This window comes from Euphorbia lathyris, chromosome 2 (genome assembly GCF_963576675.1).
Source record: "Euphorbia lathyris chromosome 2, ddEupLath1.1, whole genome shotgun sequence".
Lineage (NCBI taxonomy): Eukaryota > Viridiplantae > Streptophyta > Magnoliopsida > Malpighiales > Euphorbiaceae > Euphorbia > Euphorbia lathyris.
The window spans coordinates 34,578,446-34,650,534 of NC_088911.1; the positions used below are offsets into that span (position 1 = coordinate 34,578,446).

Sequence of the window (72,089 nt, forward strand, 5' to 3'; positions counted from 1 at the left end):
AGATTTTGAAGTGCAAAGAATGAAGGAATCAGAAACTATCAAAGATTACTTTGACAGACTTCTAGAAATTGCTAATAAAGTAAGACTTCTTGGAACTGATTTTCCAGATTCTAGAATTGTTCAAAAAATTCTAGTTACAATCCACGAAATATTCGAACCTACAATCGCATCCCTGGAAAACTCTAAAGATTTGTCAATAATTACCTTGGCAGATTTACTACATGCATTGCAGGCACAAGAACAAAAGAGACTTATGAGGAAAGAAGAAGCTGCATAAGGTGCATTCCAAGCCAAAGATCATATCAGAAATAAAAAAAAGCAGCAGTATAATAATAATATCCATGGAAGAAAGAACACTCAAGTTTTTGCGGCTTGCCCTCACTGCAAAAAAAAAAAACAACCATCCACAAGAGAAGTGTTAGTGGAATCCAGATGCAAAGTGTCAAAGGTGTGGTAACCTATGCCATATTGAAAGGATATGCAAGTCTCGGAAGCAACAAGATGAGGCTAGAGCTGCTAAAAATCAAATACAATTATTTGTAGTATCATATTTGGCTACCAAAAACTCCACAGAAAGTTGGCTCATAGATAGTGGTTGTACAAATCACATGACTTATGATCGAGAGCTCTTCCAGGAGCTTGACAAAACTGCAACATCTAAAGTTAATGGAGCATATATTGATGTAAAAGGCAAAGGAATTGTGTCCATCGAAGGTTGTACAGGTTTGAAATTAATTTCTGATGTTTTATATGTTCCATAAATTAATCAAAACCTCCTAAGCATTCCTCAGTTGGTAGAGAAAGGCTACAAGGTGCTATTTGATAACAAAAATTGCATAAGTCAAGATCTACAAGGCAGAGAAATGTTCAGAGTTCAAATGAAAGACAAAAGCTTTGTACTAGATTTAATGAAAGAAGAACAAGCTGTTGTACAAAAAAAAAAAGTCAACAATGCAATGCTTTGGCACAAAATATTGGGGCACTTTCATCATTCAGCTGTGCTATTCATGAAGAAGAAAAATCTGGTGGTTGGGCTGCCTAATTTAGAGGAAGAGCTTCCGGCATGTGCTGCCTGTCAATACATTAAACAAACAAGACTTTCTTTCCCATAAAATTTAGCATGGAAAGCCACAAGGAAGCTGCAATTGATACATACAGAGGTAGGAGGACCCATGAGTACACCAAGTTTAAATGGTAGTAAGTATTATGTAACATTCATTGACGATTACACAAAAATGTGTTGGATTTATTTCTTGAAGTTTAAATCTGAAGTTCCTAACATCTTTTGGAAGTTTAAAGCTTGGGTAGAAACTCAAAGCAATTGCAAAATACAGGTGGTTAGATCCGATAATGGAACTGAATACACCTCTGAAAAATCTAACAATTTTTGTGAAGAAGCAGGCATCGAACATCAGCTTACTACGCCTTATACTCCTCATCAGAATGGTGTGGTAGAGAGGAAGAGCAGGACGATCATGGAAATGAGTAGATGCTTACTTCATGAAAAGGGGTTGCTGAAAAAATTATGGGTTGGAGCTGCTAACACATCAGTGTTCTTATTAAATAGACTACCCACAAAAGTCTTGTAGAAAAAGAAAACACCATTTGAAGAATGGTATGGTTTCAAACCAAAATTGATTAGTTTGAAGACATTTGCTTGCTTGTGTTTCTCTCATGTCCTCAGGTTAAACGAGATAAGTTAGACAAGAAAGTAGAACCTGGTATTTTTTGTAGGCTACTCCTCAATTTCAAAGGCCTGTAGAATTTACTCGCCACTAAGCAACAAAATAATTGTCAGCAGAGATGTCCAGTTTTTTTAGTCTGATAGCTTGAGCTGGGAGAATAATAAGAATCTTAAATTTCAGGAGGAGAATTTTGATGTTGATGATGAGCCTGTTCGTGGAACCAGATCACTTTCAGATGTACTTTAGAGGTGTAATGTTGCAAAAATGGAGCCAACCCGATACGAAGAGGCTACAACTGACAAAAAATGGTTGGATGCAATGGAAGAAGAGCTGAAAATGATTGAAAAAATTAGACATGGGAGTTGGTGGGTAGACTTGAGCCCAAGGAACCTATTGGAGTCAAATGGGTTTACGGAACAAAGCTTAACTCTGATGGCACTGTGAATAAGTATAAGGCGAGGCTCATGGTCAATGGATATGCTTAGATGTTTGGGGTAGATTACTCTGAAACCTTTGCCCCAGTTGCTAGAATGGACACCATACGTATGCTGATAGCTCTTGCTGCACAAAAGGGTTGGATTGTGCACCAACTTGATTGTGCACCTAGATGAAGAAATTTTTGTGGAGCAACCTAAAGGTTTTTCTGTTCAAGGACAGGAGCATAAGGTTTATCGATTAAAAAAGGCGTTGTACGGTTTAAAGCAAGCACCCAGATCTTGGTACAGTAGGATTGATACGCATCTTATAAACTTAGGCTTTAAAAAGAGCCCAAGTGAATTTACTTTATACGCAAAGAAGGTTGCTGATGATATTCTTATAATCTCTTTATATGTTGATGACTTACTTGTTACAAGAAGTAATCAGAAGTTAATCAACAAGTTTAAAGTAGAAATGAAAGATGTTTTTGAGATGACAGACCTTGGGGAAATATCATATTTTCTCAGGATGCAGATACAACAAAAGAACAATGAAATTTTTGTTTTTCAGCGAAAATATGCAAAAGAAGTTCTTAAGAAGTTCAACATGGAAGAGTGTAAGCCAACTGCAACTCCAATGAATCAAAAAGAGAAGTTTTTCAAAGAACATGGTGCTGAAAAGGTTGATGAAGGGCTATATAGAAGCTTGATAGGTTGTCTGATGTACTTGACAGCAACTAGACCAGACATTATGCATGTTGTAAGTCTGCTATCAAGGTATATGCACTGTGCTAGTGAAATTCATTTTCAAACTGCAAAAAGAATTCTTAGATATGTTAAAGGCACAATTGATTTTCGAATAAGGTTCAAACAAATTAAAAATATGAGTCTCCATGGTTATTCCGATAGCAATTGGGCCAGATCTTTTGATGATATGAAAAGTACTTCAGGCTATTATTTCAATTTTGGTTCTAGAATCTTCTTATGGTGCTCAAAGAAGTAAGAAATCACAACTCAATCCATGGCGGAAGATGAATATGTAGCTGTTGTAGCTGCTGTTAATCAGGTTCTCTAGTTAAGAAAACTCATGAAAGATTTGCACATGCAATAAGAAGGAAGTACACAACTATTTGTAGACAACCAACCAGCAATCTCAATTTCTAACAATCCAGTTTTCCATGGCAAAACAAATCATTTCAAGATAAAGTATTACTTTATAAGAGAAGTTCAAAAGGAAGGGGAAGTGCATCTGGTCTATTGTAGGACAGAGGATCAAAGTGCTGACAGCTTAACAAAAGCATTGCCTAAATCCAAATTTGAGATTTTGAGAGAGAGGCTTGGAGTTTGTAGCTCTGGAGTCAAGGAGGAGTGTTGAAAAGGTGACTCAAAGTCTGCCAACTGATTGCAGAAGAAATCCCTTATTTTTAGGAGATAAAGTAGTAGTTACGATTTATATTTGAATTTTTCTGTTTTTGATATATCGCAGCAGATTCAGTGATATCTACTCCTGATTTTTTTGCTATTTTTTATGAACTATTGTTGTATAAATAAGGTCTCTGTTATTCAATAAAAATCAACTTCTGCAAATTCATAAAATATCTTATTATCTCTTTCGTTTAAAAACCTTCAGTGGAACATTTGGAAGAGAAGTTGAAGCGAAGATGGGTTTTCGGGATACTCACTAAGTCTGCTGGAATTTGTTTCATTCGGAGACACGTTTTCTCCCTAATTGTCATGTGTACTTCAGAAAAGTAATTAATGTTTATTTTTTGCACCAGCTTAGATGATGAAGATTGTTATATAGAAGTAGAAGATTTGGTGTTCCTAAGAGGAATTGAAAGGAAAAGAATATGGATTAGTGTTGTATTAGACAAATAATTAAAGATTAATTCTAATCCTTTGTAGCAAAAGGATTTTCTAATGAATATGAGATTTCAAATTAACTTTCCATAATGTTTGAGAAAACACTTCCGATAACAAGGGCTTTCAAGTCAAAACAGTCCAACAATAATGATTTTGGAGAGAGAAATTAACAAAGAGGAGAAAGAGAAGAGAGAGAAAGAAAAAGAAAAATAAGAAATCAAAGAGAGATGGAGAACATGGTGTATTTGATTTTTATTTTTTATTTTGGGGTTTGTTTTTTATAATTAGATAATAAGGGGGTTAATTTATAAAATAAATAAATATAAGGACTAAATTAACTCTTTTTCCTTTGATTTTTAACACCGTTAGTCAATTTGGTATGTGTTTGCTAACGGAATGAACTTCAATATACCATTTTGTAAATTTTTAAACCACAAGGGTGCCGATCGAAAACAAATGTAACTATAAGGTTTATTTTTATACTTTTTCCTTTTTTTATTCATTAAACCCTTCATCTTTTATTTGAATACATTAAGCCTTGATCTTTTGTAATTGGTCTCATTAAACCACGATGACCAAAAAAAGTAATTTTAAATATAAAATTCGATTAACAGGTTGTTATTCATTGCACATGCATTCAAAATTTATATTTTTTCACTGTTTGAAAACAGTTTTGGATGTGTGATGTGACTATAAAAAATTGTAAAAACCTTAATTTAAACTGTAAAAGATATTTTTTTTATAATTTCAAATACATATAAGGTTAATAACGTCTTTTTAATAGAATTACATATTCACAACTTACTAATTTGGTCATCCATAGCTTAATGAGACAAAAAATAGGGTAAATTCCAAAAAAAAACCCTGTGGTTCCATGTAATTCCAAAAAAACCCTTCTAGTTTGTTTTTACAAAAAAAAAACTCTTGTGGTTTACGCCGTTACCCGAAAAACGGAAAATGACTTAACGGTGTTAAAAGTGCTGACGTGGCAAGGGGTAAAGTTGGAAAATCGAATTTTTTTTTTTTATTATTTTTTTTCCTCTCTCTCTCCTCCTCCTTCTTCTTCCTCCTTCTCCTTCTCCTTCTCCTTATCTTCTTCTTCTTGTTCTTCTTCTTCTTCTTCTTCTTCCTTTTTCCTTTTTCTTTTTCCTTTTTCTTTTTTTTTTCTTCAATTCTTTTTTTTTAATTTTGGATACTCCGGAAATCTGGAAATTTCCAGATTTGCGGAAATTTTTCAGAAATCTGGAAATCTCCAAATTTCTGGAAATTTTCCAGAAATCTGAAAATTTCCAGATTTCCGAAAATTTTCCAGATTTCCGAAAATCTGGAAAATTTCCGGAAATCTGGGAAATTTCTAGATTTCTGGAAATTTCCAGAAATCTGGAAATTTTCCAGATTTCCGAAACTTAAAAAAAAAAGAAGGAAGAATAAGAAGGAGGAAGAAGGAATAAAGAAGAAGGGAGAAGAAGAAGAAGAAGAAGAAGAAGAAGAAGAAGAAGAAGAAGAAGAAAAGGAAGAAGAAGAAGGTGGAGAGAGAGAATGAGCAAGAAGAAGGAGGAAGAAGAAGGAGGAGAGAGAGGGGAAAAAAATAAAAAAAAATCGCTTTTCCAACTTTACCCCTTACCACGTCAGCACTTTTAACACCGTTAAGCCATTTTCCGTTTTTCGGGGAACGGCGTAAACCATAGGGGGTTTTTTTGTAAAAACAAACCACAAGAGTTTTTTTGGAATTACATGAAACCACAGGGTTTTTTTTTTAGAATTTACCCAAAAAAATAAAAGATATGTGGCTTAATATATCCAAATAAAATAGCAATCACTTAATAAACTAAAAAATGAAAAGAGATCTAATGATGTTTTTTTTCTTTTGAAAAACACAATAATTAAATATATTATTTATCAAAAAAAATTATATTATGGACTTTTTTTTTTGTCTTTAATCCTTCAATATACTTACTAAAAAATAAAAATTTTAATTGAATATTTGTTTTTCTATTATGTAAATTATAAGGAATTATGGGTTGTGAATTTGTGATATGAACCTATTTGAATTAAAGATGGGTTGTGAATTTGTGATATGAACCTATTAAATACAAATAATTTATTCCAAATTGAAGTTTAGGTAAATTTGAAAATTGATACTATTTAATAAATTATTCAAATACAATCCATTTTATTATTTAAAATTTTATCAAATTTTAACTAATTTACTATAAAATATTATAAGTTTAGGTAATACATCATTTGCTTCTGAACTTGATAAAAACAATTGAGTGGCATCCTGAATTTTTAAAGTGTTTTAATAGTCAATCAATTTATATAAAATATCAATTAGTCCCATAAATTTACGTAAAATATAATAAATTAATCATTCAGTTATAAAAAAAAGTAAGTTAAAATCGGAAAGATGTATTGCATGCGTATTAAAAAATGTAAAAAGACTAAGATCGGTGTATGCAGTTCTAATATTAGAGGAGGCAGGTGTAGTGATAGGGACATTTTATCCCTATCAGTGTATGCGGTTCTAAGTGGGTATCCCACACGGCGAGTGGAAAGTCTGAAATGGCCGAAAACACGTCAAAAAGGCTCTGAAATGGACCAGAAGCAAGCCCACTCACCGAGTGACTTTCCCACTCGTCGAGTGGGCCCAAAATTCAGCATTTTTGTGTGTGAACAGCCAAAAATAAATGTAATTACAACTATACCTTTGAGCTTGATTTATGTATAAATAGGAGTGCTTAGCACTCAATTAGATATTCAGATTTTACATAGCAAAACTCTATCACCTTGAGAGCTTGTTCGTGTATTTCGTTACTCCGTGAAAGTTCCGTTCCATCCTCGTTCACCAAGCTCGAGAGTTCTACCTCCAAGACCTAAGAGACGGCCTTGAGTCCGGTCAGCTAGTTCCGAGGGATGATTCTTCCCTTTTCACTTGCTAATTAGCTTGTACTCTTCCTATGTACTAGGCTTGGTTGTATTACGTATTTACGCTTTCCATATTTATAATATATGATTTACAATTTCTGTTTCTATATACGTGTTGATGTTTGTTGCTTGTTTTGATATTTGTAATTAATTATTGTGTAGGGGAACGCGATTTCCGACGCCATTCGGGCTATCTTTAGGGATTCATATAGGTGTTGCCTTACCGGAAGTGACGCACTGGAAACCGTAGGAATTGACAAGCCACGGAACTTACGGGCCCTAATTTCTAATCCCAAGCATTAGACACACCTTGACTAGGAACCACGTAGTCTAAGTACTTCACGGGTCGGTCAAACTACACGTAGTCGTCATTGCATGAGTAAATCATTAACCGTATATATTCGGAGTCATTGTTCATCATACTTATAACTTACCACCATCCATATCACTTCGTAGAGTTTTCGTTATATAAATCTGTCTCACCCGTAGTTAGGAGTAGTTTGTAGTTGTTTCCCAAATCAACCCAAAGTATTCACCGCTTAGATAACGTATAAAACCGAGTCATTTAATACTTGTGTTTATAAATCCCGTGGATTCGATACCCGGTCTTAACCGGATTATTACTTGATACGACGGGGTACACTTGCCCCTAAGTAGTAGCGTCTAGTAGAGATAGAGCATTTAGGAAGATCACATCCATAGTCGTAACGTACTTATCATAATATATATTTAGAGCTCTACCGGACACTCATCATGTAGACACCGAGTCGGGGGACCTGTGATGAAAACCCACAATAAACGGCTAAAGCGATTGATTCCATTAATTTAAAAATAAAATCACGCCCCGGAGGTCGGGTGTCGGTTAGCGGGCAACTAGCGTCACCCCCCGGTAGGCGAACGTCCCGCGAACGCCAGACACGACGCTCGACACGTCAAACGCTCGTCCGAAGGGCGTTTGACGCACGCCCGACGTTCGTTGGGCAGTCACCCAACTCCCCTTGGGCGAACACCCAACGAGCGTTGGGCGGACGCTCAATTCGTTGGGCGGTGCCCAACGAACATTGGGCGTTAGCCAACTGACGTTGGGCGTACGCCCAACGATTGTCGGGCGCACGCCCGATAGCATTGGGCGTCCGCCCAACGGCAGTTGGGCGTGAGCCCAACAATTGTTGGGCATCCGCCCAACAGCAGTTGGGCGTACGCCCAACCTCGGGATCCGTGCCTATAAAGGCACGGATCCCCATGCATTTGAGGTGGGGATTTTGGAGCTTCTCTTTCTAAAAAAAATTATTTTTAGAGAGAGAAAGTAAATTTTTGGGAAAAAACGTTTTTTTTCCTAAAAATTGAAAATTTCCAAAAGTTAAAAATTTTACAAAAAACACCAAAACGATAACTCGTGGAATCAACTGACTTCGACTGTCAATACTGATCTTGAGGTATTATCTGAGGACTAGACCCGTTTATTTATTTATTTCGTTTATTTATTTTATTCATAGTTTTGTTCATTTATTTATTTTATTTCCAATTCTAGTTATTTATTTTATTTTTCACTTTTATTTATTCTTCTGTATTTATTTAATTTCCGCCTCGTATCAAATAAACGTTTGGTTTTGTTTTGAAATAAAAAACCTCGTTTTAAGTCCCAATACGAACCGTGACCCGGTTTAAGGGTAGTTCGGGACTAAAATGTTGTAAATATAGAATTTGAAAATGATAGGATAGAGTCAATCTAAAGTTTTTTTTTTATAAATCTGGAAACTGTTGGGACTGTTTCTATAATTCACCATTTTCTGTCACTAAAAGCTGTTTAGCGACGGAGTTTCCGTCGCTAAAGCTGCTGGAATCTAAAAAGTGTCTTTTAAGCCTTTTCCTTATCCTTTTTGACATTTATTCTCATATATATGTATATATGATTATGTAATATGTTTATCAAAATTATTTTTGGGTATATAACTAATAATTACTTATCATAAGTCTATTTATTTCCCATTTTAACATTGTTTGTATTAATTTAGCTTTGTAAAATTATATGTATATATGTATATAATTTTTTGGTCTATTCAAGTTATATTGGTTATTACTTTGGGAGATAATTAATTGATAGATACTTTTGGGTCATTAAATGGCATTTTCTATTACTTGTATTTAATATATATTTGGGAGGGTTATTTTCTATGTATTTATCATAATAGTCGTTTTGGGATTGATAGTATTTTCTTATTCTTTATGAACCTTGTTCATTGTTTTTACTTGTTTTTAATTAAAGTATTGTTTTCATTATTATTTCTACTTATTAACTATCATAGTATATGTATCTTTTATTTACCTCATTTTTAATCTATAGGTATAAATACCATTCTTTTTCCAAAATGTATATATATTTCAAATGTATTTGGTTGGGTGAGTTTGAACTTAATTTGTTAATTGTTGTAATTATGTTCAAGTGAGGATTAATCGAGTAAAAAATGGGAAAATAAACCACAAAAAGAGATTTCAATATGGTTATTTAAACTAAAGGTTTTTAGAGGTTCCTAATGTAAATAAAAGATTTTAGTTCTTTATCATTTTCAAACGACTTCCTAAAATATCACGTTTGGAACCTTAATCCGTTCCAACGACGGGTTAAGCGAGCCTTGTAATTAAAATCGTTTTTCTTGTAAATAATAGAGTTTTGAATCGCTTTCCTATCTAAACGGTTTTGTACAAAAATAAATGGACTTGTATGCTTAATCACTTTTTTTTATTAAAACTTTTTATTTCACGTTTTCAAACACTCGAGTCGTTCCAACGGCAATTCGAGTGAAAAACATGTAAATTAACGGGGTTTTGAAACTTATCTAAATCGTTCCAACGGCGATTAAGGTACGAACCATATAAATAAACCTTCTTTCGGAGAGCGAGATTAGTTTAGATTTAATGTATAGCTTAAAGCATAATTCACATTGTAAATAAACCAATTCTTCCTTCTATCTCCCTCTTTCTTCTACATATTCTAAATTATGTAAATGGGTGATTCTTTACTAAAATGGCTTTCAATAATATGCTCAAAACGGTTTTCAAAACGAGAAAGAAAAGGTTTCAAATGAATTTTAAACTTAAAGAAATTTGCGATTAGTCAGTTAGCGCCTAACATGCTAAGTAGGAGGCCGGTGGTTCAGAACCGGACGATGTCGGGGTGCCTAGTAGCCTTTCTCCGGAAAGGAGCTAGCCTTCTCGGCTCGTACCCAAATTTTCCGAACCCTCACCGGTCTCCCGCAAGGGATCGGTGTTCATTTCCCATTCGTGGGTGGCGACTCTTCCATACTCCGAGCTCCGGCCCTGCCGAGCAGCTTAATTCCGCGATTGGTTGCTTTCGGCGCCAATCACAGCATCTGTCGTCAACGGTGTCCACCCCCGAGTCTTCCGGGCGAGGCCGCGGCACCTACAGCAGGTTTTACAGTTGAGGAAGTAAGAACTTTCTTTTTAGTCTATTTTGTGAATTATTATGTAATAATATTTTAAGACTCATGTAATATATCTTTTGCATGTATAATTTTTTTTTTTTTTTTTTACAATCGAATGATTAATTGCTTACATTTTATGTAAGTTCATGACTAACTGAACATTTTATGCCAAACACTATATATGCAAACACTATATAGCTTTGGGCTACATGTATTAAGCCATAAATTTACGGACTAAATTAGTAGATGTGCTATATATTGACTCTGCTAGTTTTTTAGGTGTCATTTGACACTGGGATTTAATCAAGGATGAAGAGCTCAAAGTTGGGCCTAACTTGGGATTAAAAAGTTTGGATCTACTAGAACCTGCTAATATAGCAGTTCGGCTCGGCTCAGCGAAGCCCTTTCATAAGTCCACTTACATCTTTCTTTTCTTTCTTTTTTTTAAATTTTTTTTAAACATTTTTTAATGAAAATAAATAAGTTTTGAAACTTGGTAAATAATTATTTAGTCCCTGACTTACTGTATATTATAGCAATTCATCCCTTTATTTTCAAAAATATACTATAAGATTTTGTATTTTTTTATCTTGAAAAGAAAAGACCATGTACTAAATAAAATCAGAATATAAGTCTTGAACAATGAAATCTGAAGGATTAGTATGTCACTCCATCAGTCCTGACATAGAAATGATGCCCTTGCAAGTTCATGGGCAACACTATTCACAGAACGACTAGTAAAAATGATACTAACATCATTAAACGAATGAATCAACCTATTATAATCATCAAGAACAAGGCTGTAATAAGACCTGAAATCAAAGATGAATAAAACTCCATATAAATTCAGTCTAAAGTCGGTGCAAAAATTCTATAAATGGAAGAAAATAAATTACAAAAGACAAAAAAACTCATAAAAGACAAATCTAAAATAAATAAAAATGAAACAAAAATTGAATAAATTACAAATATTTCTCACAAATCCAGAGCGGTAGAAAGATAACTGTAATCCAAAATTCTTGAGATTCTTTTAAGTGTAAAGATATATATTGATCCTACTGAAATCACTTTGATTTAATAATCTGGGTTACAACGACCATGAATTGTCTAGATAAACCACTTTCACTCGTGCTGGAAAAAAAAGGAACTAATAAATTTGGAAATTCTAATTACAATTAGTTAGCACTAACCACTTGTAATTCCCTTATGTACACATGTACTAAAACTCAATGTAGTCGTTATATTATTCAGTGAGTTTTACAGGTACCAATATTAATAAAACGACGTGTTTTGTTAAGTGTGAACTTATTAACACACCCCCCTTCCCCCACCCCACTCTTCAAGTTGGAGTTTATATCTTTATAACTCCTTACTTGTGTAAAATAGGAAAGAACAACTTAGGTGGAAACGCCTTTGTGAATATGTGTGCGAGTTGATTTGCTGAAGAAATTGAGAGTGGCTGTAATGAGTCTTGCAACCATTTTTTCCCTTACAAAATGGAAACCAAGCTCAATATGCTTTATTCTTTACGTAAAGTTGAATTACTAGTGAGATAAATGTAAACATATGATCACAAAAAAAGGAACTGACGACCCGTGTTCAATCTGTAAAGCCTTCAATAAATAAGCAATGTACTAGATTTCAAATGTAATAAAGGACATGAATCTATATTCAACCTATGTGGATGACATAGCATCTTGTTTCTTACTTGTCTAGGAAATTAATGATTTTGCTAGAAAAAAAAAATATATCTTGAAATCGATTTCCTTGTGTCTATACTTGTTGCCCAGTTTGCATCTGAAAAGGTGTTAATGCTCAAGTGTTTAGTTGAAGAATAAAACAAGTCATTGCTTGGATCCCCTTTAATATAATGGAGGACTATGTGTGCTTTCATAAGATGGTATAATGTAGACTTTGCAATAAATTGACTATAAAAGTTACATCAGGCCTAGTATTAGTAAGATATATTAATCTACCAATTAAACGACCGTAGATAATAGGATCCTATAACGAAAATCACTGGTCTTTAGACAATTTAATTATTAGATCCCTAGGTGTAGAAAGGAGTTTTGATGCAAGAAGTCTGACATCAGCTAGGAGTTCCGTAACATACTTATTGTGTGAAATATTAATACCATCAACTGTTCTGGCAATTTTAAAACCTAAAATGTATTTCAAAGTGCCAAGATCTTTAATTTTGTTTTTTTTATAGTAAAATATCTTGTATTAATCAACATAAAAGTTCAGGAGTAATACAAGAATGAAAAGAAGGAGGAAGATCCTCTAACATAATCTGAGGTATAGAGAGTTTCAAGCCCCAATGAGCAAGGTCATGTGCTGTGGAGTTGAGCCTGCGATTTTCATGGATGAAAGTTACATTGTGAAGAGCTTTAGTCTCATCCAGGATAGCCTTGGCAATGGACTATGTGTAACTTAAATCAGAACCCCTTAAGATATCATCTATTGCCATTTTACAGTCTGAGGAAACAAGCAGCCGTTGTAGTCCGCAGGCCTTGGCGAAGACAATTCCGTTGAGTATCGCGAGCAGTTCCGCCTGTAGAGCTGACCAACACAACACGATAGGACACGCACCACTCATCAAAATTTCTCCAGCATCATCGCGTGCCACAAAGCCAGCCGCACTCAAACCATTACGCAGGGAAAAAGAAGCATCACAGTTCAGCTTAAGGATATTTGGGGGGGGGAGGCTGCCAGTTCCCGTTGGGGCTGCCTGTATCAGAAACATGTTTTTGGACCTGTTGAACCTTTGAGGCAGCAGCCACAGCATTAGTAGCCCCCAAAATAATCATTTCGTCCTCCAACCCTTTGTCACCATGTGATGTCTTATTATGATTGAACCATAACATCCAATTGATAGCACAGAAAAGACTGAATTCTGACCTTGGGATGATCAGGTGCATATTCCAGCTCCACTCAAAGAAGGAGTCCCCATTTACCTTATATGCTTTGATTGGTAATCCAGCGCATTTCCAAATTCTTTTTGCGCTTGGGCATAATTTGAGCAAGTGGATGAGGGAGCTTCTGTAAGATCCACAGAAAATACAACTGTTATTCACCAGCATTCCCCTCTTTGCAAGATTGTCAAGGCATGGGAGAAGGTTTCGACACGCAGCCCACATGAAATGTAATACTTTTGGAGGGACTGCCAGGTGCCAAAGCCAGCTCCAGAAAGAATTTGTACCCTGTGAGGAGCTGCAGTTTCCGTTGGTGACTTCATTGATGGAGACTGCAGATTTATATCCCAGTTTAACAGTATATTTTCCGTCACGTGACTGAGGGAAGTAAATGTTATCTTTGGGGCGATTTCTGCGCAAATGGATTTCCAGAATTTTCTCAGCATCTTCATTGAAGAAACAGTGCCGGATTAACGTGGTGTTCCATGCTGCACTTTGATCCAACATCAGTGAGGCAACAAATTCAGACGGCGGCTCATTCTGGAGAGTAAGGGGGCGGGCACATGGAAGGTTGGGGACCCATCGGGACGACATGATCCGAATTTGCTCCCCATTACCCACCCGCCACAGGCCACTGTCTAGGACAATTTTCCGGACACTGAGCAAACCCCGCCACACGAAACTATCCTTTGCCCGGGGTTGAACCTCAAGAAGTGGTGCATTCCGGAGATATTTGCCTTGGAAAATGACCGAGCATAGGGAGCGAGGTCGATCAATGAGTCTCCAAACTTGTTTTGCAAGCAAGGCTTGGTATGAGGAGAAGATGTGTCTGAATCCCAAACCCCCCTCAGCCTTCGGGATACAAAGGTTGTTCCAGCTTAGCCAGTGGATGCCCCTACCTTGTTTTCCTTTATCCCACCAAAAACGAGCAATCAGTGCTTGTAATTCTTCACAAAAAGTTTTTAGGATTAAGAAGCAGCTCATGATATACTGGGGTATCGCTTGTGCCACGGCTTTGATCAGTACTTCTTTGCCTGCTTTTGTTAAGCACCGCTCATTCCAACCATTGACTTTTTTGAGAATTCGGTCTCTTAAGAAGCTGAAGATAATTTTTTTTTTACCTTCCAATCATCGTAGGCATGCCCAGATATTTGGGGAAATTGGACGCTTCCTTCACATTCATGGCCTCTTGGATGCTGATTCTCACCTCTGTAGTAACATTGGAGCTGAAATTGACTTCAGATTTGTCAAAATTGATACACTGACCCGATGCCTTTTCATATTGGGAGAGGATGTTTTTTATTGCCACACACTCCTCGAGATTTGCCCTAAAGAAGATTAAGGAATCATCTGCGAAGAACAAATGGGTAACCATAGGGCTGTTCCGGCTGACCTTTATCCCGTGTAAGCATCTGTCTGACTCAGCCTTCCTAATCAAAGCTGATAAACCTTCCGCACATATTAGAAACAAATAGGGTGAGATAGGGTCTCCCTGACGGAGCCCCCTGCTAGGTTTAACAAAACCTTTGGGAACCCCATTTATAGGGAAAGAAAAGGAAGTTGAGTGTAGACAGTTCATAATAAGATCAACAAAACTTGCAGGAAAGCCCATGGTGGTCATCACAAATTCAATAAAAGACCACTCAACCCTATCATAGGTTTTACTCATATCTAATTTTAGAGCGCAAAACCCTTTTCGCCCGTGACAATTGTATTTCATGGAGTGGAACATTTCAAAAGCTATCAAGGCATTATCCGTTATTTGACGATTTGGGACAAAAGCACACTGGGTTTGACAGATGATGGTTTCAAGGATGGGTTTTAGACGATTGCTGATCACCTTAGACACCAATTTGTATATGACATTACAAAGGCTAATCGGACGTAGGTCTTTCATTGAGTTCGGTGTTCGGGTTTTAGGTATAAGGGTAATAAAAGTATGGTTAAAATTTTTTGGGATGTTATTACCCCTTAACACATATAACACCAAATCAGTGACCTCATTCCCAATTAAATCCCAATAAGTACTATAGAAAAGTGCAGGCATACCGTCAGGGCCCGGAGCTTTCAACGGCACTACAAGAAAAAACGCTATCACCGACGGAATTTTCTGTCGGTGATAACCCAAAATGTGTCTGTGATCGTCATCACCGACAGAAGACCGACATAATCCGATGTGTCGGCGTTGAGCTCCTAGGTAACCGGTTACGACATATTTTTTATTGGATCGGTGATATCACCGATAAAAAGGTGTCGGTGATATGTGTAGGTGTTACCGACCCATTTTTAGTTGGTGTTTTTTTGTCGGTCTTACCGACACAATTACCGAGTCATTCTGTGTCGGTACAATATTTTCAGAAAATAAAATGACTCCACTTACCGACGGAAATATAAAAAAATATGTCGGTATTTATATTCAAAATCATTTTTATATTTTTTTAGTCACTTTATTTGGATTGAAGGAAGCTCATGTATATATATTACAAAGAATACAAAAACTAAGAAATGCATACAAATCAAAAGATATTTTAAGGAAGACAAATATTTTATATCTACAACTCAAACACTAGACAATCAATCATGAGTTCCTAATACCAAAATTCCTTAGCACACATTACAATCATTTTGACCAATTGGTTACCTCAACCCTCAACCGATTGGAATGGTTATCAATCCACATTCTACCGTCATGTCCATGTGTGTGGGTATCTCCTCCCTAGCAAAACAAAACCTGAAGAAAATATTCCAGAAAATAAGTTAATTGGAGCCCACAAGAACAACAAAAAGAAATAAATGACATATCAGATACAGAGATTTTCTACCTCATATAATTCTAAAACAAAAATGGAATTCAAGCAGAACATCAAGGAAACAAGGATCAGTTTTCATTTACTGAATACCAAAATCATAATTAAACAAATTAAAATCAGAAAAAATAGCAAAACAGATAAGAGAACATAATTACACAATGCAAGATATTTATCTCAATGTAAGAACACTAGTAAAGGACATTATTTGTCACTGTCTGGACAAAAAGTAGTCAACAACCAATAAGATTCAGTAATGATTTCAGGTTGCTGTACAAAAACTTTAATACACTTAAATTAATATATTTAACAATATCCAACATATATATAGTGCAACTTTTGTCAAATTTCTAAAATAATGGCAAATGGAGTTAAAATAGGAGCATTACATTCAAAACTGCCAGTTAGAACCTCAATGTATATATAACTAATCTTTGGTTGATCCGTTGATCCATTGAAAAAGCATTGAAAAAGCATAAAATGTCACTCCAGTAACAATTATCATAAGATGCATGACATATTTAACGTATTTTGAGATGATCATTATTCTCAATGGTGCAACCGTTCATATCTAGAAAAGTTTTTGTTTCTTCATGCTTAGTTTCAAATCAACATAGGGGTGTCGAAACAAGTTATTGTATCGTTTTATATGATCTATATTTTAAATTTGATACAGTGAAAGATGAAAGAGATGCTTACAATATGTCCTGTGGTCAACAAAAACAGCAAAAAATAAATTCCCACAAGAAACCAAAGCATGAAATAGACCAGCAAAAAAGGTAGAAGTGAAGGCCAATTTGAGGTAAAAATTTTGATATTGTGTATAACTTCCCAGTAAGAGAAGTAACATGTTTAAGAATAAATCATTGACTTGCTTAAGTATAAATCATTGTCTCTCTAAATACTAATGTTTAAGAAAATTTATCAATTTATGAATATACCTTAAAAGTTGACCTGTGAAGGAAATACCGAATCCAGGTTGAGATCCAAAAGTTTTATAAGTAACCTGCACTTACACATCGAACAAGTTGTAAGAACTTTATGATTGCTTCATTCCTTAATAATGAAAAACATCATGTAATCTAGATTACCTTCTCCAAAATTTCCACTCCTTTAGTGTGACTTATCCTTTCATATGAACAAATATCCCATTGCTTCAAAAAGACTGATTCTGCTTTTGTCAATACGTTTTGTAACAAATTTCATGTATCGTTCACAATTGTTTAAAACATATTTGCAGATTCGGCACAAGTCATGGCATCCTGAAAAACCCACAACAGCATATGAAGTATTATAATTTTGCATTTTCACTAATCAATAAGTCAATTTATGTTATTATTTCACTTAAAGAAGTACCTTTAATTGAGAAAAAGCCATTGGAGCCTCAACCATCCAAAACTCTACAAAATGTTTTGCTGAAACATTTTCAATTTATTTGCTCAAAACTTGGGTCCAAAAGTGTAAACTTTAATAAGAGCACAACAACATTTCAGATATAAAAAAAATATATATAGAGGCAAAAATATACAATAACACATGAAGCAAAAGCAGCTATAGTAGAGTCAGATATGAGAGCTAGAATGGAGCCTTTGAAGGACCAACTAACTAATAAAATCAATCACCTCCCTCCAATTAGTATTTAGTAATCTTGTCTTTCTTGCAATATGGCAATATGGCCTAACTTTAGAAACACAATAATTTCATTTACTATATTATATATAATTGAAACCCATATAAAAATAACACAATAACCACTGGCTTAGAATATACATCTCTTTGTTCAACCCCAGCAGTTTTTCATGTGTTCAATAGGCCACATTTACTCCAAAAGTTATCACAAGCATGAAAATACCTTGGATTCTACATACACTTCTCATGGTCATACCATTATACTAGTAATATATAAGCTCATAAATAACCTATAATATTACTGTCCAACAATAATAATATCAAAAAACAGAAAAATGATGCAGCTCAAGTGCAGAGGTTCATCGAGAACTGAATTTGCAAAACAGATAAATAAAGTAACATGGAATCTGCAAATACATAGGCAAGCTAGAAACTTCAAAAATACACGCTGCTTATGCTAAGTACAGAAAATGACAGGTAAAAGTCTGAATCAAAACTTACATAGTTTTAGATGTTAATTTTATGAACATTTGGGAGGCGTCCAATTGCAAGGGAGATAAGAGGCTCCTGGTCAAACACTGGCCAATAAAGAACTCTTATGAAACAAAATCGCAGTGAATTAAAGACCAAATTTCCTATTATCAACAACACAAATTTGAAACAGTTATGATGGAGATTGAATTTCTAAAGTAATAACATCGTAATAACTTGGCTAAATCGAGAAAGTGACACATATGGAAACTATAAATAACTAACCTAACCTCTTGATGTTTATAGTATATGGATCTGGGTAGTTTGGAACTGGTTGTGTCGTTGTTGGCCTCCTTCGAGCCGTTCGTCCACTTTTGTATCACGACGGATCGCACCGCTTGCCAGATGTAGAAGAAGAAATGAAAAATAAAATTAAGGAGAGAGAGATTAGATCTGGAGAAAGACAAAGGATATGGAGCAGGGATGATACTGATGGTAGGAGATGCCGGTGATTTTGAGGGAGAGAGACAGAGAGCCAGCATGAGAGAGAAATGGAACGAGGGAGAAAGCGAGGGTTTTTGGTAGGGGTGCACGTGGTCGGTTAACCAGTCCATTAAGGTTAATTCGGTCGGTTAATCATTTTATCGGTTTTTTGAAAACACTAACCATACATTAGTTCACTAAATTCGGTTAACTACTAATCGGTTAACCAATTATTTCGGTCGGTTAACCTTTTATTTCGGTTTCTAACCATTAGTAAATAAAATAATAATAATCATAAAACTTTTAATTTTTATTGTGAGTGGAACGACGGGTTAATAGCGAGTTGAAGAGATTAACAACATAGAGAGATATGCGTGCATTATGTACGTGTGGACTATGGATAGGACACTAGATTTTTCCCTTACAACAACTCTTTAAGGCATTAAATTACTATGTTTTTTGGACTAGAATTCTTATCATCCGTGCTTTACCAACTAAGCCCTATCCATTTATATTAATTTCACTAATTATCTACTTTATGATAAATTTGATAGTACACAACATTTGGGATGAAATATTCCATCATTGAGTCTTAATTACCGAAAATAATTAGTGTTTCTTATTAAATTTGCTATTGATCCCTATATTTATTTTAAGTGGGATAAAGTATAATTATATGTATAAATATAAATATAAATAAATATATTTTTATATATTTAATTGAATTCGGTCGGTTTCGGTTAACCGCGGTTTTTAGAATATGAAAACCGTAACCGTAACCATTAACCACCATTTTTAAAATTAGAAACCGTACACTAGTCCATCGGTTTCAGTTAACATTATTTTCGGTTTGGTTTCGGTTTGGTTTTTCGGTTTTTCGGTTTTACGGATTTTTGTGTGCACCCCTAGTTTTTGGTTTTCATTTTTGGATGTTTTAGTTTTAGGTTTGTAAAGAAAAGGGGGCAAATTTTCATTTCATTCCCGCTGGTTTAGTATTTTTAAATTTTTAAATTTAATTATTTTATTTTTAATCTCCGACGGAAATATCAGTCGGTCAAGATATATCTTCTTCGGTGAGACCTCCGACGGACACGTGTCACCGACCACTTGTGTCGGTAACAACAAAGTGGTAGTACACGCGCGATAGCACCGACAAAGCTTTGATTTGTCGGTGATCCGTCGGTGATTTCCGACGCAAAAGCATGTGTCGGTCTTTTCTGTCGGTGATAGCATATTTTCTTGTAGTGCGGGTGCATCTGATCAAGGGCAAATTTGACTTCCTCTTTGGTTGCAGGGGCCTGGAGGGCCAAAGCTTGATCCTAAGTGACACGAGAGTCAATAGCATTAATCACGTTGGAGTCCCAGACCGGATTTGAGGAAGTGAATAAATCATCATAGAAAGATAAGACGATGCGGTCTAAATCCTCCTCATTGCTGCACCAATTACCGTCTTTATCCTGCAATTTCGAGATGCTATTTGTCTTCCTTCTGCCATTTGCTCGTCCATGAAAGAACTTGGTATTTCGGTCTCCATCCGATAACCACAACGCTCGGGATCTCTGCTTCCACATTAATTCTTCTTTATCCTGTAGTTCCATAATGTTTTTTGATAATTCAGCCATTTCTGCATTGACGCTATCGTTTTGCTCACCAGCTTGAAGAGTGGCTAGCTTCTCCGTTTGGCTTCCAATCAATTTGCCGATGTGACCAAAAGAATCCCTGTTCCACGCTTTTAATTTTCTGGTGCAGTAGGATATTTTGGTCAAGACATCAGTGGGCGCTATTGCTTTAGTCTCCCCCCAAGTCTGATCAATGAGTGCCCGACAGCTTTCTTCCCTTGTCCACATAGCTTCGAAACGAAAAGGCCTAGGTCCTTTTGTTTTGATACCATTCGAGTCCAGGATTATGGGGGCATGATCAGAGCTGATCCTTGCAAGGTCGTGGACCAAGGAATTTGGAAATAAGATATCCCAACTTGGCGTGCGTACAAACCGGTCAAGTCTTTCCCAAATTGCTTCGTTCCCTTGTCTGCCATTATGCCATGTATAAATAGCACCTTTGTAGCCCAAATCGAACAGCTCATTGTCCCTAAGGCACTCTTGGAAAGCCTCCATCAATCCATGGTAGAGTCTCCCGTTTGCAAAGTTCACGTAACAGGCACCATGATCTCCATTTATTTGCTGTTTCAGGCCACCCATAAAAACATGTTCCCCTCCATATAAGGGACTTGTTAGCATCCTTGATACCAAAGTGTATACAATGATAAGAGAATCCCAGAATGTTCATATCCAGATCTTTTTCCCACATTAAGAGTAGACCTCCAGACCTCCCAACTGATGGTACAATGAAAAAGTTGTAGTTGGCGAATTTCCTATATAAACCTTCAGCTTCTTTTTTATTCAGTCTAGTTTCCATCAAGAAAACTAGGTTCGGGCAATTTTTTCTCACTAACCGAGCAAGCATTTGGACTGTCCTCGTGTTGCCCATCCCTTGGACATTCCAACTTAGGATTTTCATGGCTCGCGGCGGGGCTGACCCTCAGCCTCCGCCAGATCATTGTAGCTACTTGCACTTATGCCACAGACTTTCTTGGTTTCATGAGCATAGTCACTTGCAACTTCCACATTCACAAGTCCACTGTCAAATTTTCTCTTATTTGTACTCACATCAGACCTCTCATCTACACACATGGCATCCAAACATTGTTCTTTGAGTCGTAGGGCCCTGGCTTTTGTTTTAATTTTCTCTCTGGGCTTGGGTATTGTATTGGGTTGCTGTGTAGTTTTTCCAGAATTTGGGATGGGTGTTTGGAGGGGACCTACGTTAGCTGGGTTATGGGTTGCATGGGTTTTCTTACTTTCATTGGTCTGTGGAAGTGGGTCATGGTTTCTACTAAGAGTGTAGGCTACAGTTGAGACATTAGCATACTTCCCAATTATGGAGAGGTCTTCTTTGGAAGGTGGTCCCACTTCTTTAATGTTTGGATATGTAGCATTTTTCCTTCCCATCAGTGCCTCATCATATTCTTGTATTGTTGTGAACTCGGTCAGCACACCTTTCTTAATTGTTGTACCCTTATCACTGGCACTATTTTCAATTGTAGCTTCTGCCATCTCCAGGTCTTGTCCCCGGCTTTCTTCAGTATCTGCTTCCGCCGGTCCTTTATCGGTGTTTAATTTCCGGCATGCTTTACTCTTGGTGGGTTGGAGTTCAGTCACCACTTTAGGGGAGAAAACATCTACCTTGATCGATCTTAGTTTCACAAGAGTGGCCCTGAGGTTCTGTTCGTATGGCCATTCTTCTCCAGAGAAATCCTCTGGTATTGCTCCACAATCTTCATTTGTATGGCCCATCATTCCGCACCAGTAGCAAAAGTTAGGAAGACGTTCGTATATGATCGGCACCCAGTTTATTTTCCCGGCCTCATTTCGGATTTTGACCCCTCTTAGTAGAGGTTTGAGGACATTAACAGCAACCCGGGCTCGGACATAGCTGTTGCAGGAACCCACCCCTTCGTTGTCAATTTCACGCACTTCTCCTATCCGACCAGCTACGGTGGTTATGGATGTTGAGTCTCGACGGTTCAACGGCATGTTTCCTATCCTTATCCAGAAGTCGCAATGATCCATTCTAATGTCTGAGATGAGCTCCTCACCTTCTATGTTTTGGAGGATCACAAGTTGGCGTTCAAAGTGCCATGGTCCTTCCTTCAGGATTTTCTCCTTATCTCGTGCAGATTCGAACTCGCACAGGAAGAGTCCGTTTCCGATTTCTTTAAGCTGGAACCCGTTTAGCTTCCACACTATCAGGAAGGCTTGAGCCATACCTCTTAAGTTTAGGGGTTTATGTGACATCACTTTACCGATCAGACACGGCTTGCCCCCAGTGATCGTAGGTTCTGCACCTGATGGTTTGAGGTCCAGTACTTCCTCTTCTGGATCCGTGATCTTAATCTTCTCCAGAAGTGTTTCAATGGGGGGATCAGTACTCTTTGGTGCCATGAGAGAAATTCCTTCTCACGTTTTCCAGGACTAATTTTTAAGTAGGGGATTTGGTGAGTAAAGGGAATAGAAAAAAGGAGAGGAAGAGGATAGACTGAGGGGTACTAGGAAGAGAAGAAAGCTAGAAGATAGAAAAAACCACAGGGGTAGGAAGCCTAGTACAGAGCTCAAAAGGACGCTCGACTAAGAAGAGAGGAGACCACAAAGGGCAAATTAGTTTGTTAACTCACTTAAATTGAGAGTTGTGCCAAGATCTTTAATTTTGAACTCTACATCTAAGATGATTTTTTGTAATTTATTTTTAAAAGATATGTGCCTATGAGTACAATTTTATCAACATAAATCAACGTGACATTCAATAGGCCTTTTTTATACTTATTACTTTTTAAATTTAGTAAAATAAAACATTGAAGATAACAAAAGACAATTACGAATCATGTAGTTAGAGGCGCTTAACGTGCCGCATCTGACGTGTGTATTATACGTGTCAGATTTAGCCAATTAGTCATACATGATTCTTTCAACAATGAAAAAACATGAATTAAATAGGAAAGATTGTAATCTTTTTATTAACAATGTTGGTAATAAACTATTATAATTGGTAACATACTTTATACTGGTTAGTTACAACTATTTCGGTAGAAAAAACAAACAAACAAGATTAGATGGAGGTGTATGATTCTATGCAGTGAGGAACAATTAACAATGGGGTCAAACAAGAATTACAAAAAACAATGGGGTCAAACAAGAATTACAAAAAACAATGGGGTCAAACAAGAATTAAAGCAAACATTTTGGCATTTCCACAACTTGCTGGGAACTAAACTAATCATCATATAATTTAGAAATATTTATATTTTCGAGAATGATTTTTCTTTATTTGTTTCAAGGGTGCAAAAATACTCCTAACGTTTTGAGTCATGAGAAATTTTATCTCTAACATTGATAAATTGGATCAATTTGAGAAATAATTCATCAAACTATCTTTTTGGTCATTAATCTTGTCATCTATACTTCACACGTGCATCAGTTTATCACTAACAAATTACAAACATATGTTGGGATATGGAAAAATAAAATAAAATAAAAATAACTATCTTTTTGTACGAATTAGACAAAAAAAAAATAAAAAAAATCCACCGAATTTATAAATATTAATGACCAATTCTATTATTAAATTATAAAATAGATGAAATCCTTTTTTTAGAACGAATTGTTATACAATTGGTGCAGAATAAGGAACAAAAATATTTGTGTTTTATAATAGTGTTTGAAATTGATCCAATTTATGGGTAAATTTGCTTTTAACTTTCAACGTTAGAAAAAAAATTATACACTATTTCAGACGTTAGGGGTAAATTTGATCATGATCCAAAACATTAGAGGTATTTTTGCACCTTAACCCTTGTTTTAACCACCAACATTGACAAATTCCGGTTTTTTCAAACGATGATCACATTTTCAACAGTATAACATTTTATTTTTATTAATATTAACTTCTTTGGCAAAAATCCAAAAAAAAAAAAACCCTAAGCATTCTTGGAAACCTATCTGTCTAACTGTAAATGGTAATTAAGAAATTATACATATATATTTATGTCTTAACATAATCAATTATCTCACTAATTTTTTTATGAAAATTAGATCCTCAAAAAAGTTATATTATGTCAATAAAATTTATACAATAGTATTTCTTTTTTCCCCTCTTTTCCAACTTGACTTTAATTGTCGGACTAATTTGATCAATTATTATTACATCTAAACTTATTCTTTTACCGAGGTTGTTATTACATAATATTTTTCATTAGTACAGTCACAAATTTATTTATAAATGTGAACAAAAATAGCAAACTATAAATATTAATTGTTCATTGAGGTACATCTTGGTAGTAATATTTCTCTTTATACGAGAGATTTTATGGTTGGAGCCTATTTTTGAAACCAAATACTACAATTTTATAAAGCATAAGAATTGTTAAATAAATAAATTTTAGGGAAAATTACAAAACTAGGTCAAATGGGAGGCCCATTTACATATTTAACCCATTTACTCAACCTATTACATATCTAGACTCATTTTGTGTGACTTTTCAAAAATACCCCCAATATTTACGCGCAGCTCGCCCCATCCCGTCTGACTTCGCATATTCCATACTATGCGAAGTCTGCGAAGTAAATGTTTGGGTTTGCTTGATGAATTTAGTTCGCATATGCGAAGCCTGGATGTGTTTTGAAGCTAATTCGAGAAGTGGTATATAACAAAAAATGGCAAACAACAACGGATTCTAACATTAAAATCATAACATTATCAAAATTTACAACAAGATTGCCACAATAACGACATTCAAATCATAACATTATCAAAATTTACAACAAGATTGCCACAATGAACTCTACTAACATTATCAAAATTTACAACAAGATTGCCACAATAACGACATTCAAATCATAACATTATCAAAATCTACTAACAAGATTGGCACCATGGGATGGACGTGTCCCATGGTGCACCCCGAGATTGACACAACCTCTCCTAACGAATCATTTCAGGAGTGAATGTGTCAATCTTGGGGAAGTTCATCCCTATACAGGAAGGAAAATCATCTTCCCTGCAGCTCAGTACGCTGCCTTCCAGAAAGGGATTTTACGTATTCAACCATCTACAGAAAAAATTAACCGTGTTAGTTATGAAAAAGGACGATTTTGGATTCGCGAAATGAAAATTAGCGAAGCATGCGAATGTAAATGTGCAGGGGAAGAGGTGATTTTACTTCGCATAACGATTTTTTCGCGAAGTCTGCGAGGTCTGAAATGTGACTATCTACGTCGCATAACGATTTTTTCGCGAAGTCTGCGAGGTCTGAAACGTAAGGATCTATTCGCAGACTTCGCGAACTAATAGATTCGCGAGGTAGATCCATACGTTTCAGACTCTTTCTCTTCGCAGAACGTCGCGAAATCGTCAATACACGAAGTAGATCATCACTTTCCAGGCTCGTTCTCTTCGCAAAGCTTAGCGAAACCATCGATTGCAAAGTGAATTCATGATAAAACGCAGAAAAAAAAAACAGATACTTACATTTTTCGTCCCTTTCACCCCCAAAAGCGACAATAACAATATGATAACATGGGAAGAACGAAGGAAATAACGTAGAAAAACCATTTCTTTGATGGTAACAAGAAGAAAGAAACCAAGCAACGAACATGAAGATGAAAAACCATGGCTTCGTTTTCTAGGGTTCGGAAGTTGCAGAATCAAGAGATGAAAAGAGGAAAATGAGAAATTCATTGTGATTTTGACGAAATGGTGCAGATTTCGTGCAATTTAAAGGAAGAAAGGAAGATCAAAAGTCTTGAAATCATTAATGCAGGAGCAACTTTTCGCATAACCAAGGAGATAGGGGGAGCGGTGATTCGCGGAGATAGGGGGGAAGTGGGAAGGTTGGGGGTATTTTTAGAAAGTCACACAAAATGAGTCTAGATATGTAATAGGTTGAGTAAATGGGTTAAATATTTAAATGGCCTTCCCATTTGACTAGTTTTGTAATTTTCCCTAAATTTTAATGCATTAGAGTTCCCTAAATTTGGTAAAATAAATTAGTGAAGAAGCCAAAAATCCAAACATGGGACTGATTTTAGCTTTATGAGCGGCGGTTTGTGGCGAGACAACTTAGTTGGAAGGGCAAATTTCTAACGAGCTGATAAAAAATTTAGTCTCCAATATGCTTAACTTAGTTTTTATTGTATTGAAGGTTAAAAAATTAAAAGTATCCAATAGTTATTTTTAATTTTTTTTATAAGTTCAATACTAATTTTTTAAAATTAATTTTTTTATTTTTTTATTTTTAGTTATAAATTTTTTATAATTTTCATAAATTAATTTTTTTTAATCTCATAAAAAGTTTATTGAAAGTAATTAATAATGGTAACCTCATAGATCTTACAAATCATCCAAAGCCTTTTTCTAAGATAAACCAAGATTGGCCATCAAATTATTGCGCTCTTTTTCAAGGATCACACGCTCTTTTTCAAGTCACTGCACCAATTTGGTATAAGACAATCTGTGTGAGAGTACTCCGTCGTCTGAAGAAGGTTTTCCGCTACCTGACATAAAATAGAAAGATGATCAGTGTGAAACCATTGATAAACGACCTCACTTTAATGCTAAAGTTAGGAAAGCATATAGTAGCAATTGAGAGTAATTGCAATAAGTGAATGTGTATATTGCCTTGACATATGAAGTCGTGTTCTATTTATAAGGAGCCCATGGGTAGAATCGTTAGTCGAAACCTTCCTTAGATTCCACAAAGAATATGTGTAATGTTTTAAGTGGTTGATATATTTTAGGTAGTTAGTAATATATATGAACTAAGATTTCTTGATCTTGTGCGGAATTGAAAGGTCCTGATCCAAAAATCGAAGATTAAGCGATTCTTCCCATTGATCCACATGTCTTGAGCGATGCTATTCTTGTTTAGTTTAATCTGGTGGTTCCCTTTACTCCACCTGCCCGTAATAATTTAAGACGATGACACATACATACTGATTTTTTTTTTTTGCATGATATCAATAGTTATGTAGAAAAAAAAGTCAAAAAATTAAAGTTTTATAGAATTTAAACCCACAATTTTTTATATTAAAACATAAATCTTAAACCAACTCAACTATATCTAAATATTAATATAACACTATAAATACTTTGACATAACCCAATTTTAAAACGTGGACTATGGACTCTAGCTCCTCCTAATCTTGGGTTAGCTCTGACCATGAAAAAACTATTTGACCCTTAAACTTATAAAGTACCTTGTTAGCTTTTGTTAAAGTGACATAAAGTGACATAATTAATTTCTTATATCTATATGATATAACATGGGAGGATTTAGACAAATAGAAATATATATAACTTTAAGGAAATTAAAAAGTTTAATAGATTATTGTGATTAAATTCAAAAAGGAATTAAATTATTTTAAACATATTAGTAAATAATTTTAAGCAAATTCAAAGCACTAATGAAATATTTTATAAGTTATGAAGCAATCAATTTTTTTAGTCAGGCTCAAGACTAGTAATGTATTAAGAAAAGTTTTTAGTCAAACTCAAGACTCATAATGTATTAAGAAAAGGAAAAGAAAAAAAAACATAAATAGCTTTTGTCTCCCATATAACCATATTAAGATTTATTGAAAAATAATTACTTTAAGGCTGGTCTCCAAATTTGTTCAAAAAATTTGATTGGGTCCCTAAATTTTTAAAATGTTTCAATAACTCCTTGAACTTATATAAAATATTCATTTAGCCTCTTGAATTTGCGTAAAATATAATCAATTAATCACTTGATTGTATAAAAAAAAAAGTAAATTGTATGTAGAAGATGTGTTATACACACCCTATAATATTATTACATAATTCATATAATATATTAAAAATGAAGTTCTTATTTGCTCAACTGTGGAACTTGTCTTGTTTAATATTAGAACCGTATATCCCGACATTGATTATTTTACTTTTTGAAGACATATGCAATACATTTTCTACATTTAACTTATTTTTTTTGTAATTTAGTGATTAATTGATTACATTTTATTCCAGTTCAAGGGGTTAATTGGATATTTTATGCAAGGGCAACAATTCTCCGACCTTTTGAAATTTTAAGGGAACAAAAAGTTTTTCCACAAGTTCAAAGATAAATGATGTATTAAGATTAATATATATTAAGCATTACCCAATGATATTGTGAATGCCAACTTAAGAATCTTCTCCTTTAAACGGATCAAAAGGTAGAAGCAACAGCACAGAAAACAGAAAAAAGTAGAAGAAGAAAAGATGGAGAAGATAGAACACACTACAATAGCCACAAATGGCATAAACATGCACGTAGCATCAATCGGAGAAGGTCCAGAAATCCTTTTAAGAAGCTTAAGGGAAACAAAGGAACAAAAATTACCTCTCTCTTTTAGATCTATCTTCTCTTTTTCAGATCTGGCTCCTCTCTCTCAGATCTGTTGTCATGGTGAAGAATTTTTATGAAGATGGAGAATTTTGAGATCTATCTTCTCTCTCTCAGATCTATTTCTCTCTTTTAGATCTTTTTTCTCTCTTTTAGATCTATCCTCTCTCTCTCAGATCTATTTCTCTCTTTTATATCTTTTTCTCTCTTTTAGATCTTTTTCTCTCTTTTAGATCTATCTCCTCTCTCTCTCTCTCTCTCTCTCGGCTAGGGTTCATGGTAAAGCGTGTTAGGGATAGATCTAGGGAGAGGGGGGCTGTGGCCGGCGAGGGGGGGTCGGATCTGGAGGGGATTTGCGGCAAGGAAGGGGGCGGTGGCCTGGTGGTTTGGGGCGAGAAGGGTGAGGCAAGTTTTGTTGGCGGCGAGCGTGCACCTAGTGTAGATCGGGGCGGGGCGCTTGGCGGGGTGGAGGCACGGGAATCCAGGGGCGTCGGTAGGGATCTCGTGGGCATGGATGGTGCATCGGCAGGGTTCTCGCGGGCGCCGCCCGTGCGGCTGGGGACGGATCTTTGCGATCCACAGGCGGCAGATTCGACAAGGTTGTCGCGGCTGGGTGCGGATCAATGGGAGATACGGGCGGCTGGGTTTTCTGATGCCGGGGGTAAGGCTTCCCCAATCTCGAGGGGAGAAGTGGGGCCGGGGGTGCCTGGCGCAGGGCTATGCGCCAATAGTGCCGGGCACTGCCCAGGCGCTGCCGGCTCCTCGGTCGGGCAGTGGGCTGGGGCTGTCGGCGCAGTGCCTTGCGCGGGATCCTCTCCTCCGGGCTGTGAGGGGCAGGCAGGGGCTACGACGGGGAGGCAGGCTGCCTCGGGTCTGGATGTTTCTAATAATTCGGGAAGGGTGGGTGTTGTAGGAGTAGCTCATGGGAAGACGGTCTCCCCCAGACCTAGGGTTCAGATGAGCGAGATCGGTAAAAACTCTTGGAAGGACACGATCATGGGGGTGGCTGAGGAAGAGCCGGTTTTAGAGGAAGTTTTAATGGTGGGAGATTCTGATGATATGTTCTCGGATTCTGATGAGGAAGATAATGGCCAGGAGGATCCTCTCTGTCCGGTCATTAGACTTTCCGCTGCAGAGAAGCGTGAGCTTAGAGAGAAGTGGAAGGTGTCTTTGATTGTTACTGTCCTGGGTAAGCGAATTAGTTTTAACTATTTTGCCCAAAGAATACAAGCGCAGTGGGCAAGGAAAGGTAAAGTCAGTATTACTGACCTGGAAAATGACTACTATGTCATTAAATTTACTAGGGTTGAGGATTATAATTCGGTTATCAAGGGAGGCCCATATATCATTTCCAATCATGTTTTGGCCTTAAGGCCTTGGGTTCCTAATTTTAATCCTCACGACTGTTCGGTTAACAGGATCTTGACTTGGGTAAGATTCCCGGGCCTTCCCATTGAGTACTACAGTGAAAACTTTCTGAGTAAAATAGGAGGTTTGGTTGGTAAGGTCCACCATGTGGACAAGACTACAATTGGGGCCATTAGGGGTAAGTTTGCTAGGGTATGTATAGATGTTGATCTGGCTAAACCTTTACTTTCTAAGTTCTGTGTTCAGGATAAAGTGTTCTTTATTGAGTATGAAGGTTTACATAACATCTGTTATGATTGTGGCATGTATGGTCATTCTCAGGAGGGTTGCCCTAAAAGGGAGAGGGTTGTTATAGAGAGGGTTGAGAGTAGTGTGCGGATTACTGGAGGGAACCAGGGGTATGAAGGGAACTTTGGTCCCTGGATGGTGGCAAAGAGGCCCGCTAGACGTAGGAATCAACCTGCAGTGGTTTACAATCGTCCTCCTGATATCAACACAAATTCTAAGTCCCTTTCTCCTAAAGCTACTGTTATTCCAAATGTCAAGGAGAAGCCTGTCCTCAAAGCTAGAAAGGAGGCTGGGGTTTCTTCAGTAGCCTTGCCTGGGTCCAGATTTGGGGCCCTGATGATTGAGGAAGTTCAAGAGTCAGACCAAGATGAGAATCATATGGATGAGAGTATTCCAGGATTAGAGTCTGTAGATCCAGTCGAGAAGGTGGTTGAATCTGTGAACCCGCTTTTTGTCTCTAAGGATGAAGCCCAGGGGGGGACCCTGACCCTTGCAGCTAGAAGGATGAAGAATTCAAATGAGGTTAGTATTCCTGTTCCTGGTATTGATCCTGGGATTGGGAAATCTATGGGAGTTAACAAAACTAATATGAAAAAGCTTAAAGGAAAACAAAAAAGTGGCCTTAACACTTTGGCGTTTCCAGATAAGAGGGGGCCCGGGGGTACCTCGGTAAGGCTCTCAGGAGCCCCTAGTAAATACCTAGCTTAGGGTAGGGGTGTGGTCAGTTGTCCTCCTTTCTATGGATTTGTTATTTTGGAATGTTAGGGGTGCGGCTAGCAAGGCTACCCGTATCCATATTAATGATCTTATTAAGCAGTTTAATCCATCTTGTTTTGCTCTTTTGGAAACTAAGATTAGTGGTGAGAAAGCAGATGAGGTGGTTAAGAAGTTTAAGAACTGGCACTGTGTTAGATCGGAGGCAACTGGCCGGGCTGGGGGGATTTGGCTTTTTTGGAGGCCAGATCGGATTCATTTTGATATTCTTAGCATGGATAAGCAGTTCATTCATTGTAAAGTGAGTATTTCCGGCAATACTCCCTTTTTTATTACCCTTGTGTATGCTGACCCTATCTTGTCTAATCGAAAACGGCTCTGGGAGGTTCTCTATTCTATGAGTGTCAGCATTTCGGAGCCCTGGTTTGTGGCGGGTGACTTCAATGATATCGCCTTTATGAGTGATCAGAGAGGGGGATCCAATCATTATGTTAATCGCTGTCTGCATCACAAGAATAGTATGGATTTATGTGGGCTTTCCGATCTGGGGGCTTCTGGTCATAAATTCACTTGGAAGCGTAATAATACTTTTGTTCGATTGGACAAAGTCTACGCTAATGTTTTAGCTCTAACTTCCTTCCCCGAGTGCTCTGTGTTGAACCTCCCATTCCGTCATTCGGATCATTGTCCTATTTTATTTAGACTTTTGAGAGGTAAGCATCCTAGGGGTAAGAGACCGTTCCGGTATCAGTTGGCTTGGGAGTCCCATCCTAAGTTTAAAGAGTTCGTTCATGAGAGTTGGAGACCTCATTCGTATGTACTGCAAGCTGCTGAAGGGTTCAGGAATAAGGTGCAGGGGTGGAATAGGAATGTGTTTGGGCATATTATCAGAAGGAAGAAGAAGTTATTAAAGAGGATGGAGGGCATTCAACGCAGGTTGGAGGGGAGGTTTGATCATAGCCTTGAGGGCCTCCTCAGAACCCTTCAGAAGGAGCTGGAGGCTGTGCTTAGGCAGGAGGAGTTCCTTTGGTTCCAGAAGTCTCGGAAGTCCTGGATTAGAGATGGCGATCGTAATACCAAATACTTCCATCTCTCTACCCTGATTAGAAGGCAGAGAAATAGAATTGAGGCCATTAAGGATTCTAATGGTGATTGGGTTTATGAAGATGAGGTTATTCGAAACTTAGCCCTGGATTTCTACAGAGAGCTGTTCAAAGAGGAACCTGTTCTTTTGGAGAGGGCTCACTCTATTGCTACATTTCCTTTAATCAGTGAGGATTGTAGTCAAGAGGCCTTTCAACCTATTTCCCGAAAAGAGATTGACCAAGCTATCTTCAGCATTGGGGCTTCTAAAGCTCCTGGGATTGATGGTCTTCCGGCGGGCTTTTACCATAAGCATTGGGATGTAGTGAAGGAAGGCATCTATAATTTTGTCTTGGGGGTGTTCAGTGGTTCGAAGGATATTGAGCTGGTTAATAGAACCCTCCTGGTTCTGATTCCTAAGATTGATAAGCCTTCTTCCTTTTTGCATATGAGACCTATCAGTCTTTGTAATGTTCTTTACAAAACTGTTACAAAGATTGTGGCTAATAGAATCCGTGGCATTCTTCCTGCGATCATTTGTCAAAATCAGGGTAGCTTTGTGCCTGGTAGACAAATGATGGATAATGTGGTGATCGCCCAAGAGATGGTCCACACGATGAAGATTAGGAAGGGGAGGAAAGGCATTGTGGCTCTGAAGCTGGATTTAGAGAAGGCCTATGATCGAATTAATTGGGATTTCTTGATGGAGAGCCTTGAGAGAGCTAGAATCCCGGACAGCTGGAGAAGTTTAATTAAGGTATGTATTTCTTCTCCTGTGTTTCAAGTTATGGTCAATGGGGATATGTCGGAGGAATTTTCCCCGGGCAGAGGAATCCGTCAGGGGGATCCTATGAGCCCTTTCCTTTTTGTTATTGCTATGGAGAGGCTCTCTCACCTGATTCAGAATGCGATTGATAATGGGAGTTTCCACCCTGTGGCGATCAACAGCTTCTGTCCCCAGGTGACTCACTTATTCTTTGCAGATGATGTCCTTATCTTTCTTGAGGGTAATGAGGAGCAGTTGAGAGTCATTATGGATATTCTGGATTGTTTTTGTTCGGCCTCTGGGCAGAAGCTTAATATCCAGAAATCTAGGATGATGTGCTCTAAGAATATGAATCAGAGAGTCTGTAAGAGATTAAGTGATCTCTCAGGTATTCCTCTTACTGATTCTCTTGGGAAGTATCTGGGCGTTCCCCTCCATAGTGAGCGTGTGTCTAAAGGCTCCTTCAAAGAGACTTTGGATAAAGCTAATTCGAAGTGTGCCACTTGGAAAGCCAAGACTCTGTCTCTCGCTGGCCGCCTCACGTTAATTCAATCTGTTAATTGTGCTGCTCCCAATCACATCATGCAGGCTTGTAAGCTTCCGGATCCTGTGCTTAATGATCTTGACAAGATTAACCGTAGGTTCCTGTGGGGGGAAGCTGCGGAGGGCAGGAAGATCCATCTTGTGCCTTGGAGTGAGGTTTGCCAGCCTAAAGATTCTGGGGGTCTGGGTATTAGGAAAGCAAAGGACAATAATAAAGTTTTATTAATGAAACTCCTTTGGCGTATGTGGCAAAACCCCTCCTCTCTTTGGGTTCGCCTCTTTTGTGGTAAGTATCGGAAAGACAAAATCTTCGGGGGCCCGAAAGAGAGAGTTGCTAATTGTTCCTTCCTCTGGAAAGGACTTAGTGCTGTGTTTGATGAGTTCTGCTCGGGAGTTGGCCTGGAGGTGGGGAATGGTAAGTCCATTAGTTTCTGGTTTGATAACTGGATTGGGGATAAACCGTTAATTGAGGTGTGTTCTTCCCCCCCGCCTAGTGATATACGCAACTGGAGGATTGCCGATGTGGTTGACTCGGAAGGGGACTGGATCTGGTCAAAGTTTGATACTTTCTTTAGCCTTGAGACTCTCCTTAGAATGCGGGGAGTGAAGGTGAGTAATCAAGAGGAAGACTTGGATAGGCACTGTTGGGCGCTGACTAACAATGGAGTTTATTCTTGCAAATCGGCCTTTGAAGCTTTCTCTCTCTTTAGATCTGATCCTCCCTCGGATGTGTGGAAGTCGATTTGGACCCTTAAAGTTCCTTTCCGTATTAGGAGTTTCCTGTGGCTGGGCGTTAAGGACAGGCTTCTTACTAATTCGGATAGGCACAGAAGGCACTTGGCTGATTCTGGAGCTTGCAGTAGATGCAGAGGCCATGTTGAGACTTTGTGCCATGCTCTTAGAGATTGCTCTAATAGTAAAGAGGTTTGGAGGAAAATTCTCCCACACCATATTTTCTCTTCCTTCATGGCACATTCTGAGGTCGACTGGTTCTCTGATGGTGTTAGAGGAAAGTTGCTTCCATACATGGAGCATGGTGACATTTTCTTTGCTATTATCTGTCACCAAGTTTGGAAATGGAGAAACGAGGAGATTTTTGGAGATAAAACTGTTTTTATGACAAACTTAGCTGATTTCTTCTCGAAAAAACTTTTCTCTATTATCGATAGTTTCAAAGGAGAGTCCCTTGCCAGAGCCTCTCAGTGTTGTGATGTCCATCTCGTGGGATGGAGCAGGCCAAGAGAGGGGGTTGTGAAGCTGAATACTGATGGTTCCTGCCTCAGTAACGGTAAGATTGCGGCTGGAGGTGTGCTTAGAGATGTAGGGGGCGTCTGGCTTTCTGGGTTCTCCCAGAATTTAGGGTTGGGTTCTTCCTTTTCTGCGGAGCTCTGGGCTATTCTTACTGGAATCAATCTTGCTAAAAGGCTGGGTGTTAAGAGGCTCTCTGTGGAGTCTGATAATTTGGAAGCAATCAAAATGATTTCTGAGAATCATTCTATGGGTCTTAACAGTCGCAACCTCATCAAAGCTATTATAAGGCTTTGCTCCTCCTTTGAGTTCGTAGAGTTCAGACACATTTTTAGAGAGCAGAATCGTGTTGCTGATCGCTTGGCGGCGGCGGGCCATGAAGGGACGTTAGGCGTTACTACCCTTCCTGTTTCCCCTAGTTTCATCTCTCATCTTCTCTTAGAAGATAGGATTGGGGTTAGCTTCCCTAGGCTAATTCCTGGGTAGTTTGTTGTTATTCATTTTTCTTTTCCTTTTCTACCAAAAAAAAAAGTAAATAATTTTAAGCAAATTCAAAACACTAATGAAATATTTTATAAGTTATGAAGCAATCAATTTTTTTAGTCAGGCTCAAGACTAGTAATGTATTAAGAAAAGTTTTTAGTCAAACTCAAGACTCATAATGTATTAAGAAAAGGAAAAGAAAAAAAAACATAAATAGCTTTTGTCTCCCATATAACCATATTAAGATTTATTGAAAAATAATTACTTTAAGGCTGGTCTCCAAATTTGTTCAAAAAATTTGATTGGGTCCCTAAATTTTTAAAATGTTTCAATAACTCCTTGAACTTATATAAAATATTCATTTAGCCTCTTGAATTTGCGTAAAATATAATCAATTAATCACTTGATTGTATAAAAAAAAAAGTAAATTGTATGTAGAAGATGTGTTATACACACCCTATAATATTATTACATAATTCATATAATATATTAAAAATGAAGTTCTTATTTGCTCAACTGTGGAACTTGTCTTGTTTAATATTAGAACCGTATATCCCGACATTGATTATTTTACTTTTTGAAGACATATGCAATACATTTTCTACATTTAACTTATTTTTTTTGTAATTTAGTGATTAATTGATTACATTTTATTCCAGTTCAAGGGGTTAATTGGATATTTTATGCAAGGGCAACAATTCTCCGACCTTTTGAAATTTTAAGGGAACAAAAAGTTTTTCCACAAGTTCAAAGATAAATGATGTATTAAGATTAATATATATTAAGCATTACCCAATGATATTGTGAATGCCAACTTAAGAATCTTCTCCTTTAAACGGATCAAAAGGTAGAAGCAACAGCACAGAAAACAGAAAAAAGTAGAAGAAGAAAAGATGGAGAAGATAGAACACACTACAATAGCCACAAATGGCATAAACATGCACGTAGCATCAATCGGAGAAGGTCCAGAAATCCTCTTCCTCCACGGCTTCCCTGAACTCTGGTATTCATGGCGTCACCAACTTATATCCCTTTCCTCCCGCGGTTACCGTTGCATAGCCCCTGACCTTCGCGGCTACGGGGACACCGACGCTCCATCTTCCTTAACCGAGTACACAGTTTTCCACATTGTCGGAGACCTGATCGGCCTGCTAGACTCGCTCGAAATACAGCAGGTTTTTCTGGTAGGACACGACTGGGGAGCTTTGATCGCCTGGTACTTTTGCATTTTCAGATCTGATAGAATCAAAGCCTTGGTTAACACCAGCGTACCTCTCATGCCGAGAAATCCTCAAGTAAATCCTGTCGAAATGTACAGAATTCTGTTCGGCGATGATTACTATATTTGCCGATTTCAGAAACCTGGAGAGGCAGAAGAATATTTTGCTCAGGTGGATACAGCTAAATTGATTAGGATATTCTTCACCTCTCGCAATCCAAGACCATTCCTCATGCCGAAGGAAATTGGATTGAGACACATTCCTGATTCTCCATGTTTGCCGTCTTGGTTGTCTGAGGAAGACGTGAATTACTATGCTCTCAAATTCAACCGGAAAGGTTTTACCGGAGGATTCAATTATTATAGAAACATGAATCTGTGAGTTTTTCCGATTTCTAACTTATACTGATTGAAATCGATTGAAAAATTGATTAGTTATTTGTTGTTGTGGTATGGCAGAAATTGGGAGCTGACATCGGCATGGAATGAGGTGGAAATCAAAGTACCAGTGAAGTTCATAATCGGAGACCTGGATTTGATCTACCATATTCCTGGTACGAAAGAGTATATTCATGAGGGAGGGTTCAAAAAAGTAGTTCCTCTTCTGGAAGAAGTGGTGGTGCTGGAAGGAGTGGCTCACTTTCTTAACCAAGAATCGCCGGAGGAAGTTAGCAATCACATTTACCAATTTATAAGCAAGTTTTAATCTAATATCACACAGTTGTTCTTAATCATATCGTGTCTGTCTAATGCAATATGATATAAAATCCCTTTCTGTTTGTGTTTAATGCTTGCCCTTCAAGTTTAGAAGCTTTTCTAGTGAAAGGAATCTAATTTCTCTCTACCAAGTACCCTTTTATGTAGGGACGGATCACGATTTATAGTTAGTGAGGACAAACTATATATCAGGCGTAAAATAAAAAACGTTACATGATAGTCATAAATAGACAGTGACAAAAATGTCGTGTATAAGAGAAACCTAATAATGACATGTGTTATTAGGCTTACTAGTAATGACATGTCAATTAGGTTTCTCTAATAATGACATGTGTTACTACCTCTTCAATGGATGTTCTCTGGAATGGGATAAAATTTCCGAGTTTACACCGTCTCGCGATCTTCGGTAGGGGGATCCCCTCTCCTTATATCCTTTTGTTTTTGTGCCTGGAAAGATTATCACACTTTATTTCTGATGCGGTTCAGGATGGGAACTGGACTCCAATCCACATCTCACGGAGCTGTTCGACACTTTACCATATCTGCTTTGCTGATGATATTGTTTTGATGGTCGAAACTAGTACTGACCAAGCTGTAGTCATTTCCAATGTTCTCCACCGTTTTTTGAGTCATCGGGCCAACAGGTAAGTAATCCTAAGTCTCAGGTTTTTCTTTCATAACGTTTCTCAATCAATGAGTCGTGGAATCTGTGATGTTTTGGGGTTTGCTCCTACTCGGGACCTGCTTATGTATTTAGGAATGTTATTACTCCATCATCGTGTTTCTAAGGAAACATACGAATATCTTGAGGATAAGGTTCAAGCTCGATTAATAAGGTGGAAGGCCAAATGCTTAAATATAGTAAGGATCTCATCAAGTCGGTTCTCACTTTTGTCCCCCCATATGCATTTCAAACGACGATGCTAGTTAATTTGTGCGCCTAAAGCTTGATGCATGTAATCGGCGCTTCCTATAGGGATCCACCAATCTGGATAGGAAAATTAGTCTGGTTCGCTGGGATACGTTTTGTCACCCTCGACAGAATGGTGGGCTTAGCATTAGGAAAATGGGTGAGTCTAATGCTACAATGATTGTCAAGCTAGGATGGAAGTTACTTATTAATACCGATGTGCTCTGGGTCAAGGTACTGAAGGCTAAGTATTGTTGTAATAGAACCTGGATGAGTCTGTTTCAAGCTAAACCCATTCGCTCTTATGTTTGGAAAAAAATCTTTTAGGGTGCTTCAGTATTACGGAAGGGAGTGGGTCGTTGATTACTAAAGGGGAGAGCTTTCTTGGTACACTAAAAATCAGCTAGTATAAGGGGATAATGGATTAGGAAATTGGGATTAAGACATCAAATTTGCCCAATTTTTATTCGATTATTATTAGCTTAATTAAGTCATATGACTATCTTAAATGCATGTTTGGTTTACCTGCTGTTTGTTGTTGCTATTTGTCGTTTGTTGTTACAGTTTGCTGTTTGAAAAAGCTTTTTTTTCAAAAAGCATAGATTCTCTGCTTTTATAAAAAGCTAATTTTCATGTATAAAGACAAACAAGAGGCTCCTAACCAAACACCTAAAACTCTCCATTTTAAAATGAAAAGGCAAACATGAGGAGAAAAGTAGGTAAACAAGCACCCTCTAAATTGTTTTGTTTCTGTCTATCTAATATGTGTTGTTTTTTTCTCAAATTATTCGGTCTAGTATGGTGTTGAGGGTACAAAAAGATCAAATCAGTCTTATTCATTACTTTCCCAACACTTGTAGAAGAAAAGACAACTACCAATTAATCTAAGCAAATTCCAACTTCTATGAGAGGAGAGAGGGGGGAGAAATGGAGAATGAGAGATAAGATGTTTAAAAATGCAGGAGACAGAAAATGGGTTAAAGAAGATGGGTGGGTGGGCCTCGCCTTTCTCAAAAGATAGGTTAAAATTTATTAATGTGTGAGGTTGACCGGTTATTTTTTCCAACTGTACACTTTAGTGAGAGATAAAGTGGAATACTTTTGTATGCAAAAATGAAGGTAAATATCGTCAATGGTGTACAACTTTTACCATATTTCACACTTTAGTGTACAACCTTCATTTTGTCTCATTAATATGTACGACCTTATAGGTGACCTCGCACTTTGGTGTACAGCAGATAAAAATGACCGGTCAACGCGCTACCTCATCATTTTTCAACTCCTAAAAAATTAATTGTCTCTTTTACCGCTCTTTTTCTTCCTCACCTTTTTTAACTTATTATACTATAATCTATTATATAGTAATATATAGTTATTATCAATGAAATATAAAGTATAGTTTATTTCCAAATCTTCAATCCAGAGCTCCACCGCTTGTAGCAGCCTCCAAGTAAGTGTCAGGAATGCCCCAGTAAGCAACACAAAGCTGAGAACTGTCTAAACCAACACCATTTTACTTTCCACTCTTGCATATAAGTGCCAAGAACACCCCGGTAAGCAACACGAAGCTGAGAACCATCTAAACCGATATATTTTACTTTCCACTCTTGCATACGTTTTGATTGCACTGCTAATTATCTTGCATACGTTCTAAATGGCATTCTAAATTCTAGTTTTGTGATTTGTCAGACCGGTTGAAATTCTAGTTTACTCCAATTACTTTTGTAATGAAAAAGAAGCAAATTTCTTATAGTCTTGAATGCAAGACCGGTTCAAATGTCGTTTTTGTTTTGCTGGAGAGATTTATAGTCCAAAACAAACTTGAAGTCGCTGCTAATCGATAAAGGAAATGAAAGACATTGAATCCAGGATAATGTTTAGATTGAATGGGAAGCTGAAAATGAAAAACCATTAGTCATTAAATAAGTTGGGTTTTTTAAGGGAGAGAAAGAAAGAAAGAATGTGAAGAGAGAGAAAGAAAGAATTTAAACCCAAATAGAAGAGAAGAAGATGAAGAGATAGAGGAGTTAGAGAGAGAAATTGAGAAATGGGTAAAGAAGAAGAAGAAGATGGGTAAAAGAGACCATTAATTTTTTAGGAGTTGAAAAATGATGAGGTGGCGCATTGACCAGACATTGACCGGTCATTTTTACTTATTGTACACCAAAGTGGTAGGTCACTTATAAGGTCGTACATGTTAATGAAACAAAATGAAGGTTGTACATACTGTTGTCTCCAAAATGGAGGTGTGACCCTAGCAAGTGCACTAGGTATAAGTAATAAAAGTGTGAGCTCATACGTCAACACTCCCCCTCAAGTTGGTGAGTAGATATTACATATGCCCAACTTGGGTAATGTTTCATAGAACTAACTACTTGAGACCCTGCGAGTCATTCTATATATTAGCTGGTTCGAACTTTTCCTGTATGGAATTTCAATTTCACCGGAATCCAAATTGTCTTTGATGGAGTTCATGTCAAGTTCTACATGCTTAGTTTTGTCATGTTGAATTGGATTGTTTCCCGTCTCAATGACTGCCATATTATCGCGGGACAAGATCATAGGTTGTTTTGGTCCATACCCAAGTTATTTTAAGAGAATTTTCAACCAAGTAAGTTCTGTTGTTCCATGATGAATTGCACGATACTATGTTGCAGCACTTGATAATGCTACAACATTCTGTTTCTTGCTTCTCCAAGTTACCTCCCACAAATGATAAGTTTCCTGAAGTAAATTTTTTGTCTGTTTTGCTCCAGTAAAATCAGAATCGGTATATGCCACAATATCTAGATGATCATTCTTAGTGAATATGATACATTTTTCCTAGAGAAGACTTGAGATAGGCTAAAATCTGATTTACTGCATTTATGTGACACTCATTCGGATTATGCACAAACTGGCTCACAATGCCAAATGCATATTTCAAAGCAGGTCTAGTGTGAGTCAAATAAATTAATTTCCCCACAATCCTCTGGTACCTTTCTTTGTTGGTTGGAACTTGATCTGGATAGATGGACAACCCATGATTAACTTCAATAGGAGTATTTATTGTCTTGCATGCATAATATCTAGTTTCAGCCAAAAGATCCAAAACATATTTACGTTGAGAGAGAAAACCCCTTGCTTTGACCAAGATACTTTTATACCTAAGAGGTATTTTAGAGCTCCAATATCCTTCATATCAAACTCCTTAGCCAAGTAATTTTGAAGCTTCTCGATTTCATTATCATTATTACCTGTAACAATCATGTCATCAACATAGACAAGAAATATGGTAATTTTTTCATGGTTTCTTATGTAAAACAAAGTATGATCGTCGAGAGCTTCTTTGAATCCATACTTCTTTGTGGCGTAACTTAATCTCCCAAACCATGCTCTAAGTGATTATTTAGCCCATACAACGCCTTCCTCATCCTACACACATTTCCTTCTTCTAAATCAAATCCTGGAGGAGGATCCATATAAACTTCCTCAGTCAAGTCACCATGGAGAAAGGCATTTTATTTATGTCAAATTCCCTCAATGGCCAATCTAAATTGGCCGCAAGTGATAGTACAGCTCTGATAACATCGGGATATTATCCAATAGTACAGCTCTGATAACATCGGGATATTATCTAAGGGATCAAAGAAGATATTTACCAAAACGGTCGTGTATCGGAATAAACCTGGGAAGCGATGGCGTATCAGGCAAGACATCCGGATGTCGGATCACCTAGACTTCGCCTCACAAGATCCATAGTCAACCATGTGGGAGACCCGCCATCACACCTTGATTCGCCCGCCGAACGGTGGGGCCGATCCCCAATAAAGACAGTTAATGATCCTTTAATGAGCTAACGACCAAGCTTAAAGGATATCCGTAACCGCCATTAATAAGGCATTAATGGAGACTTTCTAGTTACCGAGGGTTACAACTACATTACTATAAATAGCTTACATCCCAAGCTATTGAGGTACACTTTCTCTTACATTTACACACACACTTTGTCAATTCAGTTTATTCTTTATCCCGATACTGACTTTGGCATCGGAGCTTCCCCCCGTCGAACCCAATGACGCCCTCCGCAGGGAAGGAATCCGATCAGAAGTTCATCGCTAGTCATCAATTGGTGCGGTGAAGGTGGAATCCTAATCGAATAAGGATTTTGTTCACATTTTAAACATGGCTAGTGGAGGGTCCAATCCCTCGACGGAAATAGAAATACCAACCATAACACCATCAACTAATCTGGCTACAAACGCTGGCCGTGTTGATCCTGATGCGCCAACTGTGCATGGAGAGGGGAGTATGTCACCAGACTCTTTTATTGACCTCTGCGCGGGGTCCGTGGGAAGAGATCATGGGTCTGCCATGGAAAGTCGATTGAGGTCTTACATGATAATTCCCCCGTTCAGCCTCCGTCGCAATCCCCCGACCCCTACGCCATCACAATGGCAAAATGATGTTGTAGGTTCCAATGCTCGAGACTCATCATTTTTCCTTTCTCAACCTTTGGACTCCGTAGTTGTTAATCCAGCGGTAACCAGTAGCCAACCGTTGAATCGAAGACTATTTATTGATATAGCGGAAGGAAGTCAAAGGAATAATCCAGCTCTTCCTAGGGGCACCACAAACCCTGGAATCACCATCGGCGAAACTCGAGAGGGTTGGAGACACAAGAAGCGTAAAAAGACGTATGGCAAGGAGCGATCTCGGTCCCATTCCTACCCCAGGCGTGGATCACCCCGCCGAGGTAGAGCACCTCCATCATCTCACCGAAGGAGAAGCAAGCAGCCAGTTAGGTCTCCTCGACAGGATAGGCCGCATCCGCCACCAGCCCAGGGAGAAGATAGGCGAGCTCCTCTAGGAGGGCAGAACGGAGGTGGTCGCAGGTCCCCATCGGATCCATCTTCTGACTCCAGATCTTTGTCTTCTCAACATAGTAGACCTCCAATGAGGGGACGTCCCAGGGAAAAGCAAAGTATGTCGGATCAGATTAGGGCTGAGGTACGCCGTCAGAATGAAGAGAATGCCAGACATAATCCATTCGTCAATCGTGATTCGCCCTTTACCGCATGGATTGAGGCTGAGGAAACGGAGAGGCACTTTAAGATTCCCAACATCCAAGTCTATTCAGGTGATGATAATCCTGAAGCCCATGCAAGGAAGTATCGCATGTTGCTCAGCCTTAATCGAGCAAGTGATGCAGTTCTATGTCGGATGTTCATTACTACGTTAAAAGGGCCTGCCTACGATTGGTTCCAGTCTCTTCCCTCGGGATCGATAGACAGCTGGGATCAGTTGAGTAGAGAGTTTTGTGCGAAATTCACCGGCTGCATTCCTCCAGTGGTTAAATCGCGAAAACTCTTTGAGTTGAAGTAGAAGGAGAATGAACCTCTTCGGGAATATGTCGACAATTTCAACAAGTTGTGTATTCGCATTGTCGATGTGGATGTCTCCATGGCTGTAGAAGCACTAGTGAAGAACACAACATGTAAAAGCTTGCAGGAAGATCTCATCAGAAACAAACCAAAAGGTATGGCAGAGCTGATAGAAAGATGCAAGGATTTCATGGAGGTTGATGACATCCGCAGAGAGTCTGTATCACCACCCAAGAAAGACAAAGGCGAATCTCGCAGACGGGACAAGGAAAAGGAAAGGCTCCTTGACTCGTCATTCAGAGGTAGGCGGAGAGGTTCCCGGAACAAATCGGCATACATGACGTCGTTTACACCATTAAACGCCTCTAAGAGTGAAGTACTAATGTGGATAGAGAACAACCAGCATAAGCGGAGCATTTCATACCCCGAACCAAACGGAGGGGAGTATACCAACACAGGGAAAAACCCCAAGAATTATTGCAAATACCACCGGAAGAACGGCCATGATACAGACGCATGCTGGGAGTTGGCTAGAGAAATCGAGAGGCTTATTGAGAGAGGAAAGCTAGACAGGTTCGTCCAGAATGACAGAAGGGGAGATGGTGATAAACCCAGAGACGAGCCAAGGAAAAAGGCTAAAGGGGTCATTAATGTCATAGTTGGCGGACCAGGATATCAGCCGGTGATAAAGAAAGCAAAGACCACTGTTTTGGATAGGGCATCACTCAACCGCCCCTTCACGGACGTCGGTCCGGCTATCTCTCCACATGAAGATGCCCTTGTCATTACTATGATGGTAGAGGGCTGGGAAATGAAGAGAGTAATGGTAGACACTGGCAGTTCTTGTAATGTCATCACCAGGGGTGCGTTCGCCAAACTCAAGGTTGACCCTATTCAAATTGAGACTACCATTGTAGATATTCTGGGAGTGATGGGTCACACGGTACAGACAAAGGGCCAGGTAACGCTGGAATGCGAATTAGCTGATGATGACCAGGTATGGATGGGAGATCTGGAGTTCTCCATTATGGATGGTCAACTGGCATACATCATTATCTTAGGGCGGCCTTTCATCTCAGAAGTGGCGGCTCTCATATCAATTCGCCATTTGACGATGTACATCCCGACTACCAAGGGAGGTGTGATGGTCAAAGGGAACCAAAAAGTTGCCCAGGAGACACATTCGGCATCTCTGTCGATTCACCCGCAGTCTAAGGAGGATGATGAGGAAAAGCTCATTACAACGGCCCTTGGTGATACTGAAATCTTCCTCATGGCAAAGGGTAAGCAGGTGCGAATCGCCAGAGGGTTAAAAGAAGAGATCAAGGAGGACATCACAAAGGTCCTTCTCGAGTCCGAGAGTGTGTTTGCATGGAAAGATGAGATCCTCACGGGAATCAGTCCGGATGTAATCACCTATAAACTCAGTATCACCAAAGACGCGGTCCCTGTAGCATAAAAACGAAGGAATCATGGCCTAGAGAGACAGAAAGTAATTGAGGAAGATGTCTCTAAACTGAAGAAGGCGGACGCCATTGAACAAGTTATCTATACGCAGTGGCTGGCAAACGTGGTCCTAGTTAAGAAAGCTGGCGGATCATATCGCATGTGTATCGACTTCACGGATCTTAACAAGGCTTGTCCCAAAGACAATTACCCCCTGCCTTGTATTGATATCCTAGTTGATGGAACCGCCGGGCACGTAATGTATTCCTTCACAGACGTGAAATCTAGCTATCACCAGATCCCGATGGAGCCATCTGACAGGATTAAGACCTCCTTCGTAACACACCAGGCGACCTATTGCTTTAAGGTCATGCCCTTTGGACTCAAAAACACCGGAGCTACATACCAGCGAATGATGAATAAAATATTCGAGGAGAGCAAAGGTGACAACTTCTCAGTCTATGTAGATGACATGATCATTAAAAGCACCACTATAGAAAAGCATGCAGAAGACATAAGAGAAGTCTTAGGCATCCTACGTCACCATAACATCAAGCTGAATCCAGAGAAGTGTACGTTCGGGGCAACTTAGGGTAAATTTCTGGGATACATGATCAGCCAGAAGGGAGTGGGTCCCAACCCGGATAAAATCAAGGCGGTGCTAGACATGAAAGCGCCACAAAATGTCAGAGAAGTACAACGCCTCAATGGGCGGATCATAGCGCTTGGTAGATTCATCTCCTGCTCTGCTCGTAGATGCCAACCTTTCTATGAAGTGATCAAAAAGCAAAAAGGTTTTGAGTGGAATGAGGATTGCAAACAGGCCTTCGAGGGGATCAAACGCTTTCTATCTGAACCCCCCCTAATGAGCAGACCTTTGGAAGGTGATAATCTATACATGTACGTTTCTATTACTGATAAAGCAGTCTACACGGTCATGATCAAGGAAGAAGATGGTCAACAATTTCCGATCTATTATGTGAGCAAAGTCTTAAAAGATGTGGAAACCCGGTATTCCCGATTGGACAAGATGGCCTTAACAGTGGTAACCACTTCAATCCGCCTAAGACCTTATTTCCAGGCCCACACGGTCATCCTTCGAACCAGTATACTTATGAGGAAGGTGTTACAAAAACCGGAAACTTTAGGGAGGCTAATAGAGTGGGCGATTCGCCTGGACGAGTTCGATGTTCGATATGAAGGCAGATCCGCCTTAAAGAGTCAAGTCTTGGCAGACTTCGTAAACGAATTCACCGAAGAGGGCATAAACCTTCCGAAGCCAAAAGTGGAGGAGTGGACAATGTACACTGATGGCGCCTCTTCAGCTGAAGGTTCAGGAATTGGAGTAGTAATCAAAGGACCTCACTACATCAAGTTGCATTATGCCGCAAAGTTAGAATTCCCAGCAACTAATAATGCCGCGGAATATGAAGCCTTGATATTGGGGTTGCGCCTGCTGAAGGAGATCACGCCAGAACGAGTTGTGATCTATAGCGATTCTAAGCTAATGGTCAATCAGGTGAGTAAAAACTTTGATGTAAAAGACGAAACTTTGGTCAAGTACGTCGAGGAGGTCAAGAAGCTATTGAACCATTTGGAGTCTAAAGAGACCAGGTGGGAGTTGGTTCACGTGTTACGAGGATCAAACACAGAAGCGGATCACCTGGCTAAACTAACCTCAAGCAAGGATCAGTGGATGGATCTCCAATGTCCATTTGAGATAAGAGACAGGCCGGCGTTCGCCCCAGAGGAGATAGCTCTTCTTTCATCTGCTATAGGAGATTGGAGATCGCCGATCCAACAGTATCTCTCCACTGGATCTTTGCCTCAAGACAAAGAAGAGGCTAAACGGACGGTGAGGAAGGATGCATACTTCTCCATAATGAATGATCAACTGTACAGAAAATCTTTTAGTCACCCCTGGTTGAAGTGTGTAATGACAGAAGAGGGACAACAGATCCTCAAAGAATTGCATGAAGGTACTTGTGGAGCTCACGAGGCATCCGCCTCCATCTTGAAGAAATCCAGATTGGCAGGATTTTACTGGCCCAATGCGGAACTTGATGCACAAAAACTGGTGGAGTCCTGTCATAATTGTCAAGTCCATACAAATGAATCTCACACAGCTAAGCACTTACAAAAGCCCATTATTGAAGGACGACCCTTTGCCACATGGGGGATCGACATTGTTGGCCCATTTCCTCCTACCAAGAGACAAAGGAAATATGTTGTGGTAGCTGTGGATCACTTTACGAAGTGGGTTGAGGCCGAAGTTGTCTCTTCCATAAATGCCGAGCGGATGGTCGAGTTTGTCAGAGACAACATAATCGGAAGATTCGGAGTTCCCACACGATTATTACTGACAACGGGACACAGTTCAATTGTGGAGGGTTCAGAGCATTCTGCGAAAGCCAAGGCATTCAAAACAGATTCGCCTCCGTTTACTACCCCCAATATAATGGGATGACCGAGGCAACGAATCGAACGATTGTAAAGGGCATAAAAAAGAGACTGGGTGAGCATGATAAAAAGTGGGCGGATCACCTCATGAATGTCCTATGGGCATATAGAACCACTCCTCGGACCGCAACTGGCGAATCGCCATTCGCCCTAACCTATGGTGTAGAAGCTGTGATCCCCATCGAGATCCGAGTCCCTAGTGACAGAGTCATGTTTTACTGTAAGGACAAGAATGACCAACAATTAAAGGAGAGTCTGGACCAATTGGAAACAATGAGGGAAAAGGCGTATGTACGAATGGCCGCCTATAAACAGAGGATTACGGCCTATCATGACAAAAATGCCAAGCTTGTGGATCTGAACCCAGGGGACCTAGTGCTCCGAAAGGCGAATAAAATTCAATCCTTGGAAGGCAAAGGAAAGTTGGGAATCACCTGGACGGGGCCATACAAAATAGTCACCAAAATTGGCCCGGCCACTTTCAAAATCCAAGATATGGAGGGGAACACATTGCCACGCACGTGGAACATCCAGAACCTCCGCAAGTATTTCGCCAGGGAATAGAATGTAATCAAGGTCTTGAGTACTCTTTTTCCTTTAGTAAGTTTTTATCCCAAGAGGTTTTTCTTATTAAAGGTTTTGATGAGGCTCAAATGTAAGACCCGCTTGCTGTAATAAGGCGCATCGCCATTCAATGAAAAGCAATTCTTATATTGTCAATTCTTTTTTAAGTATTTTCTTGTAGCAATATAAATATTCCAGATTAAAAAAGGAAGGGGGGCAACTAACGCATTCCCACATACAAGCAGAATAGCGCTACCACAGCCTAACTACTTTCTCCTCAAAGATAGGAGAACCATCTCAGCGGTGGATCAATTCACCTCAAAGATAGGAAATAATTGATCACCGTTAGAGATAGAGTTAAAACATTTGTCAGACGTGAGATCTTTACACTCTCACATACTCTTTCCAAAGAAGAGTTTCAAGTCCTAGTGGCGGATCGATTCACCTCAAAGATAGGACGTAGATCGATCGCCTACGGCAGCTTAACTTCCTCTAAAGGAATAAAAGCTTCAAGCCTACAAAAAAGGCTCACATTCTGGGGTATGGCTGGCCACCTACCTCGAACTAACGGAATACATCCTAAAACCTATAAGTTTACTTGCTAGAAGATATAAAGCATAAAGTAAAAATAGACGGTTGCAAAATGGATTCAAATAAATTGTACTTATTGTTACAAGCTAAGCATTTACAGGGGCATCCCCCTGGGCATCGTTCATAACAGCTGCACCTTCTAGAGCAACCGCCTCTACGGTAAAAGTCTCCTCTTGAGGAATCGTACAATCTATCACATCCCTTCTCTTGCTGCCCGCCCCTTGAGATTTTTCGCCAAGGTCCTCCGCTTCAAGATCCACGACATGTTTGGTCTCTTCAGCTGATCCGCTCAGCCTCTTCCGAATTTGATCACGGATGAAATCTTTAGCGTTGGGGATCTTGCGATATTTTAAGCAATCTCCAAATTCGGGGACCACGTACTCTGGGTCCACAAAGTCAATCTCAGGGTAGGAGAGCCTAACGTACGCCATGATCCATTCGCCATAATAATAGGCACGTTCTCCCGCCAGAATCTCCGCGTTCAGCAAGGCATCCTCATGATTCTTGGCATCCTTCTCCATCTCCTCCAACTTCTCCTTTAGGTTGTGGATCTCTGCGTCTTTGCTCTCATTCAAAGCAACGGGGGAAGCGGCATTCGTATTGGCAACGACGACCTCTTTCTCTAGCCTCTTTATAGTCGCCTTATCCGCCACTCCTTGCAGAAGATCCGCTTCCATGGCACGCATATACGTATACGCCTGTCAAAATAAAAGATGGTGTAAGACACAAATCTCCTCGTAGGGATCACTCTTTCATCCAAAAATGGAAAATGTAGGAAACTCACCGAAAGAAGGTCCCTCTTTCCCATCTTGGCATGGGCGGACCCGGAGAACTTGTTTTGGTTCTCATGCACCTCGTCGAGTTGACCTAGGGCCTCGTCCAGATCATTGATGACCGACTCATTCTTTAGGGACCCTTTACGACCATACTTGGCAAGCCAGTATCCGCCCAGATCAGGTTTAATCACTTGTGCAAGAATTAAAAAACCAAAATTAGGATCCATGATAAGAAAAGGAAAGACAGTAAGGCGAACATACCTGCTCAAGTTCCGTTAGTGGCTTCTCAGCCCGTATGGCATCCCCCAGCAACTTGCCACCACTTGAAGTGACGGATCTCTTCTTCTTCTGTGGAGGGGGATCCACAACGTCATCAGCAGGATGCTTCCCAGAGCCTTTATCGGTATCCACCAGCTGCGTATCTTTTTGGGCCTCTAGCTCCTTCTATTTTCTGCGCATCTCTACAAGGGCGCGACTTGCCTCAGACAAACCCCTGACAAGGGAACAACAAAATAATCAAAGTTTAAGGAAGAAACAAAATTACCTCCATCAAGTTGAGTAAACTTCACATAAGTCATCCCATTCGCCTCAAGGCGGATCAAGGGAATGTCATTCATCATAAACTCCAAGGCGTCGGCGTATGTCAAAGCATCTGACTTGATGCTTTTCATGAGGTCTGCCACCTTCTCATCGCTATCACTCAGTATACGTAGATCTCCGGCCATGTGCAGAGGTTTGGCATTCCAAACTGACGGGAATCCCAAGGGTTCGTTCTCTTTCACCTTAATGAAGAAGAATTTTTCGTCCCAATGATGGACGTTTGACATTTTATCACAAAATGGAGAGTAAGTTTGGAATTTGGCAAATGTATAGAAAGATTCGGAGGTATGCTTTGTCGGTTTATGAAGGGATCGGAAGACTCGAGGATTGCAGACTATCCCCAAATTAGAAGCTAGATAATAGTCTAGAGCTATATCTAACTAGCCGTTTGGATGCAACTGGCTGACGGTGATCTGAAAATATGCCAGGATATCCGCTATCATTTTGGAAAGAGGAAGACGAAACCCTCTCTCCACATGACAACTATACACGGATAGATATCCTACAGGCGGACAGGCGGGTCACTGGTGAGCAGCCGCCAACTCAGTTTCGTAGTTCTTAATCCACGGATAGCGATTCGCCAAACCCGCTAGATCTGCGGCGCTCATACAAGACGGAGTAGACTCCGCATGAGGCGCCTTTTTCCTAAATGGGGCTGAGGAAGAAGCCTCCATCCCAGAGGATCTCCTAGAATCTATCGTCGGAACAGTCCGAGCTCTACGATTCCTACTCTCCCTTACCAAGTTACACAAATCCCAGCTAGATGTACTTTCGAAAGAACCCGAACTCTCAGAAGAAGTGGTCCAACTAATTTGAGTTTCGGAGGAAGGGGAGGTCAAATTAAACAACTCAGTAGAAGACCCAGACGAAGAACTCATAAAAACCCAGAAAACAAAGCGGAAGGATTTACTTACATGAAAACTGGAAGCTTTGAAAATTCTTGATTCTGGAAAACGCTCCGCAAAAACTCAAACGCAAATGAGGGGAAAATGGAAAAACGAATCGGAAAAGGGGGAAGAAAGAGGTTGAAGAAGGCATTATTTCTTACCTCGAGCAGCGTGCGTAGGACACCTGTCACTCCGTGAGTGGCCTCAACCCAAGTGGCCATCAATACGGTTCATCATGACGGCGCGCGAAGAAGCTCAAAAGCCCTAAAGGACTTTAAAGGGACTTTGGGGGGGCTTCTAATAACATCGGGATATTATCCAATGGATCAAAGAATATATTTACCAAAACAGTCGCGTATCGGAATAAACCTGGGAAGCGATGGCGTATCAGGAAAGACATCCAGATGGCAGATCACCTAGACTTCGCCTCACAAGATCCATAGTCAAACCTATGGGAGACCTGCCATCACACCTTGATTCGCCCGCCGAACGGTGGGGCCGATCCCCAATAAAGACAGTTAATGATCCTTTAATGAGCTAACCGCCAAGCTTAAAGGATATCCGTAACCATCATTAATGAGGCATTAATGGAGACTTCTAGTTACCGAGGGTTACAAATACATGACTATAAATAGCTTACATCCCAAGCTATTGAGGTACACTTTCTCTTACGTTTACACACACACTTTGTCAATTCAGTTTATTCTTTATCCCGATACTGACTTTGGCATCGGAGCTTCCCCCCATCGAACCCAACGATGCCCCCCGCAGGGAAGGAATCTGATTAGAAGTTCATCGCTAGTCATCAAGCTCGAACAGTATTCATTTTTGCCACTGGAGCAAAAGTCTCTTTGGAATCGATGACATAGGTTTGTGTATAACCTTTGTCAACTAACCTGGCCTTGTACCTTTCTAATGTTCCATCTCATTTGTACTTCACCGTAAGTACCCACTTACATCGCACAAGCTGTTTTTCTTGAGGCAGATTCGACATCTCCCAAGTAGCATTTTTCTGAAGAGCTGACATTTCTTGTTCCATTGATTCCTTCCATTTTAGGTTTGCTAAGGCTTCATGGAAATTATTAGGAATTGAATCTGAATATAATTGGAGACCAAAGGTTATATTTTCTTGAGATAGACAATAATATAATACAAAGTTGGATATTTGATAGGAAATATTAGAAGAGTTAGAGATCCCAAACCTATCTGGTTCTTTTCGTTCACAAGTAGGATATCTTTTAACCTGATCATTATTATTAGAAGAAATTGGAACAACAGAATGATCTAAACAAGATTTTTGATTTTTAGGGAACTGGAGATTTACCTCAGAGTCAATTTGTTAAGAGTCGTCTAATGGCATGGTATTATCATTGAGAGTATGATCTGTCTCATTTCAACGAGAATATTTCTGTTGAAATAATCTAGCTAATCTTTCCCTCGCAAATTAAGTCACTTTGTTACCAACATTGACAAGCAAGAACAATTTTACTTTTAACGTCTAAAATGGTGAGGGGTAAATTGTTTCTGACTGTCAATGCTAGGTGTATTTTTGAACATTGTCCCTATATTTATCTGTTAGCATGTACATATTAGTAATTTTATATACGACAACAACAATTAATCATAATTTTACCAAACACTGCTAATCAATCAGCTAATGACAAACAACAAACATCAACAGTAAACAGTTGAACCAAACAGACCATGTTTAGTGATGAGTGCAAAATGTGTATATTATTCGTGGCAACTTTGGGCATAAAAAGAACAATAATATATCAAATCGTTCTAATAATATACACTTTTTGTATAGATTGTTTGTGACAAAGCAGCTTCATGTTCGGTAGCAGAATCCACACGGTGAACAAGCAGGAAAGGAGCGCTGAGAGAGCAGAACAATGATGAGAACAAGAATCTGTTGGGTGCAGCATGTATCCGAAATTTTGTAGATCAATCATCAAGCCCTAAAATCATTGAGGACTTTTCCTGAAGAAGAAAGTAATGCTGGAGGCAGAACAACCATTCCTCACAGAAGAAATGATAGAGCATGGGCTGACTACTGTGCTGCAGACTGTGCCTGACTTTCAGAACAGTCTGCCAGACTATATCTTTTTTATTTTATTTTATCTTGAACAATCATTTCTAGGATAATTTCGGGCTATTTAAGGTGGCATCATTTTGTATTTTGATCATTCAGATTCTTAGATCTGAACCTTGGTTTGTAATTTTGTTTTATGTTATTGAATGGTTTGTTGCCTTCTTCATTATAATTTTTGTCTTGCCTCATTCAATCATGAGTGAGTAAATTTTTGAATAGGTATGCAACTGTGCAGAAACAGGTAAAAGGGTCGGTTAACTTCCCTCTAAACTCATTAAGTATATTTGGCTTGGTTGTTTAATGAGTAATTAACGTTAAATAGGATTAGCTAACCTGTTTCTTAGCAGAGCAATTACGAGGAGACTCTTTGCAAAGCTGAACTTTCATTGGACACATTTAATTATGAGACGGAGACGTAATTAATTAAATGTTAAGGGTTTTAATTGTTCAAATTAAATGCTTTCCTATTCTTAAAGCTTAAAGATATATTAATCTCAAGGTATAACAAGCTCATCATACACAAAGTTTCTTAATTCCAATGAACAAAGTAACAAACTGTTGGGGTTTAGTGTCCTGTAGACAATTGTTCTAGGATACAAACTTAATGTAAATGAATTGTTCTTTATATCATTTGTTTAATGAGATATATGTTTTATAACTATATAAAGGCAATCCCTTTTAAGCACTAAATAAAGTCTAATAAAAGGAAATCCGTAAGTTTATTTAAAGTGATTATAAAGTGTTCATACAAGCATGAAATGAGACAAAACTTTATAGTAAACTGATAAACTTAAAACCACCCCAAGTCAAGTGATATGTTTGGGATTGACATATCACTGTTGAGACTCCTATGTAACAATGTCTTCTGTCCGACAGAAAGCTGATCTCACAAGCTTCATATATATAGATACCTGGACAGTTACATAGATCCGATGAAACGTTGTTCATTAGGATTGGGGATCCAATTTGAGATAACAGGACGGGTAGATTCATCCTTGTCACCTGTTCATCTCATTGGTATTAATAGGTATAACTAATCCTCAGACTCAAAGGAATATTAATTGGTATTCTAGATTACGGAATGTGATGCTTTGACTTTGGTGTAACACGATCCTTAACAGAGATGACTCTGGGGTGTGAACAGTAGATGTTGGGTATCACAGGAAGTAATTGCGGAGTCGTTATATATTGAGGCAAGCGGTGGTTCTTCATCGGGAAATCAAATCGACAGAGAAACAAGATGCTGGAATTGGAGCGGAAAGACGACCAGATCAGTGATTTGGCTGATGTGCTTATTCAACTCATCCTTTCCTTTTTGCCCTCAACCAAACAAGCTATTCAGACTGAAATTCTATCAAAACGGTGGCACAATCAATGGACTTATCTTCTGGTACTCATTTTCGATTGCTCTGGTAAGAATGATGAAAATTTCTCTAAATTCATTGAGAATACCCTAATTCTCCATGATTGCCGAAAGATAAAGAAATTCCATATCAAATATGATCATCACTTACAAAGCGAGTCTCAATTAACTCCCAAAATCCGTTTTGCAACAAGAAAATATGTGGAGGAGCTAATTTTACACTGTGATCCCGATGATCCGTATTTGTTGCCGAAATTCCTTTACAACAATGTTTCTTTAATTAATTTAGAGTTGTTTGATTGCTGTCTTATGAGTATCTGGAAAGTAAATTGTCCATGTCTCAAGAGGTTGAAGTTGGAATGTTCTAATTTGCATATTTCAGAAGTCGAAAATACTGTATCCGGCAGTCCATTGCTTGAATTGTTGGAATTAACTAGCTGTAATATGGTTGATGGAGGTGTTATTGCTTCCAAATCATTGAAAAGTTTGATTTTCGTAAATGTTGAGAATAAGGATAATTACGATCCTATTGAAATTTCATGTCCAAAGCTTGAAGAATTAGGTCTCCAAGTATCGGGATACTCTTCTGTAGCCTATGCTAATTTGCCTAATGAAACAATTAAAAGTGTTTTATCCTGTAGTTTGTGTTGGAAATTAGGCTAAGGTATAGCAGCGGAAATATAAAAATTTTAACCTATTTCCATTTAACCACAAGATCCGTTAACCGTTATTTCATATAAAGAAGGACAAGAAGAAATACCTTTTAGAAGTTCTATCTACCGTTGCAAACGAAGTGCCCACAACTTCAAAAGAGATAGAAACTGTCTACCAATCTGCCCCTATCCGAAACAGACCTTCCAGACCTCCGAACGACAATCCCTTCGGTGGAAACGTGGAAGAATATGTCTAGAAGCTCCTGTCTAAACATCGCGACGATCCGACGGTTCAATCTCCGGGGATCCGCGAAATCGTGAAATGACCTGATGTAGGAGTAGTAAAACGAATTTCTCCCTTTTGTTTGTTTTTCGTTTTCGAGTTCCCAAACACGAAATAAAACACGGGAAGATTAATTTAGTATCAACCGTTGAATAGCAACCAAAGTAGATTGCCTCTAACTAATCAACACATGATCAAGGATAAAAGAAATAGATGAAAATTAATTGATGAAACGGAGCCGTAGAGAAATCTCGTCCTCGAACTAGAGGTGTCGAATTTTCTCTCTCTTGGACTAGGTGAATTTCGAAAATCACAAGTAGGGTAATGCTTGCTTGGATTTCGAAAATCTCAAGAGAAGGGGTATTTATAATCTCTTGTATCTAATCCCTAGTTAGATAGAATTAGGTTACTGAATAGGAATTCCATTCGGAATAGAATTCCTAATTATTATCTCACTATATATCTAATATATTAAGGATAATAATAATAACCTTATTGGATAATAATAGGAGTATATTAATCTAATTAAAACTCCTAACTTAATTATCTCTTAATTAATTTAATTCATATTCCTAATCTAATTAGGATTAACAAAATCAAATTAATTATTCATGTATTTCGACTCCCTTATGTCCATGGGCCTTATTGGGCTCAATTGGGCTTCTATCAATTAATTAACATCTATCTCTCTTTTAGGTTCCAAGTCTTATGTGTGATCCATTAGGTTCTTATTGCTTCTAGCCGTATGCAACGTTATTAAATTAATTTTCAAAGAATTATATTTAATCTTTGCATAACGGAATGATGTACAGAGTATGTGATTAGCAAGTCCGTAATCATTCCCCCAGAGCTATAAGAAGACAGGTTGATTCTGTCGTTAACCTTTCCGTATTAGTTACAGTATAATTCGATCCTTTATCAACTACATCCTTGAACTGAATCTTATGACTATGGGTGATGTCAAGTCACATATAGCGAGACGTTCGTTTTACTTGAACAGGCCGAGTCAACTCAAAAAGATAGGTTAAGTGAAATCTGTATTTCTTACTCTTAAGCTATCACCTTGCAAGGATTTAGAGTCGAGTCTTCCACAAGCGATCCATGGATGTATCTCTCGATGATCACTGTGCTTGTCGAAGAAAAGAAAAAGGATGTGAAGAACAGACAAACCCTCAATTGTGAAAAATTGATGTTAAATAATTTAAAAATAATGATTATTTAATAATAAAAAGCTTTTAAATATTTTATTTGCTTAGTACATTATAGACCTATATATTTATACAAATTATCTGATTTGTTCTTAAATTTTCGATATGTTTTATTAATGTGCTAAATTTGCTTAAAATGTATCATTTCAAGCAAATTTAAAGACTAATAGACTATCGTAACTAGTTTAGAAGTAAATGCGTCATTTTGAGAAGTAAGTTTTAAAAAAAATCATTAAATTTGAATATAGTTAATTGAGTTCAGATATCAATCTAAATTGAAATAAAATATCAAAATAGTTTTAATTTTTTTTTGAAAAATAGTCAATTTAGCTCTAAAATATAAAATAATATAATTTCAAATTCCAATATTAAAATCCTAACTAACACAATTTGATACATCACATGATGTAATCATAATCCCCTCTATATGTTATCCCCTCTATACATATATTTGAAGACATTTCAATGCTATTATTAGTCTAGTCATTTATATATAGGAGCTACCCGTAATAATGAACTTGCACAATAAATGTCTTTTTCCTAATGAATTATTCTTGCTCAAGGTTGATCCATCTCCACTTGAAGTAATATCTCATATACTCGTAGATACAGCAGCGTGTGTTTCCTTTAGCAAATGAGAAGTAACTATCACATTTCGTGGAAAGCCTTGCCAAAAGATTAAGAGTGTTTTAGTCGTTCTTGATAGGATGTGATTTGTCTGCTCTGTTGTTAGTGGGCTGTCCGAAAAGTACGCGCGCGATTGTGAGTGGATTTTCCTACTGTGGGTGCACGGGGAGATTTTGTGAATTGGATTCTTTCACTCTACAGATTTCCTTTTAGTGGTTCCCTCATGTTTGTCGTTCATATTAGGAACAAGTCACGCGGCTTTGAACGGAATAATCCTTATGATAATGTCTCATTTTCTTTTTTGTAGTTGGGTTCTTCGGTGCAGAATGGGGCAAACACCCCTCTCCGAAGATAATGAGAATCGCTACTCGGGTTATTTTTTACTCACCAAGAAATAATAGATACAGCAGACGTCGCAATGGGACTACCATACCCTTTTGAGATAGAGTTTGTGGACTTCTATAACTACTATACCGTAAATCAGAATTTCCTTAAATATCTCTTAATAAGTTCATTTCATGAGATTTCTACTTCACATTCAACCTTGAATAATTGCTATTTATGCCAAATCGATAGATCAACAAGTGGTTATTATTCTGACTTCTCGGATTCATTCAAACAAGTTGCAAATATGACAAGTTAATTTGGCTTTGATTTAAGAATTGGAATTCGATAAACAGGAATATGTCCAAAGTTTGACTAATTGTAAGTTTATACAAAATAGTTTATTTTAAAAAAATGATAAAATAATATTCAAAATCATGAAAGTATTGAGGAAGAAGTTTTGGAAAAACCTTTCTAATCAAATATGGCATTTGCAATCATTACCTCCATATTCCGAAGAATACACTGAAATTTTGTATGTTTGTTACTTCGCTTCAAAAATCCTATAACAGTCGAGATAATTATCAATTGAATATCATTTATTCTATTTAAAATCTCGGAAGATTATGATCATTTCCTAAAAGCCATCTGGATTATTCCATAGAGAGAATACCAAGTTTTTTAATATTCTCGGAATCCCTAAGAATGGAAGTAGGACTTGTATCAATAAAATTCTATTTTTTATGTAAAGTATTCATAGTTAATTATCCCCATATTTTGCCAAAGAATACATCGAAACCTTGTACGCTTGTTACTTCGTTTCGATAATCCTATAGCAATCGAGATAATTAATGATGAGAATACCGCTTATACTGGTGAAAACTTAGAAGATTTATGATCATCACCTAAATACCCTCGAGATATATTCCATGGAAAGAATATCATATTTTGATATTCTCATAATCTCCAGGAACAGATGTAGGCTTATATCAATAAATTTTCTATTTTTATTGAAAATTAGATTAAAAGTTAGAAAATTTAAGAAATCATAATAATTACTCAGATATTTCCAAAAAATATTTTAATGTTTGGAATATTTATTGGGATACTCCTAAAACCCTTACAGAGTGTTTGTTAGAAGGGATATAGGAGGTGGGATAGAGATAAAAAAACACGAGATAAGTTATCCCATGTTTGTTTGGGAGATAGAAGAGCGAGACTGGTGAGGGATAAACTTCTTATCCCCTCAAATCCTATACCCAGGAGGGGGGTGGTATAAGGAGGTGGGATAAGCTCCTGCGATTTTAATAGGATTGAAAAGTCTATCTTATCCCTCAAATTAATGTTATGTAGTTTAAATAGGGTTAAAATAGTAAAATGTATTATTTTATCTCTATCCCTATCTCACGTACCAAACATTGAATAATAATACACGACTATCATATTTTTATCCTTATCCCAACCATTTATCCCTATCCCTACCCAATAGAATACCAAACGCCCCGTTAGGAATAAAATGAGATTTTTTTTGGAAAGAAATCTATTTAGTAATAAAACCTAATAAAAATTAAGAAAAATCATAATAAATAAATAATAATTTTTAAAAATATTTTAATGATCCAAATATTAATTTGGGTTCTACCGGAACTTTAGGAAAAAAAATTATATGAGAATTATATTTATAAAAAACCTGTTTTTAATAATAAATCCTAAAATAAGCTTAAAATTTCACGAAAAATTAAATAAATACAAAATAAATAATAATTTAAAATGGGAGATTTACAAGAAAATTCAAATTTTAAAATTTATTTACAGTTTTGTTAAACATTAATTTCAATTATATCATACAAAGAATATTGACAGTTAAAGCAAATATAAGTTTGGCTGCGCATTCCAACGATTAAACTTTTTAAAAAATTAAACTGACATTTACAAAATAAAATTTAATATTTTTAATATATTAAGAATTAAATTATTCAAATTGATAAAACAATAATATTATTATCATTTATGATTTTTATGTAAATGACCCATTTAAAATTCATTTTTTTATCAAAACTTCTTGTAAAGTAGAGTTTTTACTTATATCTGGTAGTTTTAGTTCCTTCAAGTTTTAGCGATCTTCTTTTATGATTAAAATTAAAATATATTGTTTCTTTCTCTCAATTTATCTCTACATCAAAATATCTGATTGTGCAATTTTTTTTTATTGAAACAAGCATAAAATTCTCATTTAATAAAATTAGCAAACAATATATCATAAATAAAAGAGGGTGGACAGTTTCACTCCCTATGAAAAGACTTCAATCTAACCACCTTAGCTAAGCTATGGGCTACTAGATTCGCTGAACATTTAACAAATAGAAGCAAAATCTAAATCTCTAAACAAACAATGACAGTCCAAAATAATATCATAAATGTAAGAAAATCAGCATATTGATCGTTGATGACGTTGATAACCACCAGACAATCAGACCGGATATCCACATGGTACATATTATGAAACTTCAACCAACTAAGATCCTCCTTGATAAACAGGGTCTTTGTTACAAACGAATCTACAATCCCGTCCAAAGCACCATATTTGTACAAATTAAATAACCACAAGCATTTTTTTTTACTTTACTCTTAAATTATACATTTTAGCTTAGATATATACCTTGATAGTCTATTTCTCCATTAGTCCATCCCTCTTAACAAACATTGTTATAGTATTATTTTCATGAAAGGATGGGCAGAGCCAAGAGATTTTATGGCAATTGCCATAGTTTGTCTAAAAACCGGACTGGATGTTGAATCGGACTGATAACTAAATCAGAGATCAATTGATTCAATTGGTTGATTCAAATTTATTGAACTGGATGGCCTCACAAATAATATATATATATATATATATATATAATTTGATTTAAATTATAAAATTTACTTAGAGTTTTAAATTTTATTTTATGTATATGCAAAATTTAAATACTAAATAAACATTGTTTATATTGTAAAAATCAATTAAGTTTTTAATAATATTTATCAAAATATATAAAATATAAATACTAAATAATATTTTAAATTTTAAGTATTTTTTTTAATCATAAATTTTAAGTATTAGTATAATATATAAGTATATATTGTTATTATTAATCACATGTTGAAAGTTAGCTTAGTAATAAGATAAGCTTAATACATCAGTTACCCCCTGAACTTGTCCAAAGAGTTTGATTTTCCCTCTAAACTTTCAAAGTATCCCGATAGCTCCATCAACTTGCATAAAATGTTCAACTAGCCCGTTGAACTTGCGTAAAAATGTAATCAATTGATCACTCGGTCGCAAAAAAATAAGTTAAATGCAGAAGATATATTTCACGCATCTTAGAATGTTATTGCATAATTCAAAAATAGATTAAAAGGAAGTTATTGCTTGTTCAACTATAAAACTTGTATTCTCTAATATTAGAACCGCATGCCCCAATTTTGGTCATTTTACTTTCGACTCATACAATACATCTTCTGCTTTAACTTACTTTTTTTTTTTTGCAACCGAGTGATCAATTGATTACATTTTGTGCAAGTTCAGAGGGCTAGCTAAATATTTTTATGCAAATTGAAGCGACTATTAGAACACTTTGAAAGTTCAGAAGATCAATCAAGCGTTTTGGACAAGTTCGAAAAACAAATGATGTATTAAGCCAATAAGATGTATATCGAATCTCTCCTTTAACATAATTATTTTTTTAAATTAAACATAGCGATCTAGTCCGATTTGTTGAATCTATTAAAAACCAGTATCAACCGGATCGGAGACCTGACTAGTTCGCGATCGAACCGACCGATCCGATCCAATTTTCATAACATTGATCTTTTGTCTTCTCAAATAGCATATTTCTCACTTTAAAACTTAGTCAAGAGCTTAAATTGAGAAGAAATCAGATCACCAAAATTGGATCGATCCAATTTTCATAACATTGACTCTCTACCATTTTCTAAGTAAATAAAACAAAAAAATTGGCGACGAAATTACTTACAAATGAATAAAATTGAGCTAGATGGACCCTTATCCCATAAAACATCCAAAACTATCAAACATGTTACACAAATTTGGAAAAGAGTTCAATTTATGAAGTTCAATTTTCCCATCATCTTGCAAAATTAGTCCAATTTTTCCCCCACGATATAAACTTCAACTCAATTTTACTCTTTCTTAAGTAAATACCGACAAAAATTAACGCAAAAATTCCTTCGAAAAGAGGCAAAATTGAGTTAGAATTTCTAATATAGGGAAAAGTAAGTTATTTCGTACTAAAGAGGTGAAGTTAAAATTCCCCCAATAATCTTAGAACCAAAATTAGCCCGTCTATAACTTTTTAACAAGTTCTACATATTTGGATATAAATCGACAAATAAAAAGGATAAGAGTCAAATTTACCCCTAAAGTTATTGGAGGTTTTCAATTTTACTTTCACTGTACAAAATAGTCCAATTCTGCTCCCATTGTAGAAACTTTAACTCAATTTTACCTTTTCTGGGTAAATATCAGCAAAAATTAACAACAAATTCCTCGGAACGAGGCCAAATTGAGTTAGGATTTTACCAAAACTATAATTAAGCTATTTCTTACAATTGGGATAAAGTTCAACTTTCCCCAAAACTATAATTTTGCCCCCTTATCCCATAGAAAATCAATCAGAGAAAGCCCATAAAAAGATTAGAGATAATAACCAAGAATGAGGGAAAAGCAACAAGTTATAACCAAGAATGTGTAAAACAGAACTACCAAGTTTATAGCTTCCATGGTTTTGGTTCTGATTCTGATTCGGAATATTTGCAGCCCGTTCTCTATCAACTTCCTAGTCGGAACTAGGGGTGCAAGCGAGCCTTGGTAGTTCGCAAACTATTCGAGCTCGGCTCGGTGAAAGCTCGATCAAAGCTCGGCTCGATATGGCTCGACTCGAGTTCGGGATCGGCTCGAGCACTAACGAACTGAGTCCGAGCTTCCTCAGGTTCGGCTCGAAAGCTCGCGAGCAGGCTCGATTATTTTTAATTGCTATATATATTTCATTACATATATTTAATATATATTTCATTAGTTATTATTAATTTTCATCACAATTCACAAATCAAATAAGATTTAACTCATACAAAACATGACACAAAAAAAGCTTAGACATTTAAGTCTTTAGCGAGACAATTAGATTTTGATAAGGAATAAAATACATTACAAAGTTTAATATATATGTCATTGTTTGAAATTTTTCTCCAAGCTTGTGTTTTCCGATCACAAGTACCATATACTGTTTTGGAATCTCGACAATAACATGCTTGTTTTTCATTATAAATATTTTAAACTCATATGGAGTATGTTATAAGGCTTTTCTATTTTTTATGCTACTTATTCTATGCATGTATGATGAATTTGGTTAAAGTTCGTTAGAAGCTCGATAAAAGCTCGGCTCGGTCAAAGCTCGGTCAGATTCGGTCAAAGCTCGGCTCGGTCAAAGCTCGTCAAAGTTCGATTCGAGAGGGCTCGGCTCGAGATATTAACGAGCCAATACCGAGCCTACATAGGGTTCGGCTCGGTTTGGCTCGGTTGCACCCCTAGTCGGAACACAATAACTCAACAATAGCATGTCGAGAACATTTTGGGATGCTTAACAACTTTTGAGAAACTTTATCCACAAGATCTGTGCTGCCATCTTTTAATACCAAGACCATCTTTTCCAATGCTATTGCATTCTTAAGTAGAAACTCAACAAAGTGGAGAACAAGCTCACATTGACTATCTCCGTCTGAGAGGCCTATAATCTCAACAGCCTTCAGCTGTGGCACGAAACAATTGAAAGGAGTCCCATCTGAATTCCAATGTTTCTTCTCTCTACAATCGTTCAAGTCCGGAAGATCTGCACTCATTTGACACTGGAGATAGAGTTTATTAGCTCCAGGAACTAAATGAACAACACATTGAGATTGAATATAATTGGCATGACAATCAACTCTGATAGAGCCGCAAAATCCATAATACGTTAGTTAAATTTGAAATTAAGATTGGTTCCAACAAATTTTACCTGATAGTGTCGCAACTTTATAACTAATTTCGAAAGCATAGGTGAACTGCGAATTACACATACAATTCCAGGGAGGTCCTCATCAAAATTAGTACCATCTAGAGTCAAACATTCGCAGTTTAATAATGGAGGAGATAGACCTCCTACTGCCAAATCTGATAGTGTCTTCAAACAATAATAAGAATGAAATTTCAGAAAAAATAGTGAAGATATAAAACTAAAAAACACACTTCCATTTGAAAGCTATCAAATATTCCCTAACACTGAGAACATAATATTCTTTAGAAGTTACCTTGATAAACCTAGTTCCAATATTTAGCTCCTTGACATGTTGAAGCTGCTCAAGGATCTGCTTCGCGGTATTTTCATGGTAGACCTCCAGAGGATAATCAAAATCAAAAGTCGCGCAAACTAAAGACGCCAGTTCAATCAATTTAAGAGAACAAATATTCAAATCATACAAGTTCAATTCCTCAAGGTTTGGACATGAAATTTCAATTGCACAGCCTGAACTTCCATCATTTTCTCCTAAAACTAATTTCTTCAAAGAATATGAAGCTACAACAAGCTCCTTATACAAAAAGTTTCTTAATTCCAATGAACGAAGCAACGAATACCCGGATAAAACATTTTTAATCGTTTCATCTGGCAAACGAGCAGAGTATCTTGATTGCCGGAAACATAATTCCTCAAGCTTTTGACATGAAATTTCAATAGGATCATCAACCGCAAAATCTACAATAATCATTCTTTTCAATGATTTGGAAGCAATAACACCTCCATTATACAGCCAACTTAATTCCAACGATTCAAGCAACGGACTGCCAGATACAGCTTTTTGGACTTCTGAAATATCCAAATTAAAACAATCCAACTCCAACATCTTGAGACATGACCAATTTACTATCCAAGAAGTCGTAAAACAACAATTGGACAACGCTAAACTAATCAAACTATCATTGTTGTAAAGGAATTTCGGCAACACATACTCATCATCCGAATCGCAGTGTAAAATTAGCTCCTCAGTACATTTTATTGTTGCAAAACAGATTTTGGGAGTTAATTGAGGCTCCATCCGTAAGTGTCGATCATATTTGATATGGAATTTCTTTATCTTTGGGCAATTATGGAGAATTAGGGTATTGTCAATGAATTTAGAGAAATTTTCGTCATTCTTACCAGAGGAATCGAAAATGAGTACATGAACATGAGTACAGGAACATGAGTCCATTGATTCTTCCACCGTGTTGATAGAATTCCAGTCTGAATAGACTGTTTGGTTGAGGGCAAAAAGGAAAGGATGAGTTGAATAAGCGCATCTGGCAAATCACTGATACGGTCTTCTTTCAGCTCCAACTCCAGTGTTTTGTTTTCTCGGTCGGTTTCATTTCCCGATGAAGAACCAATGGTTGCCTTCATTGTTATCGATGACTGCTGTCCTTGTCGAAGAAAAGAAAAAGGATTTGAAGAGCAGAAAAACCCTTAGTTTTGAAAAACCCTCTGTCGGTGACCTAATTAAAAAAAATAATGATCTTATTTTTTATAAGGAAAGGTGCAGCACAAGCTACACCATACAAAACTGGAAAGGGAGCAACCCAGAGCTCTTGCTCCAAAATTTTCCTTAGCTCCCGGGCCGCTGGTCAATCCGCACTTTTATTTCTAGAAGAAAAATTCTCACACTTCTACTAATAAGTTCCATGTTGGCTTTTAGGCTCTCTTCTTTATCGTTAAAAAAAACTGAATTGAACTGAATGTTATTGATGCTACTGAAAACTGAACTGAATTAATAATAATGATAATATTGGACATTAATAAACTTATAATAATAACAATATTTTTAATAAATTTAAAGGTAAATTCCTATAAAAAAAACCTTGTGGTTTCATTGATTTCAAAAAAAAATCCATGTGGTTTGTTTTTACAAAAAATTGGTTTTTCCAATTTTATCTTTTGTCACGTCATCAAAACTAACGGTGTTAATCTATTTTCCGTTTTTTGGAGAACGGCGTATAACACGGTCCTTTTTTGTAAAAACAAACCAGATGATTTCTTTTTGAAATCCATGAAACTACATGGTTTTTTTTTGAATTTACCCTAAATTTAATAATATCAATAATAAATAAATATATTATTAAAGATAAAACTAAATTGAATATCAAATAAAAGCCCGGGTTAATAAAATCTTGGCTCGATAAAAGCCTATGAAATTAAATAAAAATGACTCTAATTTAAATTAAAAATACAAATTACATACAAAAACAAATTTACATATAATTTAAAGCTTATGAAATTAAATACAAATCTTCATATGAATACAAACTCTTAACTTTTTATTTTAATTAAGGGTTAAAGTGAAAAAATAACGTTTTGGGTCAGGAGTAATTTTACCTCTAACGTCTAAAATGGTGCAATTTTATCCCTAATATTGATAAATTCGGTAAATTTGAGAAATAATTCATAATATGGATGCAATTCCTAATTTTTAAATATGGATGCATGCTTTAGTTTTAACTTTTTTATTAAACGGTATATACTTTAATAAACTACCATTTCTTGACTTTTATCTGATTTATAGATAAAGATAAACTATATATAAATAATAATAATAATAATGATAAATTATTGATAAATAATAATTATTATTATAATAAATTATATATAAATAATGATAATATAATAAATAATGATAAATTACTGAATACTGAAACTCGATGCTGAAACTGAATGCTGAACTGAACTGAACTGAACTGATTGCTACTCAACTGAACTGAACTGATTGTTACTGAAATTAAGTGATAAAGAACAGGGCCTTACAATCCATCCATAACACTTATAGCAATGTTTTGAAAACCGGACAGGAGATTGAACCGGTAAGACAACTGGTTCAAGGTTCAATAGGTTCAACCGGTTGAACCAGACTCGTTCAACCGGATAACAAAATATATATATTTATATATAAAATAAAATCATGTTTCATTGAACATAAAATTAAAAATTTCATGCGTATAATAAACAATTCTTAAGTTAACAGATTAATTAAAAATAAAAAATGCATACAGATAATATAAAAATTCACACATTATAACCAATCCTTAATTTAACACATTAATTAAAAAGTCATACATATAAAATCAAACTCATAGTTTAACAAAATAAATTAAATTAAAATTAAATAAGTTGTTCCGCTGTCTAGTTTTTTAGTTTTTTCTTTAATTCAATATTTTTTTAAATGGCAAAAAATCAGGTTCAATCTGGTTCACTGGTTCAACACCGGTTCGCGGTTCGACCCCGATTTGATACGGTCTGATATAGTTAAACCTGTATAGTAAAAGCCGGACCGGACACTTGACTAGTTCACGGTTCGACCGGCCGGTCCGGCTCGGTTTTCAAAACATTGATTTTTAGAAAAGCACGGATGAGACCGCCAGCCGCAGCTAAAAATTATGAGCTTCCTTTAACAACGTCGTATGTATTGAGCTTGACCCAAGTGTTTTCTGAAGGATTCCACCATGTGGCGGAGCCAGGATTTTACATTCGGGGAGGCTAATTTTAGCTTTATGGATAGTACCGGTGATTTTTTTTGAAATCTAACCCGTCATGGCTGGAAAAAAAATTTTGACATCAATCTCCTAAAACTTTATCGTTTTGGATGAATTTCTTATGATGTTTATAAAGTAAAATTAATTCAAAAGGATTAAAAAGTTAAAGAGGGCATTAAAATAATAACTTAGGTTAATGTTTAGAGAGCTTTATGGAGTTTGAACCCATGATCTATTGTATAAAAATACACATCTTAACCAATTCAACTATCTTAAAATATATTAGAATAATTGATCGTTTCTCCTTGTGAGATGTATCCCGTCTTCTCCTTGTGAGATGCCCTAACCCTAAACACCGATATCGCAAAAACAGATAAACCCTACACCCGACCGCACAATCAACCTACTGATCCCCAACTACTGCGATCTCTCGAAACCGATAATCCAACCCTGACCTATAGCAGGAACTGATACGTTAAACGATGACTATGCACGTCTACACCTTGAAGATGAGGATGAGGAAGATATCATCGTAGGTGAGGAACTTCTGCCTGCAACTGAAGAACAACATGTTTGATTCATAGTGGGACAATTCTTAGCTTAAAGGAACATTCACTTTGAATCAATGAAAAACACCCTGGCTGCTATCTGACGACCAGTGAAAGGGATAACAATAACTGAAACTGAGGTAGATGGAAGATTTTTGTTTCAATTCTACCACGAATTGGACATGGATAGAGTTCTAAACGACGGGCCGTGGACCTTCAACCAAAACTTTCTTATCCTACGTAAGCTCAATGTCTCGGTACAGGCCACCCATGTAGAACTGAGTGACTTTATCATCTGGATGCAGGTATTTGCTCTCCCTATTGAATTTCAAACGATTGCCGTATGTGAAGCCCTAGGAAACAACGTTGGTAAATTTCTGGAAGCCGACCCAAAAAACTTCACGGGACCTAGAAGAAGTTACTTACGAGTCAAAGTAATGATCAATGTTTACAAGCGATTGAAACTTGGTCAGAATATACAGCGCATAGGAGGCAAGTGGTTCTGGGTCGACTTCAACTACAAAAGACTTCCACAGTTCTGCTTTTATTATGGTATAATTGGGCATGCAGACAAATTTTGCACGCTACTGTTCGACAACCCGACCAAACCTACTGAGAGACGATATGGAAGCTTCCTTAGGGCACAACTTAGGAGGACTGGAATGCAATTCGACAAGCAGTGGCTCAAGGACCCAACAGATGAATCTTTTGAAAGCCCTAGCAAAGCAGATTACCGCATTGACATCAATCAACAGTTAGGGAACTTAGGTCAGCCAAGCGATACAGGAGAGGGTATTAGCCTGGAGCCAAAATGACAGAGAACTTCAGAAGTTTACATAGAGGTTGAGGAAAACTGTACCGAGCAGCCAAAAAACGGGGGAGCGACGGGACCTGAAAGCCAGGACCGTCTGATAGCATGGGTTTGTTAAGTTGGAACTGTCGTGGACTGGGCAATCCGCGGACAGTTAACGTCCTGAGGGACTTGGTTCGGGTCCATAAACCATTGGTTCTATTCCTTATGGAAACAATGGTTAAATCAAGTAAAATTCAACAAGTGTGCAAGAAGCTAGGCTTTGAGAAGTGGTTTGTAGTGGATAGTCAAGGCCACGGAGGTGGCATAGCTCTTATATGGAGGAGTTCGATTTCAGTAACGGTACGAGCATCTAGCTCGAACTTCATTGACTCTACAATAGCCCTGAACAATTTACCCGAATGGCGACTAACGGGGTTTTACGGCTATCCTGAAAGAAGTCCCCGACATGAATCATGGGAGATGTTAAAATCCCTATTTGATCTGAGGAGATTAGCATGGTGCTGCATAGGGGACTTCAACGACCTTATCAGCCAAGACGAGAAAAGAGGGGGCAACCGCCACCCTACGGGACTTTTAGAAGGCTTCAAGATGGCAGTCGAAGAGTGTGAGTAATCCAGCATGAAGATGAAAGGATATCCGTTTACATGGAAAGTGGGAAGAGGATCCGACAGATGGATAGAGGAACGCTTAGACAGAGCATTGATCAATCTGCAATGGAAGAGCCAATTCGTAGAATTGAGCCTTCAGAATCTAATAGCCGCCTGTTCTGATCATTCCGCTCTCTTGATTACCCTGCGAACCTGGATACCGTCACCACCTATGAAAAAGATTTCGATTTGAGAAAAGTTGGCTCTGAAAGGAGAGTTGCAACGAGATTGTCCGTCGAGCATGGGAGACTGCGGGAACTGCTAACATATCTGGAAAAATTCAGAATTGCATCGAAGCGCTGCAGCGATGGAGCACATCGTTAGAGGGACAGTTTCATAAATCATTGATAGTATTTAGGGAGTTACGATCCCGCTTCCATAACCGAACGGACATATTTGGAAAAGAACAATTTGCAAGTGCTATAGCTGAGTACGTTAAGGTTCTGCAAAAACAGGAGGACTTTTGGCAACAACAAGTGAAATTGTTTTGGTTAAAGCAAGACGATTCAAACTCAGCCTACTTCCATGCATATGCATCGGCTCGAAAACACAGAAATATAGTCCAGGAAATCCAGAATAGCAATGGCAAATGGTGCGGAAGGGGCACTAGTCTGGAGCAGGTCTTACAGGAATATCAGGACATCCGAGGAAGTTAAGGATGTCTGTTTCACGATGCATCCGGATAAAAGCCCCAGGCTTGATGGCCTGAATCCAGCGTTTTATCAGAGACACTGGCATATAGTTGGAAGAGATGTCACAACAGCTTGCCTAGATATGCTTCAAAAGTCTAAGATCCCCAATGAGCTCAACAACACATTTATTGTGTTAATTCCGAAGAAGCCAGAGGTAGAATTTGTTACGGATCTAAGAACCATCGCCCTATGCAATGTTCTATTCAAAATTGTGTCCAAAATGCTAGCCAATCGACTAAAGAAGGTCTTGAGCACAGTAATCTCAGAAACTCAGAGCGTGTTCCTCCTAGGTAGGCTAATCACCGACAATATCATTGTGGCCTACGAAGCAATTCATCGGCTCAAAACAATGAGGCAGAACAAGAAAGGGATGACAGCACTCAATGTAACATCTCACTTTGTGCATTTCATTTCATATAGACTTATGCATTTACATGACATTGTTAGGGACATTAGAAAATAATATTGCATTTTATATGTCATTGAATATATGATAATTTATGTAGATACTAATATTAGGATAAGTGAAAGTATATGAAATAGATATTTAAGTGTGTCTTAAAAGTATAGGGACCAAATTGAATAATCTTAAAAGTATAAGGACTAAAGTGTAATTTGCTAAATTTATAATTTAAATAACATTATATCTAATTTTATATCTAATAAAATAATAATAATAAGGATAATCATAGTGGATGAAACTTATATAATTGTAATAATAGGAGATATATATGGGCAAAAGGGGAAATCTAACTAAGATCAATTAGATATGTTTGGAGAAGGGTTATATGGGTTGTTCTAATCTCAAACTTTCCAGAACTTTAGAGAGAGAAACTCCTTTTAGAGTGAGAAAGTGAAGAAAAAGAGAAGAAGAAGAAGAAGAAGAAGTAGGAGAAGAAGAGAAAGGTATGTTTATACACCATCTTGCACAAATTATTTTATAATTTTGGAAGCTGATTTTGAGGGAGTTGAAGAAGGGAAAGTTTTGAGTTTAGATCTTAGGTAACCCTCAAAATTTACTGCATGCAATTTGGTTAAGTATTTTAGGAGATAAGGTATAATCTATTAGACTAGCTCTAAGTTGAATCCTATACTTGAAGCTGTTTTTGTGATACGTTTTTGAAGACTTTAAAGACTTAATTTGGAAAGGTATTACAAATAAGAAATGTTCATATATGTGTTAGTTAGTGTTCTGGAAAGTTTGGTTATTATTGAATTTGTATGTTAGGATATAACTAGGAAAGAAGTTGATATGTGTTGTGTTGCCTATATGTTGACACAGGGTCAGATTATAAATTCGATTATAAATTTTACAGAGATTATAAAATTCTGAATTTTGGATATAGTATACTCTTGTTTGTCTAGTTTAAGTAGGAAAAATAATCATACCATTTGGAGTTATATCGTTTGAGTTATGAGTGATTTCGTGGAACTGGTACAGGCAAATTATGATTAAAGTAAGACCCAAAGAGAAATTTTGTAATAAATTATGTATAATTGGACATTCTATAAAACTTTAGTATGGTATTCATATATGAGTCTAGGATAAAATGAAATTAGAATTAGTTCATTTAGATAAGTGAAAGAGGAGTTATAAGGCTTTTAAGGTTAATACTAATAGGTCATACTAGTATAGGTACAAATATCATTTGGTGGAAACAAGTGTAATGAAATGGAAAATAAAAAGTAATAAGTAAATAATTTTTGGGTTTAAAGAGTGTGTAAATTATATTGAATCATATGCTAAATTATATTATAGGTGCTCGTAATATTGAAGATATTCCGGAGGAGGGTACAAGCCGTCATCGAGAAAATTAGTGGCTTAGAAGTGAGTATAAACATGATGTGAAGTTAATTCTTAATTGTGTTTGTGATTTGAGAATTGTGGTGTTTGATTGGATACATATTGATGTGAATTGTTGTAATTAACTTGAATAGATATGAATTGATACTTGTTGAACATTATTTGTGATAGTTAGATTTAAATGAGTATGTGTATAAGTTAAATGTGATACGTGTTGAACATTATTTGTGATAGTTGGATTTAAACGAATATGTGTATATGTTAAATGTGATACGTGTTGAATATTATTTGTGATAGTTGGATTGGAATGAGGAGTATGTGTATATGTTAAATGTGATTTCATTGATATAGAACATATGTACACGATTGCATGAAACATAAATGGATGGCGTTGTGACATACCAGTTCAGTCACTGTTATGACTACTTGAATTTATATGGACTACATGGACCTATACGGTCAATATATGGACTACATGGACATATACGGTCAATATATGGACTACATGGACCTATACGGTCAATATTTGGACTACTTGGACCTATACAGTCAATATTTGGACTACTTGGACCTAAAGGGTCAATACGTGGACTACTTGATTACATGGACCGAAACAAGATTATGTTATACCTGTTACCTGTTATTTGATCCCGGGTAGTGACTGGCTGGTGGTGTCACAACATTAATAAAACGGTTCATTCATTTGCATTTGTATGACTTGGGTGTGAGACTTGTTTACGTGATTGTGTGTGATTGGTATTCATTGAATGTTTATATTCACTGAGTTGTGACTCATATAAATCGCTAAATTTTTCAGCTAGTTG

The 72,089-nt window shown here is 37.3% G+C and overlaps 1 protein-coding gene and 1 long non-coding RNA gene across 5 annotated transcripts; one reads left to right on the top strand and one right to left on the bottom strand.

Annotated features, from left to right (window-relative positions):
• Window positions 1-15,638: 15,638 nt before the first annotated feature.
• On the bottom strand, window positions 15,639-18,700 carry LOC136220288 (uncharacterized). 4 transcript variants are annotated; one of them, XR_010684461.1, is made up of 6 exons: window positions 18,445-18,700; window positions 18,185-18,261; window positions 17,411-17,469; window positions 17,146-17,316; window positions 16,996-17,060; window positions 15,639-15,978 (listed from the first exon to the last, which is right to left on the bottom strand). It is a non-coding gene; the product is annotated as an uncharacterized lncRNA (long non-coding RNA). The 4 variants fall into 4 exon arrangements; XR_010684463.1 differs by having other exon boundaries at window positions 18,185-18,318; XR_010684460.1 differs by having other exon boundaries at window positions 18,440-18,700.
• Window positions 18,701-35,975: 17,275 nt separating this feature from the next.
• LOC136220667 (uncharacterized) lies at window positions 35,976-37,007 on the top strand. Its single transcript, XM_066008465.1, has 2 exons — window positions 35,976-36,679; window positions 36,761-37,007. Exons 1-2 carry the CDS (start codon window positions 35,976-35,978, stop codon window positions 37,005-37,007), a joined length of 951 nt encoding a protein of 316 aa, XP_065864537.1.
• The last annotated feature ends 35,082 nt before the right edge of the window (window positions 37,008-72,089 follow it).

Bases quoted from the DNA above. Each gene is read 5' to 3' on its own strand.
- LOC136220667 (XM_066008465.1), top strand. From the start codon at position 35,976: ATGGAGAAGATAGAACACACTACAATAGCCACAAATGGCATAAACATG. The intron at 36,680-36,760 runs GTGAGTTTTTCC...GTGGTATGGCAG, and splicing joins TATTATAGAAACATGAATCT to AAATTGGGAGCTGACATCGG.